General features: G+C 46.5%; 1 long non-coding RNA gene across 1 annotated transcript; it reads left to right on the top strand.

Moving 5' to 3' along the window:
• Positions 1-13,826: 13,826 nt before the first annotated feature.
• LOC117202498 (uncharacterized) lies at positions 13,827-56,579 on the top strand. The gene is made up of 3 exons (XR_004484925.2): positions 13,827-13,972; positions 44,953-45,066; positions 55,074-56,579. It is a non-coding gene; the product is annotated as an uncharacterized LOC117202498 (long non-coding RNA).
• The last annotated feature ends 15,510 nt before the right edge of the window (positions 56,580-72,089 follow it).

The raw sequence follows: 72,089 nt of genomic DNA, 5'->3' as shown, positions 1-72,089 counted from the left end.
TTGGTTTGGTAACACCTTCACATCATACCAATTGTGGCCGAGAAGGTAGGGTCTTCTAAATGAAAGTCAAACTGTTGCCATAAACTCCGCCCCCTCCACAAGCATTCTCCAGTCCTTCCGAGACGGAGATTTCTGTGCATTTTATCCAATGCTGTATTTTGAGCATGATGAACAATACCTGCTCATGACAGAAGCTCCTTAAATATCTGTTGAATGAAAAAATACTGAGAAGACAAATAGCAATTTTTCTTGACACAGTCTCTTGTGTGAAATATGATACACTTCATTGCTGCAAATGCTTCATGAAGCAGCCTCAAAATAAAGGTAAGCACAGTGACCTCCCCCAAGATAATCATCCTTTGGTGTTGGAAAAACACATTTGAAGTCACTGACCCATGGCTTATGTCTTTCCTACACTGATGACACTAACCCTTCCGATACCTCAAGAGCTGGACTCAGTCCTGCCATGTTTATAGGAATTCTGATGCCTGCCTTACAAGAAGGGACGTTCCTTTTCCCAGTGAAGTAAGGGTCCTGGGCATGAGAAAACCTAGAGGAAGCCGGGTCTCCCACAAACCTCCACAGGATAGAGTTACTTTCCAAATGGATCCTCCCTTCCTGTGAGAAATGCACACGATTGGAGGATTTTCTCATTTGAGCTAATGTTGATGGACTCTGGTCCCCCCTGGGAGTTTAGCGGAATCATTTACTAGAAGCTCTTCTGGGGCGGGGATTACATCATTCTCTTCCTAGCATAGTTCCCGGTCCCCAGAAGGGGCTGAAAAATGTGGCTTTGTGTCTGATAAGGTGAATTCTCCTGGCTGGGATTTGTCCATCTCTCGAAAGAGCCATGCCATGGTTCCATCCCCAGGGTAAGGACTGTGAACACACTGGGAAGGAGAGTGCTGAGGGGGCTGCCAGGCTTGTATCTGCTGCAGACCCACCTACATGTCATCCTTGGCACATTCCATGGGTGGCAATAACCATCAGCCAGGATCTTTGGTTGCAAGCAACAGAAACTGGCTTTGGAACAGGAATCTATGGGAAGGTGTAGGGTGACTTTGAGAATAAAAGGAAAGGCTGGGGGACTAGGCTCTGGAAGGATAAGACTAGTGTCAGCTATGGGGTCCAGGGACCAGGAACTCCTGGGAAATCTCTTTAGGGCTTATGTTTTGGGGTGATAAGCCATCATTCTTGTTTCTTGTGTTACTCATCTCAAGATAAAATTTCCCAGAAGTCTGAGCCTGAGCCTCATGTCTACCCTCTGGCCAGAGCACCTTGATCGTTTGTTCCATCAAGATGGTAACAAAGTGGGCATGGAATCCTCAAGGGAAAACTGAGGTTCCAGGGACAGAAGAGTAGGAAACAGGGGTGCTGGCCAGCCTGTAGCACCAGAAACCCATGCCTGGCAATTTCCACTTGACCCATCTTGGGATTTTTGCAGCCTGGGATGTGCCTGGCACTTAGTAGGTCTTCAAGAAATGTTGAACTCGCCCAACTTACCTCTGCCCCCCAAACTTGAGACACAATTGCTCCCTCCCCGTCCACCCCACAGCACTTGTTACTTCTAGCAACCCAATTAATATACTTTGTTAGAGTCATGTTCTTGCTTCTTTTAATTCAATTTGTGTCTAATTTGTTTCCTCAATGGTCAACTGAGTTCTTGACACAGAATGGAAGCCCAGTACATGTTCGTGGAATAGATGAATGGTTGGATCCATGTGTTCAAAGGGAGAAACCCTAGTCAAACCAATATCTTTGAGATATAGGATAAAACTTCATAAGCGCTAAGAAAAAATATCCAAAACTTGGAAGTAAAGTATAAAGATGATTGTGAGACCTTTCAGTGTCAGGGTAGACGACAGTGTATCAAGGCCATGGAAGGGACGTCTGACTCTCTAAGGAAATGAGAGTCTGACTTCCTATTAATCTCGGTTGGGGCCCAGACAGCCCTGGAAAGTTAGAGGTTAACCCATAGAAAAATTGTAAAGTAAAATCGTTTTCTTTTCTGATAGTACTAAAGATAACCCCAAAGTTATAGGTTTATTGTTAGTGAAACAGTGACATAGTCACCTCTGACTTAGCAAATGTACTGTGGCATTCCTGCTTTTCCCTTGGTTATGTAGGATCCTGTGCTCATATCCTATTTTGAATCAGCTTGGCCGTCCTGTTATTTCCATCATTAATTAGTTAAATAGATTTGACCAATGCTCGTCATCTAGTTCCTGAGAATTATGTTTTTATCGTCTTGAGAATTATGTTTTGATATACATAGACACACACACACACCCGCCCCTGGGAAACTAGAATCTTTCTCTTCTAAAATGGAATGGTTTTCATTACATTAAAATAGCAAGTCCATGCCAAAAACACCTTTTCCTGGAAAAACATCTGGAATTTATATTGTGACTTTTCTCAAGTGTTGGCTTCCCCCTCTCAATTTCTGCATCAGGGAGTTGGGAATTTAACACTGCATTTTTCGTCCCTCCTTTGCCGGTCTTTAAAAGTGATGTAACTGTGGTCAAGAGGAAGGATAGGATACCTAGGCTGAGATAATAACTGGGGAGTGGAGATTTGTCATAATTTGTGGTCTTCCAGAACCTTCTGAAAACTCTCTATGTTCAGGGGCATGTCTCCACTTATGTGTCTGCCCATCTTCAAAGGAAAAGCCAGAAACCCACCTTCCCAGTCTCCCGGGAAGAGAGCAGACACTTGGCGTGGATTCCACTGACCGGATGGAGACAAAGAAGATTCAATGCAGAAGAGAGAAAGACATGAATCTGGCAGCCTGTGGTTCATTCTGAGCAGGGGACTGGAGATCCGTGGGGCTTTCAGAAGCTGCCGGGGAGGCAGAGGGCTGTCCCCTTGTGCCCTGCACTCAGTGTCAGCGGTGGGAGTCGCAGGGTCTGTGTCCAAGACCAGTGATGAACCTGCCTTGTTCCTGGTTATAACCTCCAAGTCTGATTCTCTGGCCTACTGGTTCTGGGAGCCACTAAATAAATCCCTATTTGGCCTAAACAAGTAAAGGGGGTTCAGAACATGCCACCCTCAAAATATGCCGCTTTGGCTTCTGATTCTTTTGAGATGAAGACACGTAAGAAACTGCAGATGCAGGAAAGGCTGTCTGATGTCCCATTTCTACCTAAAAAGGGGTCATAAAATTTCTCATGAGAAAGGTGCCCTCCCTGTACCAGGAAGGGAAGAGCAATCTTATCACCAGAGACTGGGAGTTGACACCAAAATGGATCTGTACAAACAAACCTACTAAAATAACCAGTATCCTCCACTACTTTCTTCCATATATTTTCTTTCTTTCTTTCTTGAAGTATAGCTGATTTACAATGTTGTGTTAGTTTCTGGTGTACAGCAAAGTGATTCAGTTTTATATATTTCTGTTTCATATTCTTCTTTTCCATTATGGTTTATTATAGGATATTGAGTAGAGTTCGCCGTGCTATACAACAGGACCTTGTTGTTTATCCATTCTCTGTATAATAGTTTGCATCTGCTAATCCCAAACTCCCACTCCATCCCACCCACACTCCCCTCCCTCTTGGCAACCACAAGTCTGTTCTCTATGTCTGTGAGTCTGTTTCTGTTTTGCAGATAAGTTCATTTGTGTCATATTTTAGATTCCACATGTAAGTGATATCATATGATATTTATTTTTTTCTGTCTGACTCACTTAGTATGATAATCTCTACGTCCATCCATGTAGCTGCAAATGGCATTATTTCATTCTTTTTTATGGCTGAGTAATATTCCATTGTATATATGTACCACATCGTCTTTATCCATTCATCTGTCAATGGACATTTAGGTTGCTTCCATGTCTTGGCTATTGTAAATAGTGCTGCTATGAACATTGGGGTACATGTATCTTTTTGCATTATAGTTTTGTCTGGATATATGTCCAGGAATGGGATTGCAGGAACATCCCATATATTTTCTAGTCACTGTCCCACAACATATTGCCCCAGCCCAAGCCACTTTGTCTTCTCACATCCCCACAATACATCATTCTTTGTTTCAAAAGGTCTATGAGCTATTTGGCCTAACAGCTTCTTCAGATCTTCATTTTCCTTTTGAAGACTCCCATGTGCACATAAAAATATTAAATAAAATTTGTATGCTTTTCTCTTGTTAATCTGTCTTAATGTCAGTTTAATTCGCAGGCTCAGCCATCGGATGTAAGAGGGTAGAAGGAAGTGTGGCCTCCCCTACACTAGATAGATTCTGTTGTTTGCAATTCAGACCCATGCCTGACCCAAACTGTGAATAATTGGGATATGGGGACCTCAGAGATGTTTGGATCAGAGACAGACGTGTAGAGGGACAGGAAACTCACTCTTCTGGATGTGTTCTAGAATACCTGTCATTTTTCACAGGACTGAGCAAAGCTTTGCAGTGCCCACAGATTCCTTTGCTGACAACGTCTGTTTTGTCCTATTACATAAGCAATATCTCAACTCTAATTATTCTTGAACTTCCATCCAGCTCTTTGATTTCCTGATTCTGTGATGCTTCTTAACAAAGGCATACCACTGAAGGTTATCTGGAGTCTGACTTGTATCCATCTTAGAAAAATGACAGCAAAATCCCCAAGGATTAGCATACTTACCAGCTGGCATGCCAGCAGGGGTAGCAAATTAAAAATATATATATTCAAAAATTTGATGATCAGGAAATTACTCCTGAGATGAGCTTTCTTGTTATTGACTTCAAAGGAGGTTTTGTTAGGATGGGGAAATGAAAATGATACATTATAATTTGACATTTTCTATGCAAATGGAAAAGTAGCAGAAATATCTGTTTTCAGTTCAAGGAAGGGCCTACCTGCAAAGAGAAATATATACACTGTCACATCAGGGAGTGTTTTATTATGGGTAGTTGAAAAATAGGGATAACGTTTCTTTTTTTTTCTTTTCTTTTTTTTTTTTTTTGCGGTACGCGGGCCTCTCACTGTTGTGGCCTCTCCCGCCGCGGAGCACAGGCTCCGGACGCGCAGGCTCAGCGGCCATGGCTCACGGGCCCAGCCGCTCCGCGGCATGTGGGATCTTCCCAAACCGGCACGAACCCGTGTCCCCTGCATTGGCAGGCGGACTCTCAACCACTGTGCCACCAGGGAAGCCCAGGATAACGTTTCTTGAGGCTTCCTTTAGCTACAAGTTACAGAGACCACCCCCCCCCCGCCCGAAACCCCTCCTCGGATAACTTAGAGGCTTATTTCCCCTCATGTTAAATAAGTCTAGCAGCAGTCTGGGACTAGAATATTGGCTCCATGGCAACACCAGGGACCCAAGCATTTTCTGGCTTCCCACTCCTTTATCTGTATATTGGCTCCATCCTTCTGCTCTCAAGATGGCTGCCAGGGCTCCAGCTAACAGGACAGGCAATGGGAAAGGGCACCACCTGCCTGCTGAATCAGCTCTTTTAAAGGAGTTTCCTGGAAGCCTATGTTGAGTAACCATTGGCTAGATCAATGGCACATGAACATTGGATGCGAAAGAGCCTGGGAAATTTTTTTTTATCTGGGAATACAACTTCTTCAAATAACATCAGAGTTCAGTTAATAAGGAAGAACGGTATCTCTTTACATAGAGCTTTCTTGAAGAACCGGCAGAGCTTTTGATTTTTCCCTTTCCTCCTTGCCGGTGCCCCCTTTATCATCTTCATTTAAAAAAACTTATCTTTCAAACTCCATTTAAAAAAAAGGCAGCAGAACCTACTCGTGTTCTACTGCATTCCTTCCTTCCTCCCTTGAATGTTTATATTGAATAGGATCTGGGTTACAAAGACACCATGGTCTCTTATCTAAGAGACACAGCAGAACAATCATAAATACTGCAGAAGGTTTGGAAATTTTAGAGTGATATGACGAAAGACCACCCATAGAAATCAGGCACCTCCGTTTTAAAAAAATTGCATTTCCATATTTTCTGAAATGATATATACATTTAGTTATATAAGTAAATATTTTTAGCCACCCAAATTGAACTAAACACTCAAGTGAACCGTGCTAATTGGCTGGAATGCCATCAAAATCAACACTATATTTGTTACATTTTATTCCCTGATTCCCTCCAAAAAATAATCAATTTGCTCAAGAATTGAATATGTATATTTGCTTTAATGATCCAACTTTTAAAAAACGATACCATCGAATTATCTTCCAAAGAGCTTCTGATCCAGCAGATCCATTTCAGAGTCCCAAAACCCAATTTAAACAAAGTGAGTTTTTAAAAAAAATTTTTTAATTTTAAAAATGATCCTGCTGTACAGTAATCCTTTCACGGGTGCACAGGTCTATGCACTGTAAGACCTGTATAGATCTGTGCGTCCACCATGACAATCAGGATACAAAACAGCTTCATAATCCTCAAAATATCTTTGTGTGGCCGCTTTGCAGCCAACCTCTCTTCTGTCCCCAACTGTCAGCCGCCACTGATCTGACCCCCAATCCCTCTAGTTTCTGTTTCAAGAATGTCATATGAATGGCATCATTCACTATGTGACTTTTTAAGCCTGGATTCTTTTGCTTAGCGTAATATTTGTGAGATTCATCTAGGGGACGGTTTGTACCAATAGTTTGGAATACTATTTAGCAACAAAAAGGGACGTGGTATGGATACAGTACAGTTTTTTGTTTCTTAAATCCATCCACCAGTTGGGTGGGTATTTGGATTGTTTCCACTTCTTGGCTGTCATGAATAATGCCGCTGTAAACATTCATATGCACATCTTTGTGTGGACATATGTTTCCATTTTTCTTGGCTTGCAACTGCAGGGTAGGCAGGGGTCTCCTGGAAAATATATGGGGAATGTTTTGTTACTAAAAATAGTGTAAGTGTGTGTGCTGGGGCCAAAATCGACACTTGTCTACTACACTGAGCCAAGCTTTTTGGTTTGGCTTTTTTCATAAAATAAAGTCATTTTTGGTGTTTTACACTTGCAGTTCACCAACCTTCTTACATCTCTTTATATCTCACTCTTCGGAACAAAAACAATTGAGTCTCTTTTGATTTATGCAGTTGTGGCTAAGACGTGTTGACCAGCCTCTTGAGAAGAATATATTTCCTCTGTTTTCTCCTCCTACTTCTTAATAGATTTAAGATGTAATATACTCATATTACCCACCAGGGTTCTTGGCCTTCCCCAATCAATAGAAATTGACCAGAGGCCAGACAAGAAATTCAGGCAAGGCTTTATTGGGGCCGCTGCTGCAGCAGCAGCGTGGGGAGCAAAAACTAGTAACGGGTTCCTTTGCTCGCTCCCCGAGGGGGCGAGCTAGTTCCTTATATGGGGTGAGGGCAGAGGTGTGTCCAGAGGTCGGGTAGGGTGGCTAGGTGGTGGTGTGTGCAGGGGGCATGCGCAGTACCCTGCTTTTGCTCCCAACACTCTGTTTTTGCTCCTGGCTCTTCAGAAGTGGCAGTTGGGTATTGTTTTGGTCTTTTTGTATCTTGTTGTGCATAATTTGCCCCAACTGCACATGCACACAGTTATTTTTAGTCCCTTATAGTTTCTTTGTATTTTGTCGCTTAAGAAGACGTCTGTCTAGGTGCAAGCATTGCAGCAAAGGGTCCTAGGTCCCAGGCTGTCTCACTCATAACGTGGATGACAGTTATGTAGCTCAAATAATCCCCAAATGGTACCAAGCACCCAAGTCCCAATGGTTCATTCCTACCTGTCACTAGACTCTATTTCTAAATTTAGGTCTCCTTTGACATAGCCATTAAAGTGTCCATCCCTGATGTCAGCACTTTTAAATGCTTCTTTCCCTTTCATCAGATTCAATATTGGGGCAATAGTTCTGACTTGCTGAAGACAGCCACTATTTCATCTGTAACACTTATGATTTTTTTTTTTTCGCCTGGAGGAACTTGAACACCAATAATCTTTTGCATGTATGTTTAGAGGAAGTCATGGGCTTTTCATGTGTCCATCTGTAGGATATCGTGGTGGAAGATGCTGGGGATATTAATCAGGATTGCAGTAACAAACAAGACAGAAATCCCCATGGCTTATCACAACAGAAGTTTTCTCACACTTTACGTCCATATGTGGGTTGTTTGGGGGGGCTCTGTTCATTGCAGTCATTCAGTGATCCAGTGTGATGGAGGCTGCACCATCTCAGTACAGGCCCACCCTGACCACCATGGCATGGGAAGGGAGCACAGCAAATCATATTCCAGCCCCTATAAGCATCTGCCTGGACTTGGCACCTGTCACTTTCTCTTGGATTTCATTGGCTGGGAGTGGTCACATGTCCTTCTCAGACTATAACGGGGTGGGGAAGTCTGATCCTCCTGTGGGCCTGGAAGTGGGGAGCTAGGGATATTGGTGAGCTCCGGCAGAGTCTATCCAGAGGAGCAGGGGTGTGGGGAGGACAAAATTGACTTAATACATAACTTCACTCATGTGAAGATTTTCTCTTTGACTCTTTGGATCTCAGCAAATTATTGGTTCTCCCTGTTAATGGACTGAAGATAAGTGTCATTTGAGGTTGGGCATTTTTTGCACTCAATCTCTCTCTAATCTTATTTTTGTCTGCATGAAGGCATTAGCATACATTTTCTGGGCTCTGAGCCAGGATGAGTCATGTTGTCTGTTTCCTTGTCTCCGCGGGTGCCCTGGTCTTTGACAGAACCAAACAGCGGCCCCATCAGGAACTGCTGCAGGGATCTTGAATCCCCCAAGCCTGGTGCCCGGTCAGCCCTCCTGCTCATTTGGTGAAGCCCACCCTTAACAAGCACCTCGTCCCCCCTCCCCCGAAAGGGTGAGGCGCCAGGGACAATGCCACTTGGAATCTGAGAAGTAACACTTGGGGCCATGCCCAGATCAACTTTTCATCACCTTAGAAAAGGGATGGGCTTGGGACATTTCAATCTCCACCGGAACCCGCAGGCATGTCTTTGTTATTACTGGGTGGGATTATTGTAACTCTGCTGGAGGGGCGAACCGCTCCCCCACCTTGGGCTGTGTGAGGATTAGAGAGGGGGAAAAAGCGAAATGAAAATGTCAGATTTCTATTGGGGATTAAGAGGCACTCAACGCTAGCCAAGTTTTATTTTTTCCATTCTAAAGGAGGGGAAAAAAAGTGCACGCTGAATTCTCCCATTCTTGCAACATGCTGTAAATGCATGAGTTAGAAGGGGGAAAAAAAACCCTGAAAACAAAAAGAAACAATTTGACAGGATTTCTTTACCTGAAATGTTTTAGTTTTCTATGACTTTGAGGTCAGCACACTCAAGAGTTTCTAAGACCCATCTCTGATGTGAATGAGGCGTGAATCCTGGAGATAGAGGCCCCCTAAGAGTGAGGAATAGAAGAAAACACCATTTATTCTATCAACTGTAAAAATTTGGTCAGAATATTTGCTGAGTAAAATTACCATGTTGACCGCTTCTTCTCACATTGAAAAAGGTAGTTTTGAATCCCCATAACTCCAGTGTAGAATCGAATAGTCATTCTCAACTATTTCTAGGGATAAACATTATTATCAAAGAAAACACCTGATAAAAATTCAACTTGTAAAATAGACCAGAAACTGAGCTTGTCTGGGGGTGGGCCCTGCCCTCAACCCACGCCAATCATTATCTCTGAATCTTGTAGACATTTCACACGTTTTAAGAATCCTTGGTACAGACCGGGGACAGTCCCAGTCATTGGAGAGCATCTGGAAACATCTAGGGGAGGCTTGGGGTGTCCTAATAACTGAATGGCTGATGTCCTTTCTAGCATTTAGTGGGGTCAGGGATGCTACTGTATGACCTGCAATGATGAGACAGCCATCACAACAAATAATTATCCTGCTTAAATGTCCATACAGCCCCCATGAGGACACATTCTTGCAGGGGCAGGAGCTAAGGTTCACCAGCCCAACCTTAGTCCCCATTTCCCGGAGTGGCTGTGGAATCCAAGTCTGACCAATGCAATGGGAGAGTACATTTATTCTGGGGTCTGGAGAATCTTCTAGGAGAAGCGTTCATCTTTCTTACAATGGATGCACAAGAAGAAACTCTATTTCCTGGCTTTGAAAACAGTTGGTCAAGGACAAGATGCTGGAAGCAAAGCAGCCGTTATGTGAGCAAGAGGAGACACGCTTACAAGCCAAGCCGACGCAGTGAGCAAAGGCAGAGCAGAAAGATGGGTGTGGTTAAGCTGAATTAATCATCGTTTCTGTTAGAGGGGACAATGAATATGACTCTCTAAGTCTGTGTTAACGGGGTCTTTGGTTGTTGACATCCAAACACATTTTAGTAGATACACTTTCCTATGTCAGATTCACTTAGAAGTAGGGAGCAGAGCTCCGAGGAAATACTCTGCACATACACTGGCACTGATTTCCACTGGGGTTTTTCTTGTTGACTCAGAGTCCGTGTAAACCTCTCCTTCCCTTGTAATTGATCTTCCGCTTCTGCCTGAGGGTGACTGTGTGTGTTCTGTACAGCAGGAGCTTCTGGTTACTAACGGCTATTCTATACTTTAATTCTTTAGAATCATTTATCTGTTAGGTCCATCCCAACACAAGCAAGAATACTCAGCCATAGGAGGTGACATTAACTACTGACTCTGAGGTGAAGTAATTCTCCTTCTGCCTCATACCCACCCCTCTCCTCCCCAGCATAGACTTGTGTTAGCCCCCAGGAAAACTGGGAGGATGGAAGCTTGTACAGCATCTAGTACAGGGCTTTCTCCTTCCTCCCAACTCCCCCTACTCTGCCCTCTGTTTCACCCCCAGAGATAGACCCACATTGCCTTCCAGAAGCCCCTGCTACAGTGTAGGCAGACATCGCTCCACCCTCCATCCCACCAAGAAGGGACTGGTAGAAAGCCAAACAGGAAGAAATCTCTGATGATGGAATTCCAGGCTCACAGCAGGCTGGGGGGAAGGAGGGCGGAGATGGTCACCCCCACCTGCCCCCATCAGTCTCAGTGAGGAGGAATTAGGATTCTACCAGTCCAGGCCGGGAGACAGAGAGAGGGTGGGGCACCAAGTCCCCCGCTGCATCTCTCCCTGTGAGTGTCAGACCTCTCCGCTCTCCGCTCTCCGCCTGCCTACTCCTGCCCAGACCTGCAGGCTCACGCGGATCCCAGCACCGATCAGACCTGACCGTCAATCTCCTGATTCTGTGCAGCTGGACGGTGTCCAGGTTCCCTTGGGGAGGTGGCTGTGCCTGCAGCTCCTTTCTGAATCCTGACTGATGATCAATAGAGAAATTACAATGAGACAAGCGCTGCGGGCAGGAGGGCATCTTCACTCCCCAGCAACACCACAGAAACTGCAAAGGGATCCTGAAAATGGAGCAGGGATGAGCTGCCGCTAAGTGGGATCAGCGAGACTGCCCGTGCCTCTGAGGTCGTCTAAGAAGATGTGCAGACTCATGGGGACAGAGATCATTTCAGGGCAGAGCAGACGAGAACTCGGGCAATGGTTGTACGCTTGCCGCTTGATTTTTTTTTTAAGGCAGCATTTTATACATACAGAAAAGTGTTAGGTCACAAGCATCTGGGTACTCACCACTCTATCATAAGAGATCTGACTTCAGACGTGCATTTGAAGCTCCTGCACTCTCCTCTCCCATGTATTTCCCTCCTTCTCCCCAAGAAATAACTATCCCCATAACTGTTTTCTTACCATGCTCATGCATATTACACTTTTAATGAACTTATTTATACTCCCAAATAAATATATTACTCGGTATATTTTAAATGTTTATATTAATGGCATTTTACTGTATGCATCCTTCTCTAACTTGCTTGGTTTTATTTAACATCGTCTTTGAATTTGATTCTTACTGATATCTACTTTTCTACTTTATTTTAACATCTGTAACCACGCCATTGTCTCAGCCAACAGATATTCTAGAGGCCGCCATGTTTTTCCCTATCACAGACAAAGCTGCTTTGTTTTGTTTTTGGTTTTGTTTGCGATACACGGGCCTCTCACTGCTGTGGCTTCTCCCGTTGCGGAGCACAGGCTCCGGACGCACAGGCTCAGCGGCCATGGCTCACGGGCCCAGCCGCTCTGCGGCATGTGGGATCTTCCCGGACCGGGGCACGAACCCGCGTCCCCTGCATCGGCAGGCGGACTCTCAACCACCGCGCCACCAGGGAAGCCCTGGTTCTTCCTTTTTTGAACGTAACCATGTCCTTCCAGGAACTTCTTTTTTCCCCTTAAGTTGGCTGGACTCAGCGTCTATGGGATGCAAACGAAGAACCCTGACAGACGCAGCCACCGAGGGTGGCAGGCGGGCGGGTTTTCAGGGCACCCGAGACAAGAAAAGCCCTTCCTGTTCTTTCTCCCAATGTATTCACACCACGGCCTTGGACCATCCAACCCTGAAGAGGGTCGGGGGCTTGGCTGTTTCGAGCGGTAGCCAACCCCTACGTTTAAATATGCATTTTCAGCCATCAGTTCACATTTATCTAGCACCAGTGTGGAGCTAGGCACTGTATTAACAAGGAAGACACATCCTTCATCCTTGAAGAGGCCCGGGTAGAATCTTGTGTTCTCAGTAAGGGACCACAGTTCATCAAAATGGATGTGGTGAGAAAGCTCCCTTACCTGTGCATTTGCAGGAAAGAAATATCCATCTAGGTCGTTGTCTCAATTCCTTCCTCTGCTGAGGTCTTGTAGAAGATGTGGTTTCCATTGAAGGATCGTTCTGCACTCTGGCCTGCCCCCAAGGATGGGGGAGAAGGAATGGTCCCTTTTTTTTTTTTTTTAACAGCTTTATTGGAGTATAATTGCTTTACAATGGTGTGTTAGCTTCTGCTTTATAACAAAGTGAATCAGCTATACATATACATATATCGCCATATCTTTTCCCTCTTGCGTCTCCCTCCCTCCCACCCTCCCTATCCCACCCCTCTAGGTGGTCACAAAGCACCGAGCTGATCTCCCTGTGCTATGCGGCTGCTTCCCACTAGCTAACTACTTTACATTTGGTAGTGTATATATGTCCATGCCACTCTCTCACTTCGTCCCAGCTTACCCTTCCCCCTCCCCATGTCCTCACGTCCATTCTCTAGTAGGTCTGCGTCTCTATTCCCGTCTTGCCCCTAGGTTCTTCATAACCCTTTCTTTTTTGTTTTGTAGATTCCATATATATGTGTTAGCATACGGTATTTGTTTTTCTCTTTCTGACTTACTTCACTCTGTATGACAGACTCTAGGTCCATCCACCTCACTACAAATGAATGGTCCCTTCTTTTAAGGCAGACAAGACATTTCATAAACGTGCGGCTTGACCTCACCAACACATGAACTCACCAGCGGTGACTGGTGAGCTCATACATCCAGTGAATCAAGAGACCCCATAAACAATAGGTCAGTGATTTCAAATCCATTTTCCAAAGACAAACAGATGAATCTGAAGGACACAGATGACACTCTGGCAGAGGTCACTGTGGGTTACATGCATTTTGATTGCTTCCAAGTTATATAAGAAAAAAAATGAACTTTTCTCACGTAGTTGCCTGGGTATTGTGAATAGTTGTCTTTAATACCCCCCACCTCTATCACTTTATTTTGGAAACAGAGCACTCTCAACCCCCTCCCCCATTTTCCTTCCTTCCCCACCTTCAATCCATAGCATCTGGGCGTCAGAAGGCAAGCCCAAGACCCAGAGCTGACCCAATCAGCATGTAGCATTTCTAGAGCTGACCCAATCAGCATGTAGCATTTCTAGAGCTGACCCAATCAGCATGTAGCATTTCTAGAGCTGACCCAATCAGCATGTGGTGCTCCCAGCAACAGTGATTCATCGGGGTGAGCACATGACAGCATGAGTCTCAGGACTTGCCTGGAAGCTCCCGGCTCTTTCCTGCTGGGTTGAACATGGAGGATGAAGCTGGAGGTGCCGCAGCCACCTTGCCATCTGGAACCTGGGAATGGAGTGAACACAGTTAGAGATAGCTCCAAGGCACCAGCGAAAAGTGAATCTCTTTGAATTGACTTCAGAATCTAGTAAGTTTCAGCATTCCCTTCCAGCAGCACCATCTTGGTTCTCTGGTTCTGGGTGATTTCCTCACTCTCTTTTCTGGGCGAGTGAACTTGGGACAGACTGCCTGGGTTCAAATCTCATTATCTCCACCACTAGCTGTGACTTGGGGCAATTTACTCTGTGCCCCCATTGTCTTAACTGTAAAATGGAAATAAAGATAATATGACCCTCGTAAAATTGTTGTGAGACGTGAATGTGTTAATGCATGCAGAGTGATTGGGGTAGCGGCATGCAGTAAGCCCTGTATCAGTGGTAGCTTTCATCACTGTTATGTTGTTATTTATATTGATGATCCCGTCTAGATATCTCCCTCCATCCTGCTGGTTGCCACCATTCCCTAGCACCTTGCTGTCTTGGTTCCTACTCCACCTAGGACTTTTTCATTCCTTTCTATGGGCCAAATTTCCTTCTCTGTGTCCCAATACTAAGGAGATTTCTCTTTCCAAGGTCACAGGTACCTATTATGAGACGTCAACCCAGGTAAATAGGCTCATGGGTTTCCCTTCAGATAGAAGGGTAGGGAAACTTTGTTTCTGTGCGTCCCACTTCAGTTTATAAATCTCTTTAATGAATACGATTTTTGTAATGTACAGTATTTTTTTGGCTGCCCAGAATCCACTGTATCACCTTTTGCTATCCAAATCCCAATTTCCCTGGGAAACCATTCCCTGACTCTCATCCAAATGGTTTGACCAGCCCTTCATGTCAGGTGGGCTAAGGCCATCAGGGCTTTCCTTTCCTGATGACTCTGATTGGTCCAGGGATGGGCATGTGACAACAGGACTGTTGGGGAAGGAGAAATGTACCCCCACCCTCATGAGTTCTTGTTGCTGGTCTAATTAAATTGTCACAAGACAAATAAACAGGAGAAGAAAACCAATGTAATTCCTACACACGGAGGTCTCAGACAAGTGGGACCCCTGCAGTGACCAAAGCAGGCTGTTTGTAAATCATTTTTAGACAAGGAAACAATTATTTGTGAAGATTTAGCGAAGGGGCTGGTGCTTGGGGCAGCAGACTAATGAAGGAGTAATAGAGTTAGTTTATACGGCTTCCTTAGCCTGGAGTTCCCTGACTCTGGTGATAAGGATGCTGTCTCTCCTCCTGGTACAGGGAGGAAACCTTCACATGGGAGATTTATTTACCACTTTTAGAGAGAAAGGTGGGGAGGTCTGTGTTTTTTTATATTATTTTTTTCCACCAGCTGTTTCTCAAGTAACTTCAAGTCAAAACAATCAATATGCCATTGAAGCATATTTGGGGGCAGCCTGCCCTGGGCCCCAACAGGACCAATGAGACGCAATGTGTCTGTTGTTGTGGCTTGTGGGAGTGAGGCAGGGATTCATTTCCACTGGACTTAGTCTTTCCTGAGCCTTGACAGAAGATTCTCTAAGAATGAACCTGAGAGGGAAAGGAGGAAGTGAGAGACCAGGAGACATTAGTCAGGACCTGAGGACATCATTTGAGCATCCGGATCCAGCTGTACCTGAAACTACTCTTTGCGCTTCTTAGTTATTTGATGTTGTAAATTCCTTTAATTTGAAGTTATTTAACTTGGCTTTTCTGTTGCCTGCAACCAAGTGTCCTGACTGATACAATCATCCAGTTATATGATGTTTGCATCTAAAAAGGGTTGTCCAGTGTCTCAGCCCAGAAGGAGTAGTGACTGTAGGATTGCAGACACATGGCAATAGGTTCTAGAGGGTCTCTGATGTCATCCTGGAGAGCTGGTTACTACTCAGCCTCAGATTCAGCTGGTTCTGCAAGAAGAGTCCTCAAGTTATCAGTTCTCTCCCTTCGTTCCTCCAGAAGGTATCCTTCTGTCCCTTTAAGGCAGCATACAAGTAACTTAGGATGGCTTTAATTAGTCCAACAGTGGAGAGACTGAGGAAAAAACTCAAGCCAGAGCCACTGGAATGTGGTGAAGTGCCGGTTACCCAGGTGGGGCTGACGTCATTCAGGACTTCGATGCTGGATTGGGTGCTCTGGCTTCCATCAACTTTTTTTTTTTTTTTTTGCGGTACGCGGGCCTCTCACTGCTGTGGCCTCTCCAGTTCCGGAGCACAGGGTCCAGAAGCGCAGGCTCAGCAGCCATGGCTCACGGGCCCAGCCGCTCCGCGGCATGTGGGATCTTCCCGGACCGGGCTTGAACCCGTGTCCCCTGCATCGGCAGGCGGACTCTCAACCACTGGGCCACCAGGGAAGCCCCCTTCCCTCAGCGTTTAAGAATGCTGGATCCCTGATCTGCCAAGACCTCAGATAGGTGGGGAAACATTTATGTGCATGGAGGGAAAAATCTCTTTCAGTTGCAAAGTGAGAATTTCAGTTGCTTTACCAGCATTAATCCAGAAAATCACTGTTTAAGATGGAAAAATTTTTAAAAATTTTACACAATTTTAAAAAATTGTGTAAATGAGCTGCTTGGTTGACTTAAAGGAGCAAAGCTTCCCACCAGCGTTCAGGGCTGGCCATTCATCAAGTGACCTGGCACACGTAGGACGGTGTCTTCGTCTGCACGTGCTTTGGTGGAGCAGCAAAAGTGTGCCCTTTTGACTCACTAATCAGTTTCCCTGAGTTTTCTGGGCTAATAAATCACTTTCTCTGGTCTCCATTAGCTACACATGGTGTTTCTGTCAGAAAGACCTTCATGTTTACATTCTTATTTGATAGCAAATGTTGAGGGACACCAGGCCTCCTTATTGACGAGAGCCTCTGACCCTGGGTCAGAGCAGGAAATGGCTTTTCCAGAAATGTCACAAAGGTCATAGAAGGCAGGAGTAAAGAAGTAATCACAGTGCTCAAGAATCTATGGGAAGTAGCAAAATCCGACAGGGTGGTTTTATTAGTCGGGGCTCTGCAGAGAAACAACCAACAGGAGATGTGTATGCGTGTTTGTGTGTTTATAAAATTTATTGTAAGGAATTGGCTCACATGATTATGGAGGCTGAGAAGTCCCATGATCTTCCATCTGTAAGCTGGAGACCCAGGAGAGCCAGTGACGTAGTTCCAGTCTGAGTCCAAAAGCCTGAGAACCAGGGGAGCCAATGGTTAAGTCCTAGTCCAAGGGCAGGAGAAGATCCATGTCCCCATTCAAGCAATCAGGCGTGAAGAGCATATTCTCCCTTCCTCTATTGTTCTCTTCAGGCCCTCTGCAGATTGGAAGATGCCCACGCACGTTAGGGAAGCAATCTGCCTTACTCAGTCCACCCATTTCAGTGAGAATCTCATCTGGAAACTTCCTCAAAGACACACCCAGAAACAATATTTAACCAAATATCTGGGCACCCCATGACCCAGTGGGGTTGACACATAAGATTAACCATCACAGTGGTGAATCCCTGGGTCCTTTATGAAGGCAAATCAGAGGAGAGAATGCAAATTTGTCCATTTATGGAATTTATTCCAAAACAGCGGATGCGAAAATTCCACTTGATGAAGGGCTGCAAGTTTTGTAGATGGAAAAGAAGTGGTTACAACAATGAGCTGAATATAAATAATTCTGCATTTTTACAGATTCAATATTTGAAGTTTTGGCTATTTGCAAATGACTCGTTCTACAGGCTGGGTGAGCTTGTGCTTCGGTAACAAACGAGATCAAAATCTCAGTGGCTGAAAATACGAACCAGTTTCTTCTCACGAAGGCTGCATTGTCGCTTCAGGGTCAGCTGGGACCTCTTCGTATTGGGACCCAGGCTCACAGAGGCTCTATCTTGGCGCTTCCTCCTACAGTCACTGTGGCAAGAGGAAGATGACATGGCTTAAAATATTTGCCCAAGAGGGACACCACAACGTCCTTCCCCATCTCATGTGCAATGTCAATTATATGGCCTCCACCGGGATGGGGAAGAGCCTGGGAGGACACAGGAAATGTTCCGTGAGTGGGACACCCACACAGCCCATGACAGGCGGCAACGGCTAGCTTTACAAGGCATGAGTTCCACTCTCTTACAGTAGAGCTGGTGGATGGGCCCAGGCCCTGTGGCTGTTGAGCGAGTTCGGTCCACTCACTGCTCAGGCTCTGGATGCCAGAAAGATCTGGGCTGCACTCTCATCCACTTTGTATCTTTCTCATGAATTGATACAAATGCAGATTTGGGGGGTGAAAAATTAGCCCCAAAGAGGAAGTCAGGTCTAGTCATGGAAGCAAAGAACAACAGAAGAGGCTCAAAGGAGTTGGGTTCTTAGTTAGCAAACAGCTCTTCTGGAAAAACCTAGAGTCAAATGCAAAGAACAAAATGACAAAGTTGTGTAAATGACAGAGTAGCGTAAATGTTGATATTTTGCATAAAACTGCTGTATCATCCTTTAAAATGTATCTAATTAAAGCTAAATAGCATAGTCGTTGAATAGCCACTATCCTTCCAAAAAATATATTACATTTTTCTTAAACATTAGGAATATGGATCATTTCCCTTTCTCCTCGAAAGATCCCCTCCTCTTCTCCCTGGTGATTTTGTCTTATTTCAATACATTTTTACCCTGTAAATTATTTTACTTATGAACTATGTTTAGAATTGGATTTATCTTTGGAATTTGTAACACCCAAGTGATCAAAATGACGTATTTGGATAAATAATTATTAAACATCAAAGCAACATTTTATCGGAAATGCACATCTTTATGAAGCGGATGGAGGGGATCGGGAAGTCTCAGTGAAAGGACACCGCCTCAGCCCCCAATGTAACAACCTGCCCCCTTGTTGAACCTGTGGGAGGCCCACCAGCCCTGAAGCAAAGCACCGTGCGGAGACTCTGGGTGGGTGAAGATCTCACCTCTCCTTCTAAGATGGGAAAGGCCGGTTGTGAAGGGGAGATGGGAAAGGTGGGCAGTGAGAGCGCTTTCAGGTGGGTCAGTAGGGAATGTTATCGCATGGAGTTTGAGGATCGGTGCCCACGTGCTCTTGGGAAGTGCTTGTGTGCCCCCACGGGAAAGTTGGCCTCGCTTTGAAAATCCTTCCTCCACTCCCTGACTTGCTGGAATGGCTTCTCTCCCCTGGCTTGTGCCAGAGCAACTAATATTGTGTAAGGAACACTGGACCCTTTCCACAGCATTTGTCACACCGTGTCTCATTTGTTCCCATCACAACAATGCTGAGAGTTGCTCCGAGCAGGAACTGGTCTTCGCCGCCATCCCGCCGTGTTGTGTAGGACTGGGTGTCTATATATATATATATATATATATATATATATATATATATATATATATATATATATATTTTTTTTTTTTGCTGTACGCGGGCCTCTCACTGCTGCAGCCTCTCCCGTTGCGGAGCACAGGCTCCGGACGCGCAGGCTCAGCGGCCATGGCTCACAGGCCCAGCCGCTCCGCGGCATGTGGGATCTTCCCGGACCGGGTCACGAACCCGTGTCCCCTGCATCGGCAGGCGGACTCTCAACTACTGTGCCACCAGGGAAGCCCTGACTGGGTATATTTTTGTTTGGACATCCACACACTGGTCCTTCCCCACACCTCCCTTCTATCCTCTCTCCTTTCTCTCCAAGATCCCATCTCCTCATCACTTCCCTCTTCCTTCCTCTCTCGCTTCCCTTTCTCTCTCTCTGCCTCTTTGTCTCTCTCCCTCCCTCTCTCTCTCCTCTCATTCTCTCTCTTTCTCTTCCTTCTGTTTCCTTCTCTCCTCCAGTCATCTTTCTCCTTGAAATTGTTATCACAAAACTAAGCCTTGGATGTTATTTGCATAAAACCATTACAAAGGGGGCAAGAGTGACATTTCTTTAGGGCCTGGGTCCAAGCCTTTGACAGATGCAGCTGGTATCAGAGAAAACAAATTGTTAATGTTCTACTGAAATTTCACTGAGGGCACTAGATAGTTGCATGGGGGAACCAAAATATACTAGGGTCGAGGCAGATAAACTCCATTCCCAAACCACTAAGATGAAAAGGCAGCAGCAAATTAGGTTTGAAATGGACATCCCTGTCCTTAGAGATTTCACAGTGACAAATGGATTAGTCCCCAGGTGGAACACAAACCTACTTTGCTTTCATAGAAGCAGAGAAGACTAATAAGGCTATGTCTCTATGCAGCCCTGAATCAACTGGGGCTCCATCAACCTGTTTAATCGCTTCTCAGCTGAGCTTCCTAATTAAGTTGCAGTAAGAGTTGGCCCTTAAGAAACCTGTAAACACTTGAGTTTATTAATTAATGTTTAATTTTCTTTCATTTAAAATGAAATGTGTTTCATTATTATATTATTTATTATTTTTAAATTAATAGTGCTTCCAAGGAATAGCATGGAGAAGGATCCTTTGATGCCCTTATAACATCTATCAGTGTTCTCAACGCCATCAATATAATGCTAAGAAATATTTGCAAGGTCAAGTAAAATTATCTTTAGGAAACTGTTTACTGTGATTTATCTGGGACACAAACTCCAGGTAGCAAGGGTGAGGCTTTGCAAACTCAGCTTCAAGCCAGTATCCTAACCTTGCTTCTCACCCCCAGCCTCCTATCAGTCAGGAAAGGCTGGGCTGGGCTACAATAACGAATAACCCTCAAATCACAGTCACTTCACACATCAAGATCTATTTTTCTTTCTCACGCAAAGTGGACTGCTGGTCCAGAGGACCCTGGAGGGCAGTGTCCCTGCATGGACTCAGCCGTCAGGGGCTTCCATCTGGCAGTGTCAACCTCGCCACACCTGTTTCCACCACGTAGGTCAGGGCTGTGAGCCCCGGAGCTCCTGTACCTGTCTGAACCCTTCAGTCTTCAGTGACATGTGACGCCTTTTCCATCCACACCAATTGTCTAGGGTGTGTCCCACAGCTCACCTAGCTTCCAGGGAACCGGAAGTGGCATCCCTTTTTGTTTCCAGCAGGAGGAAGAACCAGATATGCAGGAACACTCAAAGTTTCTACTATTCCCCTTTCCACGAAATCGCTGCTTCTAAGACTCTCCTGTAAACAAATTCTGGAGCCACTGATGCTTTTCACAACATGGAACAAAGATATTTTCCAAAGAAATAATCAATTCTCCTTTCTTCCTTTTTCCTTTACACAAGGTGGGGCCCATGCCTTCTTACCTGGAAGAGTGCCTGGCATATAACAGGCATCATAAATATTTGTTGAATGAATTCATAAGTTCATGAGTGGCTGAATGACTGAATGAATGAATGAGGGTCATGCAATGCCTCTCCCGTTGTATCAGTACTCCTCTTGGGATGCTGACAGTGTTTTGCAGAGGGCGGCCCTGGGAAGATGGGAGATCCAGGTTCTAGCCCTGTCTCTGCTGACAGCTCTGTGAGCTGGAGCAAGACGCTAAGCCCCACGGACATTGTGCGTGAAGGAACAGGTGTGTTGTGCGGACATGTGCCTGGAGCTGCTCTAGCCACTCGTTTCTTGCATGGGGGAACTGGACAGGCGTAGTGGCCATCTGGAGGTGGAGACTGGGGCAGAGCAGAGAGAAGCACCAGGAAATTATCTGGAGTCAGGAAGCCAGGAAAAGACTAAACTTTTTATTAGGCAAGTAGAACGAAGAAAGGATCTGGCTTGATATCTACTGGGGATGTCTGGTTTACACAAATAAAATTATGTCCAAATGGGAGAGACCAGGAAACTAGCTGGGAAAGCATGACTTGGCTTTGCTAATAATAATCATCCCATCTGCCTAAGCTCACATGGATGGAAAAAGAATAATACCAACAACACACCCGTGCACAGGACTCTACAGTTTGGAAAGCATTTTAAGATATGGAATCAACTCTGACTATTAACATTACATTGGACAGACATTCCAGGTCTAAATACCTTACAGATATTTGCTTAATCTTCACAGCAAGATTATCCTCATTAGACAACGAGGAAACTGAGGCATGGAGATTAAGTGTTTCGCCCAAGGTTATATAGTTGCTGGCACAACCAGTATCTACATTTCAAACCCAGGCAGAGGGTTCTAGAAGCCACACACTGAACTCTACATGCTGCAGCCTCTGGAAAAAAATAGAATAAGACTCTTCTGATGATGCCAGTGGCTAGAATTCCATCCCTTACATGAAATGATGGAGATGGAGTTTCTCAGAGGAAATGCTCTCTATTCAGAGACTGTTGAGGGGAAAATACCTGAATTTTATCCCATAGTATAAAGACATTTTGTACTATATTTTTATTCTTTTATTTATTTATTCTCCCCTGAACAAAATTTACTGAGCACTTACTATGTGCCAGGTCCTGTTTAAAGTTCTCTGTGTGTTACCTCAGGTAATTTGTCTTATTCTGCTCAGGCTGCTGTAACAAAATACCATAAACTGGTGCCTTATTAAAGAAGCAGAAATTTCTTTTTCGCAGCTCGGGAGGCTGAGAAGTCCAAGGTTACGGCACCAGCAGATTCGGTGTCTGATGAGACTTGCTTCCTAGATAGCTGTCTTTTCTCTGTGTCCTCATGTGATGGAAGGATGAGGGAGCTCTCTGAGGTCTCTTTTACACGGGCACTCATCTCATTTGTGAGGGCATTTATTATTATTTTATTCATTAGCCCAAATCTTCATGGCTTAAAGCAACAAAGTTTATTTCTTGCTCAAATCCACGTCTATCTCAGGGAAGTGGACATCTCTACTCCACAGTACCTTCCCTTATATACCTGTGATGACAGTTCCTCTACCATCTGGAATTTGGAAAAGGAAAGAAAGCCTGGGAAAGAAACACTGGATCTTAAAAGATCAACCCCAAAGTAACACACACACTTAATTTCACATGTCACTGGCCAGAGCCAGCCACATGGCCACCCCTGACTTCACCAGAAGGAGGAAGTTCAATGCTATCACATGCCTGACCTCCTTACTTCCTATATGTGTGACTGTGGCCAAGTCACTTAACTTCACTCATTTCCCTGTGTCTCAGTTTCTTTGTTAGATGAAAACAGAAACATTGTTTGTGGCATTGTCATGAGAATTAAATGTGATGATAAACCAAAAATGTTCGCTATCAACATAGTGATAATGATGTCATCTACCCATAGAACAAAAAAGTATTATTTGTGTGTGTTGTGTCTGTTTAACATAAGTAGTATTATGCTATGATACTTCAGTGCTAGTAGAAATGCATGATCTGGCTGAAACAATAACCTTCCATTTTATTCCATAATTATACACACACACACACATGCACACACAATACGTCAGTATATGCAGCTCACTGCTTTGCACGATTCCCATAAAAACTCGGTGTCAGAGTTTTACTGCTTTGGGCCTGAGGCCACTTAATGATTGAAAGAGAAAATGGTGGGCGCATGTTTGGCATTTCCTCATGCTAGCAAGAGAGGATGGCTGTTCTCAATGACAGTTCTGGCCAGTGTGCCCACTGGCCCGTGGCGATCTGATGTCAGAGAGGACACATGAGTCAGGGAGCTAGGATGCTTGAACGCTGAGGTAGCTGGAAATTCGGAGTCAGGATATGCGTGGAGAAAGGAGAGCGAGGTTGGGGTCAAAAGAGGGCACATGAGACATCCCTGGGGGAGTGGGAGCTGAGGAAGAGCAGAAAAGGGAGGCATCTGGGCAGAAGCCATGTTCTGGAAGCAGCAGCTCAAGGAGGAGGCAGGTGGCCATGGTGGAGGGCAGGGGTCCTGGGAAATGAGGTCCAGATGCCAAAGGTCAAGAGAGGCCAAGGAGTGCAAGGAGTCTAGGTTGACCCTGGAGGACAACATGTCTGGGTGGATGCAAGGAAGATGGTTGTCTTTGTGCCCGCCCAGCAGTCACCCCCCATACTTCCAGGGACGGGACTCATTACTCTGGGAACCAGGCTTTGCTACTCCCAGGCCAGCTCCAGTGGTGACCATGTGACCCAGGCTTGGCCAATCAGATATCACATGCCTCTGGCCACAGTGATTGGCTCAGGAATGGCATGTGACTGCAGTCAGAGCCAATGAGAACGAACCCTGAGCCTTCCTGGATTTAGATACACCCAAAACCAGCTCACCCCTGGCTTTACGTTGGCATGAGCCAATAAATTCCCTTTGTGTAAACCAGATAGACGTGGGTTTTCTGTCACTTACAACCAAATGTCTTCTAAAACATGGAATGTGCCTCTTTGAAGATTGGTGTTTCTTTTCTCAGTGAACACTTTCACTCTGCAGACACTTGATAGACGTTTTTGACCTAATGAGAATAAATTCTGTTGAATTCTCAAAAATCACATTCCGCTTCAGTGCCCCCCACACCCAAGAAATCCAATGTTAATTTGCTCTCGAAAAACACACATTTCCAAAGAGCCTTCACAGCCTCCGATACAAATTTTAGTCTTGGCGATTGGTCTTTGAATCCTTAACGTCACGTACAACTTCATGTCCATCTGGTCTACCTAGAAAACTCCACAGGGCCAGTCACCATGTGGTTGATTTTGATGACAACAAAACGAAACCCTAAAATTTGTTTGCTCTGAAAGCATTAAGATGGTAGTTATCCAATCCGAACTGTACTACTTCTTAAATCACCGTGAAAACAAAATTAGTAGTTTATTTAAACACAGTCAAGAAAAGAAAAGAGTGGGGGAAAATGCCCCAAGGAATGTGTTAGCAATTTTCCTTGGAAGGAAACACATGCGTAAGCTAAGGGTAAATGAGGTTTGTGGTAACTTGGAGGAATAAACCGATCTCCAGTTTATGATTGTCCATTTCTTGGCTCTTCCTTACAAATAGCTCAAGAAGTCCCTGCCATGTCTGAATTTCTTCCTAACCAAGTGATTAGAATAAAAGTGCCTTTGGTTTGGACAGTGTGGACATGGGACTATTTCTTTAACCGAACATTTGAGATCATAAATACATCGAGCTCCTCAGTGACTCCGCTTGGACTCAGGAGCAAGGTTTGAGCTAATTCAGATACCAACAACTAAGCTGCTTGTACTTATTTTTAAAAAATCTTTTCTTTAAATTTGAAATTTCTGAGGTTTTCTGCCCTAATCGTAGCTCCCCTGCCTTTTGTGAAATTGTCAGTTCGCCACGGGAAACACACAGCATTATTACCAGTTGTGTGGACTCTAAGAAGCCTGATCTGCCGTTCCTTCCAGAGAGTCTGGGAGTTCCCCAACACTCTTTATGAAATTCCTTTTCTGCTTAAATAGCTACGGTGGATTCCATTGTTGGCAAACGAGCACGCTGACAGATGTCCTGGGGAAGACCACCCGCTTTACATGCTCGTCCTTCCCAAGCCTCCGCAGCTGCTGGCCATGCTGCAGCCTTCACCCGAGTGTCTGACGGGCAGCGGCCATGCCTGCTCACTTCCCCATGACAGATGACAGACTAGCTGAGCAGAAACATTTCCTTATTTATTTTTAAACCGCTTTGTTGAGGTGTAATGGATACATGACAAAGTGCACAAATTTCACGTATACAATGTGATGAGCTTGAACGTATGCAAACACCCATGAAACATCACCACCATCAAGGTAATAGACGTATCGATCAACCCCAAGTTTCCTTGCACCCTACCTTTTGTGGTAAGAACACTTAACGTGAGATCTACCCTCCTAACAAATTTTTAAGTATTGTTGACTCTAGGCAGAAAACATTTAGTTTTTGGTTCAAAGTGTGAGGGTTGGATTGTACATCAATGGAAAGCCCATCTGCAAACATGTATTCATGAATCCTAGATGTTGTAAGTCAGAGGACAAGTCCTTGGGGAACTGTATCATATTAGTAACTACTAAGGATTTTCCTGGGGGGTTGGGGAGGAGGGCTGGTCACAGCCAAAGAGACTCTGTGCTTGGTCCTTAAGATCCATGGAAAAGTGGGACCAGAGGGTGGTGGTTGGGCTGGAGAAATGGGCCCAGTCCGGGGGAAAGGGAGTGTGAGATGCTCTGGCAGACTTTGGGGGCTCTTCCGTAATGTCTGTGCTTCCCTTCTTTTGTATTAGAAGCCCAGGTATTTTGCTTGGCACACGACTGTGTGAAAGAAAAACTCCATTTCCCATTCGGGCTTGCCGGTAGACGCGGCCAGATCACTAAGTTCTAGTTAGTGGGATATACGCCCAAGTACTGTATTCAAATTCTGAAAAGCGTCTTAAGGAGAGAGGGCAAGTCCCCCCTCCACAGCTTTTTTCCTGCTTCCTGTGGCTGGAATGCAGACTCGGGTGTCTGATGTAGAGCAGGCGCCCAGAGCTATGGGTGAGAAGCCTTATGCTGAGCATGGCAGAGCAACACGATAGAAGGGGCCTGGGCCCTTGATGTCTTGGGAGCCACTGTCGTAGCCCTGGACTGTCCACATTTATATGAGACAGAAATACACCTTTATCTTGTTCAAGGGTCCTGTCCACTGTGGCGGCGGGGGGGAACTCACAGCTGAATGAAATCTCAAATCTCATCTCAGTGGGTGTCACTGAGCTAGAAATCTTGGGGCGATTCCGAATGTAATAGGCAGTACCAGTGGTCACCCTATTGGAAGCATAGTGCAAAACTCTATGGACTGAGGACTGGATGGTTGACAGACTGTAAGAGATGTCTGGGTTCTGAGAAAGGTGGACACTCAGTGGACTGGCCAAGAAAAGCTGAGCACGGGAGCTCGGTCCTGAGACTGAAAAGTGAGGGAGAGGAGTGTAGAGAGAGGATGGTTGTCTTCCACAGCTTGGAGGGGGAAGTCAGCATCCTTTCCAGGGAGAAGGGGAGAATCAAACCACACCAGAGTAAGGTTCTACGAGGAAACCAGTGCAGATGAGGACTTGCTGATAGTTAAGATACCTTGAACGCTATATCTACAGGACCCAGCGCATAGTCAGCGGGCAACAGTTATTTGCTGAATGAAATAAAGAAGGAATGATGGCATGAATAGCACCCAGAGAAATAAGAGAAGCAGTGTGGAATAGTGGCTAAGAATGGGGGCTAGACTCCTAGAATCCATATCAATGTATCTCAGACCAATGCCTAAAAATAGTGTTCAACAAATATAGACTAGTACTATTATTACTGCTACTACTACCGTTGTTGTTGTTATGGTTGAGAGTAACTGAGTGTCCACAGGTGGATCTGATTGCAAATGGAAATATGCCAGGGTCCATAAGCCACTGCCTCTTTCGAAACTTCCCTGGCAATTTTTCCTCCACATTCTCAGATGCAGCTCAATGCTCCTTCAGGTCCTGGGTTAATTTCTGTTCCTCTAGGACATCAGTTGTGATCACCTTGCTCCACAGCCATCTTCCCCTGCTCTGACAGCACGTTATTACCTTGTCATTGGGCACTGGATGCAGCTGTCCTGTGCCATCCTGGATAGATTTTACCTTATTTCATTCCTTGCTTTCCCAGCATTCGGTGGGCCAACGAGACCCCTCGAAATATCCGAGTCCTGCTTGATTCTGCAGACTTATCTTGTAGCATCTCCTCCAACTTTGAAAATCACATCCATACGCTCACATTTTACCTTTAGTTATTGCATTTTTTTAAATGGATGTGTAATAATCATTCTTCTATTGCTGGACATTCACTTTGCCCCCTAGTTTTTCACTGTTAATATCTTTGAAACTATATTTTTAAAATATTCATAATTATTAATATGTGATAATCAGAGAAAAGGTGTGAACAATTTCATGCTTCTGATAATACTTCCCACATACTCTCACATTTTTAAGTTATCATCTAAATTTTGTATAATAGGCTTAAATATATATTTGGATATAATTAAATTATATAGAATGTTAATATAAGTAAATATTATCAAAATAGAATACATATCTATTTTATATATAAATATAGTAAATAAAATTTATATAAATGGATATAATTTTTGACATGTAAATATTGGTATTTTAAAAGAGAACTGTAATGTAATTTTCAAAGTATGTCCATTGAAGCTCAATTGCGGTTTGATACTCACCATCATGGATAAAATTAATACATATACAAGCTTTGTTTTAATTGTTAGGAATTCTGCACCGTTCTTTTTTATCAACTTGTACTACCCTGGCAGAAATTTGGTCTTAATATAGATTTTTATTCTTGGAAGTCTTTTATTAATCACTTTATCATCCATCACTGACTGCACAAAAAAATGTGCCTAAAATTGAAATTAAAAATTTTTCATTGACTACAAGTCTTTAAATTTTAAAATAAGTTATTTTAAATTCAATGATCGTTATGGTGGTTAGTAGAATACACTTGATCAAAACAGCTTAAGCATGTCACAGCCGGTGATAAAGAATGATCAATCCATAAAGTACAATACTTTGGGATATATTTCTCTTAATATGAGAGGTGGGACTGTTTTTTCAATGAATGTATTCATGAATGAATATTGTTAATTTAGAAAGATAGGCTTCAGTGTCAATTCTATTCATACCATTTGTTTTTCTTGGTGTCAGCACGGAAAGCCTGTTCATGAGAACAAACAGATGGGCTCGGAAGGGCTTCTGTTGTCTGCTGTGCAATTGTTTGGGCTCCTTTCAAGTTATATGCCAAAAATTACTTAGTGATTTTTGATAATCTATAAGCTGACGTAGGTACTAGTTTCTCCAATTTCAGTGACAGTGAAGAATTGAAAACAGTCTAACTCCTAAAAGGAGGTGGTTCCCAGTTAGACACCAAACGTGGTACCCAGTTATCGGACATTTGTGTTCTCCACGCAAGGTGAATATATCAAAATGTGCCTTTGTTTGGTGCCCTGAAGGACTTTTTTTTTTTTTTTTTTCGCAGCAGGGGACGGCACCTTTGTTAGATTCAGGATGGGTGATGCCTTTTCAAGGGGGAGTCTCCCATCCCCCACCCCTCTCCACCTTCCTTACTCCCCAGGAGGCTGACTGCACAGACCAATGGGCTCTGTTCTCCTAAGGCCAATGAGGGATGCGGCATTGGTGGAAGCCAGGAGAGAGTAAAGTCGACTGGGCATTTATTCCCTGGCCTTATCTGCGAGGTGACCCAGGGTGGCTGCCTCTTCTCCAGAAGGCCACACCTCCTTCACATTTTATGCAGCCTCCCTGTCTCCAGGTTCTAGAAACTTCTCTCTCCCCTCGCCCTACTCAGGGCCACACCAGCCCAAAGGCGGCACTATCCTTTGTAGTTTTCTTTACCCCACCTACCCCTTTGTAAATTATTTCCTCTGTTAAATTCTCCTCGAATTACCCAATTTGAGTGCACTTTCTGTTTCGTGTTGGCACCCTGACTGATAAACCTACTTTTTATATAGTGGAAGAAGGACATGTGTGAAAGAGGAAGTGGCAGATAGGACACATGTCAGTGGAAGGTCTCTTGGAAATTGTCGTGGAAATTGACTCTCTTAGAACCCCCTGTGCCTATAAACCCTTGGAAAATCTTCATGCCCCGGCCCCACCAGGGGTCTGGGTGCTCCAATTTGATGATGGGCCATCTGGTACCCGACCATCCATCTCTGTCCCCTCCACTGTATAACGGTAAGGACACAGTTGGGAACCAAAGAGGCACTAGACAAAGCTGGCAAGTGCTTTCTCACTAACGCCAGTGGATACAGGTGAATCCCATCCAGCTGTGATGTGTGTCCAGCATCTTCCAAACTCTCCTGCTGCCCAGCCACGGCCACCACTGGCCTCACCCGCAAGGGCTGCCGAAGTCCTCCTTTGAGCTCTGGTATGTGGCCGGGGCTGGTTTCACAAAAGCCAGGACCCCATAACTGCCTTCCAGAGTCTGGCGTCAGTCACCCGTGACGGGAGCCTGCCTGGTTTCTCTGCTAGCCTCTCTGCAGCGCTGATTTAGGAGTTCCAGACAACCCAGCAGCAGCGGGCAACTGATCTACAATAACATGCAAAAATATAGGGGTCCCCAGGCAACGACAGCAGCTGCGGTTTGAGTTAAATTGGAGGTAAAATGTGAGCTGGGTCCACCTGCTGAGGTTGGAGTGATGATCTTGCACCTCCCATCCTGGAATGGTCTAGAAGCCCCTGGGGGCTATTGCCTGGTGCCACTGAGACTTGAGGCTGCTGGTAGATGGCTGTAGGTGTGGCATTAACTGCCACTGTGATTATTTTCCTTTATGAGGGTGTTTCAGGTTCTACCATCTACCTGTCTACCTACCTGTCTACCTGTCTACCTACCTATCTACCTGTCTACCTATCTATCTACCTGTCTACCTACCTGTCTACCTATCTACCTACCTATCTACCTATCTACCTATCTACCTACCTACCTACCTATCTACCTGTCTACCTATCTATCTACCTGTCTACCTATCTATCATCTATCATCTATCTATCTACCTACCTATCTATCTATCATCTATCTATCATCTATCTATCTATCTATCTATCTATCATCTATCTATCTAGGGTTATGGTTCACATGATAGTTTGAATTATTTTTCAGCAACTATTCACACTCTTCTCTTCATCTTGTGAGTGAGTAGTGCTTCACACCCTCTTCCATGTGGGTTTGGCCCCGTGACTTGCTTTGACCAGTTGAATATCGGTGAAAGTGACACAGAGCAAAGGCATTCAATGTGCTCCTGCAGTTTGTTTTGCTCTTGCTTTTGGGGATCTGCCACGAGAAGAGCGTGCCCTGGTAGCTGCTCCCCCTGAGCTTGTGGAGCAAACCCCGCAGAGGCCCGCCAAGATCATCCAAGCTGTGGTGACCCCATGGACCTGTGAGTGTGGGGATAGGTGCTCCTTGTCAACCACTGAGCTGGGCTGGCAACGCCCGAGAAAAGACTGCGTTTGCAAATTCTGCTCTGCTGAACCCAAGGGAAGCAGTGTTTATGACTCCACTCAAAACCAGGTTTCATTCATCCTGGCATTTATTTGTGAATGTGCTTGTTTATTCTGCAAATGCTTTTTGATCACCCTAGGTATCAAGCACTGCTCTAGAGAGACTCATATATCTCTGTGTGTCTGTGTTGTCCCTTGATCTTCAGGAGAGAAATGAGGTTATGCAGGTGCACATCCTTAAAGTGCTTTGAAAGGCAGGGTATAAATCCAGCCTGTTTCCCAGCCCGTTTTTCCTGCTCTGCTCGGCTGCGTGACCCTCTGAGGCCAGGCTGGGGTGGGGTGAGTGGAAAGGAATCCTGCTCCTGCTTGGACAGGCTCAGATGATCCCCCTGCATTAAATCAGGGGCTGTGGGGGAGGGAGAGGGAAGGGAGGTGATGCTCACCGTCTCCTCTGTGGGGAACAGGTGTTCGCACCTCTTGCCTGGGTTGACTCAGCCACTTTGTGGTTAACCTTGTTTCTGTTTTCAGATAAAGAAACTGAGGCTCAGAGAGAGAGAATAACTCACCCAATTATTGGCACAGGGCAGGAGCAGTAACTGTTAATTATTATTATGCCAGGTCCCCGTGATTAGAGAAGTGAAAAGATTGAACTCTTGAACATCTGTGCAGAAGAGAGCTGCTCTAGCAGGTCTGACTGCTGTCCTTTGAAGGGCCTGCTTGCAGGGTTGGCCCTTGGCTGGTATATGGGAACTTGGATTTCGGGAGGGTTCTCAACACCCTGACTGATAAGAGTGGCTCCCTATGCCTAAACTGTTTATACAAAACAATGTGTTTTATGTTGAGCACCTGTTCTCCTTCCGGGAGTCTGGGGTTTGGGTACGTACGAGGCAGAGGCTGCCACGTGCCCAGCCTCCGGGCAGAGTCTCTAATGAGCTTGCCTGGTGGGCAACGTCGCACGCATGTTGTCACATCTTGTTGCTGGAGGAATAAAGGCAGGCTTGTGTGACTGTACTGGGAGAGACCCTTGGAAGCTGGCTCCTGACTTCCTCTGGACTTCACTCCATATGCCTTTTCCCTTTGCTGATTTACTTTGTACCGATTCCCTGTAATAAATCACAGCCCTGAGTATGGTTGTAAGCTGAGTCCTACTGAGTCCTCCCAGTGAATCAGCTCGCCTGACAGTGGTCTTGGGGACCCTCAACACAGCATCCCTTCCCTTTTCTTGACTCTAAGGCTTGGCTTTGGACCCTTCACCCCACCTCTGACACCATCCTTGACTTTTAGGATCATCTTACTCATCCACAGGACTCTGTTGAAATCGTACCTTGATCAAGAGTTGTGAAGGGTTTTCACCCTTCTTGAGATTCTGCAGCATTAACTTCCACAACCATCCATCAGGTGCTGTGTCTTAAATGATCATCTGTTTTCTTCCTAAGAACTGTGTGAGTTTTGTGACATGTGTCAGTTTATCACAGCCCTTAGCCTAGAAGCTGAGATAAAATGATATAAAGTGAATGTTTTGACATTGGTTTGCCTTGTCCTCCATGCTGTGTGCACTGAAAAATGACTTTTGAAGATAGAATCTTAATAGATACCAAATTATTACCTAACTTCAAGATATTTTGACAGTTCTTCATAGACACAGCTATAGCAACTATGTCTCTCAGTTATAGTGTCACAACTGGAATTAGCCCTAGGACTGTGAATCTTATTTTTAAATGTGATTAGAATTTTATTCCCTATAGCCTGATTGTTTTAACTTGTTAATCCGGTCATCAAAAATTGATTGAGTGCCAAGTGCCATTAACTGCGAATATTGTGGAAATTTGAAATGAAGAAGACCCATTCTCTGCTTTGGAAAGACCTGGGTTCTATGTTCGGTGGTTTTTGTAGATAGTTTTCATGCCCACCCAGTATCTGGCCGCCCCTATCCCTGCCATGCAATAACCTCAGTGTTGGTCATGCTCACCCTTCTCCCAAGTCACCCATGTCTCTCAGGGAAACTGACCCCATGCCCAACTACAGTGGGACCTGAACGTTCCAAGCTAACTAGCGTAATGCCACCCTCTTTGCCACATGATTGGTTCAGCAAAGCTAGGCGTGAGCCAATCAGCATGTAATATTTTCCTAGGCTCAGGGTGGTCCAATCAGGGCAGAGTTAATATCTTCCTTGGAAACCACCCTCTGGATATGGGAGAATTGGTGATTTGAGTCCTGGCATTGCTAGGCCATTTTGAGAAGCCAGGCTGAGGAGGAAAAGGGTACAACATGGAAAATGAAAGATAAAATGGAGAGAGAGCTTATTCAAGTCACTCCTGATGTCTGAACCTCTGAATATATTGCTTACATGAACAACAAATCTTTTTTTTTTTTTTTTTGTGGTACGCGGGCTTCTCACTACTGTGGCCTCTCCCGTTGCGGAGCACAGGCTCCGGACGCGCAGGCTCAGCGGCCATGGCTCACGGGCCCAGCCGCCCGCGGCACGTGGGATCTTCCCTGACCGGGGCATCGGCAGGCGGACTCTCAACCACTGCGCCACCAGCGAAGCCCAACAAATCATTTTGAATAATTAAGTTAGGATAAGTTAGTACTTTCGATGTTGCATTCATAATCAATCTAAATGATTTGGCTCCAGAGCATCTGTCTGTCTGTCCTTTCTCCCATCGTTTATACTCTGATTTTCCTTTGGGGAAATTATCCCTCCTATATTCCCAGACACATGTTTTGGGTGGAACTGATACCAGGCTCAGATACACAAGGGAGCTCATGTGAGCTTATGCCAAACGGCATACTCTGGCATTTTGGTTTGGATGATTGGTTTAGGAATAGACACATAACCCAATTTGGGCTAGCAAAAGGATAAAAACTTTATGACTTACACACTAGATACTATGAGACCTCCTTTCTTCCTCTTGTTTGTGTGGTGGAAAGATCTGTGTTCTAGACACCCAGGAGCGATTCTGCTGCCACCCGTTGAGAACCCAGAACCACCAGAAGATAGAGTCCAAAGATGAAGCCAACATTACAGAAAGCAGAGGTGAACAAGAGAAATCAAATCATTTAAGATCCTGGATCCCACCTGCCATGAGGCATGCTACCTCTGGACTTCGTTATGGGCACCAAACCCAACCCAGCCAACAACACCAAAACCGTTTATTAAGGAAAATAGTTTGAGCTGGATTTTCTGACATTTGCTACGCATGATAAACATTTCTATATCATTAGCTATTAGGGAAATGCAAATTAAAGCCACAATGAAATACCACTACACATCTGTTAGAATGGCTATTATAAAAACCTGACAATACAAGCACAAGCGCCATATATCAATATACATAAGAGCTTGTGGAGCAACTGGAATTCATGGATTGCATTTAGGCATACAAAATGGTACAGTCACTCTAGAAAGCAGTTTTCCAGTTTCTTATCAAATTAAGCATACACTTACCAGATGACCCAGCAATGCCATTCCTGGGTATTTACCCAAGGGGAAAGGAGACTTATGTTCACACAAAAACCTGTGCCCAAAAGTTTATAGCGGCTCTCTTCATAATTGCAAAAACATGGAAACCACCCAAATGCCCGTCAGCAGGTGAATGGTTAAACAGTCTTTTCATCCACATGATGGAATACTACTCAGGAATGAAAGGAACGAACTATGGATATACACGGCAACTTCTTTGAATCTGGAAGGCATTGAGTGAGAGAAAACAGTCTCAAAGATTACTGTACATTTCCATTTATATGACTTCTTGAAAAGGGAAAAAAACAGTGTTAGAGAACAGTACAGGGGCTGCCAGGGGTTATATGTGGGGAAGAAGTTGTGACTATAAGGAAATAGCAGGAGGTTGGATTTTTTGGGGGGGAGTGATAGCACTCTTCTATATCCTGATTATGATGGGGATTACACAACACATACATACATTAAAATTCATAGACTGTACACTACAAAAGGTCAATTACACTATATAATATTTTTTAATGACATTTTAACTCACACAGGCAAAACTGATGTCTCTGAAGGCATTAGTTGGATTAAAAAAAAAAAAAAAGATTCTCCCACAGGCCCCGCCCTCATCTAGGTATGGCCTGACTTTTCAAAATGAAATCCCAAATCCCTGCAGGAGGACAGTGCTGGAATCCCTTCCCTCGAAGGTGGCATCAAATACTGCCTGCCCATAAAAATACAGGACGGGCAAAGTCTTGGTCTGAAGGCTCAGTTTTTTTCTCTTCCTTCTCCCAGCTCTGACGGGCACATGGAAATAATGTTAGAAATGTAAACTTTGAGTGTGAATGGAAATTTTATTTCCAGAGATGTTTAACATTTTTTCCTCTTGGGCTGAAACCCTCATTCATATCCAGATAAATTATCTGGGGGTGTTGATAAGAGGATACGTCTTAGAGGGTTTTCACAAAGGTCTATATTCAGAAAACCAGCCAGTCTCAGGGCTGAACTTTTTATAGGGAGTCTGGGGGGCTGCTGATGGGTGGGAGGGCATATGGCAATCCAAATGTACTGTGTTTTCTTTGCCATTTTATTTGTTCACAAAGCACTCTGGATATCACGCAACCACAAGTTCAAGGTGGGAAGGAAGGTAGGCTTCTCCAGAGACAATCGCCTTTCAAATCACCCACACGGAGTCACCTTATTCCTGGAGCTCTGCCAGAGATGACAGCAGCAATCCAGAGCCTTAGTTTGCATTTCCTAAGCCAGCATTTGGGAAATATCAGTAGAAAAATAGGGGACACCTGTTGTCTATCTTTGGCTTCGGATTTAGGTATCCAGGAACTCTGTTTAAATGGCTGATGAGTGAAAATGGACATATTACATGGTGGGGAGGGGAGTGTTTTAAGACTTTGTACAAAATCTATGGTTTTAAATTTTCTACATTTCCCTCCAAATTTTGATAGCAGGTGTGTGTATTAGTGATAGTCATTGGCTATAAATGGTAGGGATCCAAATTAAACTGAACTAGAAGACAAGGGGAGATGGGTCAGGATGACTGGCTTGTTTAACTGAAAAAGTCTGGGGGAGGATTGCAGGCATGGTTGGATCTAGGGGGTTTTATCAGTTACATATTAGCTACAAACAGGAGACCTCAATCTAGTTTGTTTAAGTGTAAAAAGGCTTATTGAAGGCTATCACGTGGCTTACAGGGTCTCTGGGAAGAGCAAAGAAACAGGTCTGGTGGCTCTGAAACCAGGAGCGACATCCAGATTGTAGTGCACAGCTGCCCCAGAGCAAACATCACTGTCCCCTCTCCTGAGGACACTGCAGCTGAGCCCAGGAACCAGCACTGGAGCCCCCGCATTGATGCCACAGGGGTGTGTGTCCCAGGGGCCCCTTACCAACAAGAATCTGCGTGGTGCCTTCTCCAGGTGACCGGCTTCTGGATTGCAAGGTGCGTCTAACTCATGGAACTGGGTCACCTTCCTGCACCCTAGGGGGTGCAGGAAAATATGTTTCTGACTTCTCATTTGGGGAAACATGAACCCATAAGATGGGAACTTCTCTAAATATGGGAGGAAACTTAAGGATGCTCCAGGACAAACAATGATGAAAACAACAATGTCATCAACAACAACAGTAGCTAACACACGTCAGTAGTTTATGATGTGCCTGGCAGTCTTTGAAGTACTTTACATCAATTAATTTACTCATCGTAATATCCCTTTGGAGACAGGTATTCCTCAGATGAAGAATCTGAGATAAAGAGACCTAAATAACTTGCCCAGGTCCATCTAGGGTGACCATCCATCCTGGCTTGCCTGGGACAGGCCCCATATAATGCTATGAGCACCCCGTTTTTGCTCAGAAGTGGTCTGATTTGGCCAATGAATTCCATGGTTAGTCTACCCACTCACACAGCTGGGCAGAGAAGCTTGGATGACAAATGGCCACTAAAAGGGGCAGCTGCCACTACCAGACTCAGGTTCCCTCCTCCTCCATCTCTCAGCTCTGCCCTCCTCTGTTGGGGCTCCCCACTGCCAGGGGTCCAGGCTGAGATCCTCCCATTTCCCGGGCCAATGGAAAGAGACCCCTACTCCAGCCCCTACCAAGTTTTTTTTTTTGCCAGAAATCACAGAATTTCAATTCATTGTCTCAGTAGGGGTTTAGAACTCCTTTCTGGAACCTGGGGTGATGCCCTAGGAAACTCAAGTGCTAAGAATGGAGACAAGACTGCACAGTGGGTGCTATGCAGGGACAAACAGCTGACGTCCTGTTCACCCGTCAGAATCCACCGTTTACTATGACTATTGTAGGAAAACCTGGCTCGCAAAACTGGATCCTCCACGTGCTCTGTGCATTCAGTGATCAAAGAGGACTGATTCTAGCCTGATGCAATCAGATGTTGCCATTGGAACACATCCCATTAGAGATGCAGAGATGGAACAAAAAACCTCCCTAAATGGCTTAAGTTCAGCAAACTTATTCTGTAAAAGGGCCAGATCGTGAATATTTTAGGCTTTGCGGGCCAAGTGTGGTCTTTGTCACATATTTGTGTGTGTGTGTGTGTAAAAACCGTTTTAGTTCAGGGGCTGGACAAAAACAGCCTGTGTGGGCTGGATGTGGCCCAGGGCACTTGTTTGCAAACCCCCGATCCATCAGAGAAGGCAAGACACAGATGGGTGAGCAGAGGGCAGGGACAGCCTCCTGTTGCCTGCGCTGGCCACACGTGTGTGTCTGCAGAGACCACGTGGAGGGAGGGGTGGGCATGGGGCGGGTTCCTGGAGGTGACACTTGAGAGCAGGCTCAGGAGCTGCCAGAGCGGACCCCGTTATTTCAGCCGCCTGGAATCTGTTCATCTTCCTGCTGGCAGTACCGCGTGTTTCTCTGGAGAACCACTGCTGCCCCCGCCTCAGCTCAGACCTCAGCCCACCAGGGTCGCACATCCCCCGTCTCAGTAAAGATCTAGGAATGAGCATGTGGCCCCAAAGTCCCCGTGAGACTTGCTGCTGACAGGGGGTCCTTTGTGTGCTGATCAGAGCTCCTCACGCCTGCCCTCCACCCACCACTGTCTGCTCTTTCACGTGTAGAATAAAACTCAGGCCCCTCCCACGACCTGATGGGGCTCCCGCTCACCTCTCCAGCCTCTCTCCCCCTTTACCCTTTATCCCCAGCCACTCTCATCTCCTGTTCTTGCACTGACATACCCCCCTTGGTCCCTCTGCTGTGCCTTGGCCCTTGCTGGTCCCTCTGCCTGAAACATTCCTCTCTCCAGTATTCACAGAGCTCGCCTCATGTAGATTTTTTCTAAAAATTGACCTCCTTTCCCAACTGCTCTAAAATAGTCCCTTTTTATTATCTCCTTGCCTTGCACTGTGTTTCTTCATCATGTTTGTCACAGCTGACATCTTTCACGTTTAGTTAATGCCTGTGTTGTCAGTTACCCACCTGGACTGGAAGCTCCAGGAAGGCAGGAGCCTGTTTTGTCTCAGGAATCCTCAGCACCTAGAAAAAATTCTGGAACAAAGTGATACTCCCTGAATATTGGCTGAATGCATAAGTTAATGTTGGCACAAAGATGTTCCCTCTTTCCCAGAAGCCTTGAGTCTGAGAAGAGGTGAAATATATTGCAGCCACAAAGGGAAAATTTATGTGAGAACAGAGCCAAGAGATACAGAAACCAGATCCTGATGGTATCCTTTGGACAACTTGATCAACCCGTACCTGAAACTTCATCAACCTGTACCTGAAGCTAGCACACTCCTGCTGTTTTCAGTTACAAAAGTCAATGCATTCTCTTAGTGCATAAGCCATTTTTTTTCTTTCTAAAAAATTTTTATATGCATAAACCATTTTGAATTGGAGGTTTTGTTGCTTGTAATAAAGGAGTCTTCTGAGTATGATTTGGCTAGTCAGAGAGGAGGGAATAGGGAGAAAAGGAGAGGAGAGACGAGAGCACATGCTGTGTGGTTAAATGATACATCAGGAGATGGAGCAATTCCAGCCTCTAATCCAGTGACGTTCTCTGTGAGCCTTAGAGAAGTCCAGCAAAGTAGGAATATAGAAATGTGGTGAAATTAGGATAATTGAGTTGGGTCTGTTTGGAACACATTCTCACTACAAAGCAGGGAGAGCGTGGGTCCTACAGAGAACATGGATGCTGGGGTCAAGTGAGCTGTGAGGCGCACCCACCTGCTCAAGCCTCTTTCCCACAGTGAGGCCTCGGGCAAGCACTTGGACTTCAGCTTTCTTGTCTGAGAAAATGGGATGACAAGACCCAATCTCAACAGAGCTGTAAGGAGGATTAAATAAGGACATACACGTTAAAATGCCCAGAAGAGGTGACCCATGGCAGGCATTCAATAAATAGCAGCTGTGATTATCATGATGGGGTCTGGATTGCTCGACTTCAAATTGGCACTTGAATTTGGAGAGCTGCTAAAGCTCTGCTGCCCCCAGAATGGAGGGTCAGACACAGGACTGCTCCACAGAGAAAGCAAAGCTTGTGGCTTCCCCGAAGTCTGTGCCCTGGTCAGATCTAACAGGCAACAAGCATCATGAAAAACACTCTGTTTTGTTTTTTTTTTTTTTTTTTAAGCCAAAAGACCAGCTGAATTTATTCATCAGGCATGGCAACTTTCCACTTCCTAAAGGACAGCGAGCTAGTGTACAGACATGAAAATAAAAACTACCATGGTGCCCAGAGATTAACAGTAGCCTTGACAGCGGTTTAAAAAGTAGAATACTTCTTCTCGCTTGTCAGTGGCCTTTCACTCATTTCCTGAAACTTTACCCTGAGGAGAATCCTTTTCCCTCAACTCAAAAAGATCAGTTGGAGAACGGGTAATGACAAGGGGTGGAAGGTCAGTGAACGCTCAGAGTTTTACATGACGTCATCTTGTGCAACTTGTTGCAAAAGCCTGATGATGCTCACACCACCGTCCTCCCCGCCCCCTGCAGGTGATGTAATGCTTTCCCGTCTGTGTCCACTCTGTCACAGAGCATCCGAGGAAAGAACTTAAATGCCGGTGGATTACACAGTGACAAAGCTACTGTCTTTCCTCTTTCTCTTCCACCCTTCTGGTTAAGCCCAGGAGCGAGTCTCAGCTGGGTACTCAGAACGCCTTATCATCTCTCCAGGGCTTTCTAATCCCCCAAGCTCATTAGGGGTGACTTTGGGACAGGAAACCAAATCACTGACTACGTGGCCAAAGAATCTTTGAACCCCTTTGTGCACATTCATTCATCAGATTAGTTAAGCTCTAAGAACAGTGTCTTCATTGATAAAATAAAATGCAGAAGTTTTGATGGGGAGGAGTGCAGGAAACTTCCATACCTGGGACGGGAAGCCCAGATGAAAAGCCAAAGCCTGGGCCCCCAGGAACTTGGGGGACAGGGAGGGCACAGCTGTTAGACGGTCAAAGGAATCCTGGGAAGTCGCCATCGTAGAAGAGTGATGGGGACATACTGAACCCAGAGTCACTGCCCCCCCTCATTTTTGCAGAGGGAATTGCAGAGGGATGTCTAGGCTCTTCTAGATGCTCTGTTCCAATAGAAAGGTACACTACGGGCCCTCATGCCTGCCCCATCTGCCATCTGAACACCTCCAAGTCTTCTGCGGCTGGCGAAGTCTTTGCTCTGATTACCATTCATCACAAGTTGATGATGGATCCAATACCTGGGGCCTGTGTGCCCGGAGCTAACAGAGCCCATCTGTACGGACTGCTTGGCGCCAGGACACAGGCCTGAGCAGCGGGGCGATGGGGCTGGCAGCCTCGTATGTTTTCCCTCCTGTCTCACATTTCTCCATCCAGGAGCAGCAGACAGAGCGGTATGCGCACCTCCAGAGAACTCGGAAGTCTGGCAGCCTCTGAGGCCTGACCCCTCACTGGGCACATGGAAACGAGCCCTGAGAAGAAGCCTGGAGAAGAAGGTGGGCATTTATCAGGGTCCCATTCACCTCTTCCTAAGGACATGAGATGACTTGTTTAGCCACTGCTGAGAGACCTGCTCATTCCACTGGGAGAAGCTTCCAGGGGCTTTGCCTTAGCCAGCTGTCCACGACTCCGGATCAATGCCCGGTTGCTCACATTCCCTCTTCCTGCCACCTTCCAAGGCATCAGCAAAGCCATGGCTCTATCTCTCCCTCATAGACCCTGCATTGTCCACTTCTCTCCACCTCCATCAAGTCCACTCTGATCCAAACCACCACCATCTTTAACCTGGACCACCTCAAACTTGTCTCTTCCATCTTGCACTCTGCAATCCATCCTCCACAGAATGGTCAGAAGGATCATTTGAAACGATATATCAGACCAAGTCACTTGCCTGTTAATATTTTCCAGGGGCGGGTAGTTGCATCCAGAACAAAATCCCACCTCCTTCCCTGGCTTCAACTCTCTGTGTTCCTGGCCCCTCTGCAACACGCTTGCAACACTCCAGCTGGACCGGGGTGCTTTCTGTTCCTTGAACACCAAGCTCACTCCTACCTCAGGACCTTTGCATATGCAACCCTCATTGCCCAGATAGATCCCTTCCTAGATCGTTAAAGGAACCACCTCATTGTCATTTTCCTTTGTAAGCACCCTCTCTACGTTAATTTCTTCCCTGGACGCTAGAATTTCATAAACATCTGTTCCAACATCAAAGCTCCTCTCCGGCTGCCACCTTATCATGTTCTTGCCCCAGGGCCCTTCCTGCTCTGGGCTTGATGGTTCCTAATGGTCTGGCCTGGTGGAGACAACACAGGAGCAGAGGTCAGAGAATACTGGCTTGAGCCCCGACTCTACTACTTGGTTGCTTTGTGCTCATGCCTCATTTTCCTAATCTATAAATCTATAGAATATTGATTTTCCTTCTCAGGGTTCCTGGGAGGACACGGGAGCTAAGAGAGGTGAAGTGTTTTATAAACTGGGATGTTCTTCTCAGATATTCATTAACACTCAACACATACTTATTGAACACCTACTGCAAGTCAGACAGGCCTAGACTTAGATTCCAAGGAACAGTTTCTGCCCTTGAGCACAGGGGGAAGGGGACAGTGGTCCGGCCCACAGAGGCAGCCAGAGACAGCCTGCATTCCAATCCTGTATCTGTCACTCAACAGTATTATGACTTTGGAAAAATGCCTTTGTTTCTCCCATGTCGGTTTCATAGTCTAGAAATCGGTTTAATTGCACTTTCCAGAGTGGTTGTGAGGATTATGCAAGTTAATCTAAATAAAGCTCTTTAAAAATGCCTGACATAGTAGGGATTAAATAGTCATTAGTTATCAGAAGGGGAGGCCAATTGGTAAGCCCAATTCTCCACTTTATTTCCTGTCTACTCACTGCAGTTCAAATGCTACCCGTCGCTCTAGGCTCTGATCAACCCCCCAACTCATTAGTCAGACACCTCCTGCCTACAAGCCACCTCTTCCCGGCTCTACAGGCCGGCTCTTCGTAAATATTTGAGTTGTCTCTCCCAGCTTCACCGTGTCTTCCGAGTCACAGAAGATTCTCAAGAAATGTTATCAGAAAAAAGGACTTTATAGTGAAATGGTAGCTTTCTTCACAGAGGTTCCATGTAGCCTGAGTACAACTGCTCCGTGGCAGAGTTAAAAAGTAAGGTTGGGTGAGTGTTCTCAAAATGTTTTCTCATGTTTCGGAACAAAGCTGAAGGAGGGATGGAAATCTCCCAGCCGCAGCCCTGGTGGCTCCAGCTCTGGGAAAATGCACACAAAGCTCCTGAAATCTACCAGCTACTGAAATGCACACAGAGATCTTGAAATTCACCAGCTCTTGAAATGCACACAAAGAAGGGAAAAGGCAGGATAATGTGATGAGGAGAAGAGGGAAGAGGGGATGGAGGAAGCACAGGAAGGGGAAAGGTGGAAGTACAGGGAGTCGGGGGAGGGGATAAGGGACGGGCTGACTGATGCCTTGCCTCTGCTGGGGTCTTAGATATTACTTTATTTCATTCTCACAACAAGCCCTCGGAAGCAAGAATTATGTTATAAATAAAGATCGGCAACTCCACGGAGAAAAGAGCTTATGTTTTATGTTGTTCAGTTTGTTTGCTTTGTCTTGGTCATTGTTGTACCTATAGTGCATAGAACAATACCTGGCATATAGTACATGCTCAAGAAATATTTACTGAATGGATGACTAAAGAGCGAATGAAATGAACAAAGAAGGCTCTAAAACTTGAATAGACATGTCTCCAAAGGAGATGTACAGATGGCCAACAAGCACATGAAAAGATGCTCCGTATCACTAATTGTTAGGGAAATGCAAATCGAAACCACAGTGAGATACCACTTCACACTCATTAGGATGGTGGCTATAAAAACAAACAAACAAACAAACAGAAAAAAGTGTTGGTAAGGATGTGGAGAAATCTGTCCCCTTGTGCTATTGCTGGTGGGAAAGTAAAATTGTCAAGCTGCTGTGGAAAACAGTATGTCAGGTTCTCAACAAATTACAGATAGAATTACCATAAGATACAACAATTCCGTTTCTGAGTATACATCCCCAAAGATTTGGAAGCAGGAACAAGAACAGACATTCATACGCCCATGCCCATAGCAGCATTATTCACAATTGCCAAAAGGTGGAAGCTACCCAGGTGAGCATCAACAGATGAAAGAATAAACAAAATGTAGTTTATGCATGCAGTGGAAAATTATTCAGCCTTAAAAAGGTAGGAAATTCTGACACACGCTACAACACGATGAACCTTGAAGATATTATGCTAAGTGAAATAAGCCAGACACAAAAAGACAGATATGATTCCACTTACATGAGGTGCCTAGAGGAGTCAAGCTCATAGAGACAGAAATTAGAAAGGTGCTTGCTAGGGGCTCTGAAGAGGGAGAATGGGGAGTTAGTGTTAATGGGAACAGAGCTTCCATCTTGTAAGACGAAAAAATTTCTGTAGATGGTTGGTGGTGACAGTGGCACAACAATGTGAATGTACTTAATGCCACTGAACTGTACCCTTAATGTTTAAAATAGTAACTGTTGTTATATGTATAATTAAACAATTACAATTTAAAATGTATTAGCTTTAAAAAGAGAGAGAGAAAGAGATAGGGCTTTAAGAAAGGCAACGCCCTACTGCACATCACAATACTAGTCTTTGGCAGCTGTGGAATCGTTTCGGGGGTTGGCTGAAGGGGTCTCAGCCTCAGACTGACAACGGGGAGGAAAGGGAGAGAGAAGCCAGAGGAAGCCAGAAGAAGCCGACCGGGGGCTGAGGCTGGGCCACCGTTGGGGTGATGGACTGTTGAAACGGCAGACCCAGCAAGGTGGAACCCAGGGTCAGTAGGGGACGCCCACAGAGATGGGAACTGTGGCCGCTCCCTATGCCCTAGTCCCCTGTGGGCTTCTCTATGGATCCAGAAGCAGAGCCATAAGCAGAAAGCTTTCAGTTTCAAGTGACAGGAACCTAACTGGTGCAAGCCAGGAAAGAATCCATTGGCTCATGGGAGGAGTACACCAAGGGACAACATGGGCTTCAGGCACGGCTGAAATCAGGAGCCTGCCTTTCACATTCCACCTCTCTGCTTCTCTTCCATCTCTGGCTCATTTGTAGGCCGACTTTTCCCTCCTGATGGCAGAGGTGACCACCAGAAGCTGCAGGCTACATCTTACAAGTCAGCATCTACAGGCTGATCCCTCTGCAACCTGGCATCGCCCTGAGAAGCTGACCTCGGGCGCCCTGTGGTAAGTCCTCCGAAGAAATTAAACAGGCAGTCGGAAGGGAGGGGCTTTTAAGTTGAGTCCTCAGAGGAGGTGACGTTGGAGCTGAAACTACGTGCTGGGAAGGAGCTGCATGGAAAGGTCAGAAGGAAAGTCTTTCCGGATGACAGAATAGCAGAGGCAAGATCCCAGAGGCAGGGGAGAGCTTGGCTGACTTAATACGGAAACGCTCACAATCATCAGGGTGAACGTAGTGTGTTTACTGTGTGTGAGGCTCCCTTCTAAGTGCGCATGAGTATCCCTCACCCCGGAGTTAGGTATGGTGACAGCAGAACCTGCTTTAAGGCATCAGACAGAGACACGGGATGCTAAATACACCTGCCCAGGGTCTCTACCGCTGGTAAACAATGGAGTCGGACTTTGAACTCTTTTCTCTTTCCCTCCCCTCCTCCACTCCCGAAGTGGAGGTATAGCACTTTGGCAGGTTTACTGCCAAACCTTAAATCTTGCCCTGGGTTGAGAGTGTGGTCAGAGCTAATGAGGGCAGGACCTTCCTATGGCTCGGCCTCACCCCTAATCCCTAGGCTGCCTCCCCGGTGTAATAAAACATCATTCAGTGAAGACTGAATGCTTCTCATCCTATCCAGAACACCCTTGCTTCAACGAGGGCAAGGGACACAGAATGACTTTCCCCTTTTTTCTTATTTCTCTTATGGAAGCAACCTTCTTGAAGATCTAGCCTAGCAGAACTTCAAGATCGGTCATTCCATGATCGGCAGTCACCGTGTGCCCAAGGTGGGTCAGCCTCTACGCCAAGACCCTGGGATTGAACGGTGAGCAAACCACAGGCCTCAGCTCCCTTAGAGATCTCGTTGCCTATCCGTGCCAAGCCTCTGTGGTAACTATTTCCTTGAAAAAACAATATCTGAGCAGAGAATAGAGGAAGGCTGGCTCAGGAGAACATCCCCATGGTAAAGGGTTCAAAGAAAACCAATATACCACGAGTACAGCCCTTAGAGCCCATCCCACGCATCCCTTCACCCTCGCTTCCCTCCCTGAAATCAGCCACCCGCATCATTTACCAACTTCCGGCAGTGTCGCTTTTGCCTGGGTGGGATTATGATACTCTCAGATGTTGACCATGTCTTTGGTCCCCTGTGTGTGCCCCTGTTGTAAAACCATTCTCGTTTTCAAGTCCTGCTGATCCTACCTCCTGAATCTTTCCCAGGTCCAGCCCCTTTTCTGCATCTTGGCCACCACTGCCCGCATTCAGGTCCCTATCATTTCTTGCCGTTGTTTCTGTTACCGAAGCAGGTTGAGTTCGCCCGAGGCACAGCGAGCCACAATGCTGAGCTGCTGAGGTCTGCAGCAGAGAGCGTTTCTTTGCAAGGCAGCCCAGCGAATAGATGGGGAAACGCATCCTAAACTCACCTCCCTGAAGGCGAGGGGCTGGGGTATTTATGGGATAACGAATAAAGCAGCAGGGCGGTCCGAGGCGTGGGGAGTGTGGGTTTCTTGGGGAAACGTGATTGGAAAAAAGTGTGGTCATTGTCATTCTGTGCAGGTGTAACCAAGCTACAGGCCTCTGCACATTCAAAAGGTCACCAAGCGGACACTGGCGCATGCCCAGTTGGGGGGTCAGTGGTTCCACCCAGTCTTAACCAGCTCAGCTCAAAAACTAGACACAGCTGACTCCAAGTTCCTAGAAAACAGCTGAGTCAGGCCTCTAAGGCCACTTGCCGCTTGAAGGACATACAAGTCTTTTGCAGATGACCTTGATTAGCGAAGGTGGGTAAAGTGGATTTGACTAATTTCCCACGGTTTCACCTCCTGGTCTCCCTGTCTTCAGTCTTAACCTCCTAAAATCCCAACTCCAGGCTCCCAGTGGAGAAATCAGACTACAGTGCAAATTGGACTATGGAAGGGGCTTTGGGGAAGGTTTGAGGCTGCCCAACACCCTCTGAATGCTCACCCTGTGTTGGGGAGTTTCCCATAGTGCAGTTGCCACGTCCCCAGAGGGCAGTCATGGCATTCTCCCAGCCTCCTCTGCTGCGAGGGGCAGCCAGGTGACTCTGGCTTCTCCAATCAGATGCTCTCATTTGAGACTATGCTTTCGAAGGGAATATGCAGGGACAAACAGAATTGAGTTTTGTTAAGCAAAGCCGTGGAGGCATCTGGTCCTTCTGGAGGGCGTGGGGTACGCCTGCTGGTGCCCAGTGCCCTGTGGTCGGGTGCTGCTTCTGGCTGTGTCTCCTGATTTGGGCTTTCTGGACCTTCGGAGGATTCTCCATGTTGCCTGCCCTCCTTTAACGAATTTGAGTTTTGCTTAAACCAGTCAGAGTGGTGTTTGCTGTTTGCAGTTAAGAAGCCTGATAGATACAAACCACATCAGTTTCCTACCTAAATAGTTTTCACTGGTTTCCCTGCCCACCGGGCCCTGCTCGCTCCTCCAGCCTCATGCTTGGTGACCCCATCTCGCTTAGTGAGCGCACAGTGACTGTTAGCTGCTATCATTCTTATCATCATTGTCATTGTCATCTAGCAATGTCCGTGTCCGCCCACCTCTCTTTTTTTTTTTTTGGCGGTACGCGGGCCTCTCACTGCCGTGGCCTCCCCCGTTGCGGAGCACAGGCTCCGGACGCACAGGCTCAGCGGCCATGGCTCACGGGCCCAGCCGCTCCGCGGCATGTGGGATCTTCCCGGACCGGGGCACGAACCCGCGTCCCCTGCATCGGCAGGCGGACTCTCAACCACTGCGCCACCAGGGAAGCCCCGAGCACCTCTCTTGACTTCTCTTCCCTTTGGGTGGCCCCTCCCCAGTGAGGAGGATTCATTGCTTCCTGCTCAGGGCATAGGCAGCAGCGGGGGTGGTGAAGAGGCTGCAGCATGGAACCAGAAGCCTTGGGTTCATACCTTGGCTCTAGCCACCTATTATTTGCTGTGTGATCTTGGGCAAGTGACTTAACCTCTCTGTGTGTGCCTCAGTTTCCTGGGAGAAATGGTGATGATAACGGGAGCCAATTCATGGAGTAGTGGTGGAGACCAAATGTGTCAATACTTAAAGCGGCGTCTGGCACACGGGGAGCAACTCCATAATGTTGGCGCTTATTAGTTGTTTATGTCTGTCTTGCTCTCTAAACCTGAAGGGCACGAACCAGGCTTTATTTATCTCTGTGTTCTTGGCACCTCGTACAATGCCTGGACCTGGTCGGTGCCACGTGAGTGCCCCATGCTTGCAGTCTGATCTCATATCAGCTAGTTTTTTCATTCTCCCTGCCCGGAGGACACTGTTCCAGCCTGAAAAGATAATAGAGTACCTCCATCCAAGCTTGGTGCCTTTGGGAGCTGCTGGCCCCGGAAGCCCAAGAAGACCCGGGGCCTGGGGAGCCCGTCAGCTGTGGGGACTGGCGCTCCTCGGCAGGGGACTTGCGGACCAGCCGCCCTCAGCAGGGGAGCATTTAGGGTCTCATTTGGAGGCATCTCGGGGAAGGCATCACGCAGGGGGCCACAACATATGCTGTCTCTCGGGCGATGCCAGATGGTGGGGATTTGGCCGGGCTCCCTCTAGATCTGTGCGCCCGCTGACCCATTCAGAGGCTCCAAGATGCAAAGGAGAAATGATAATGTGCTTTGAAATGACTGGAGCTGGAAGCCGCGTGGAGCCTGGCAACGAAGGGGCACACCCTTGCTGCTGGTACTTGACTGCACTCACGCACCAGCGAAGCAGGATGGATTCCAGCCGGCTAATGACCACCCTGGTTAGCTGTCTGGTTCATTCCATCTGACCACTGTGTAGAGGATCTGGAATAGAGTGGTGATTAAGAGATCACTGCCTGAGCGCAAACCTCAGCTCCTCCACTTACCAGTTGTACGGACCTTGGGCAAAGAACTTAATTCTCTGTGCCTCAGTATCCCTGTCTGCAAAATGGGAATACTATTGCTGTCACAGCAGTAAAACATTCTGTTCACCTGTGTTGTCACTGTGACAACGGCTAACTCACACAGCGCTCTCCACATGCTGGGAGCTGTTCTTTACGTGGATTCTCTTGTTTAATCCTACGACCACCCCAAGAGGGAGGTGCAGTTATTATCTCTATTTTTTAAATCAGCAAAGTAAGGAGAGTTCAAACAACTCACTCAAAGTCATAAAGCTAGAAGTTGGCAGAATCAGGATTCAAACTTAACCAATCTGGTCCACAGTCCGTGTTCTTACCATCGAGCCGTGCTGCCTGACAATAAGACAGAGACCTCATCAATGACAGTCTTGCCCTGCAGCAAGCACTTATGATCCACTCTGGAAGGTTAAAGAAAGCCATGTATGCAACGACTCAAAGCAACCGCACACCCTCAGCTTAGCTAACTGATGATGACCCATCTTTTTTCCCCTCAGATACAAGGCATTAGTTTGTATGATTTGGGCTGCAAGTAACAGTTAACCCTACTCCCAAGTGTTTTCAACATTGGTGACGTCAGTGGTTATTATTATTCACATAGGAGTTTAGGTTGCTGCAGCTTGGTTAATCCAGTGACTCAGGGATGTCATTAAGCAACCTGGGTCTTTCCCGTTTTGTGTTCTGTGATCTTTGGGACGCCAGCTTTGTCCATAGACCAGCTCCCCTCTTGACAACCAGGTGGCTGCCAACACTTCCAGGTAGTTCTGCATGTGAAAAATGTCTGAAAGAGAGGGGAGTGATTGTCCGTTCTTGGGTATTTTCTTAGGAGTCTGAAAACATTCTGTAGAGTCTTCCAGAAGACTTCCCATCACGTCTGATTGGCCAGTAGTGGGTCACGTGCTCCTTCCTAGACCAGTCCCTGCAGGGGGCTGTGACCTCCCTGACTGGTCATCTGGAGTTGACTGGCTGGGGGTGAAGCAGCAGCCCTGGTCCCCGCACAGACCTGGTGCTTCTCTACTTCCCTTGACTCACTTCTGCCATTTGTCCTGCAGGAATGCCTGTCCTGTTCCTTGGTGTCATCATGACATTGTATTATTTAGGAACCATTTCAGTTGCAAGTAACAGGCAACCCAACTAAGAGTGACTTAAATGAAGATGGGTTTGTTTTTCTTACATCACAGGAAGAAGCCCAGAGGCAGGCAGTACAGAGCCAGAGCTGTATCTCTCACTCATGTTCCAAGGACCAGACTCTTTCTGCCTCCCCACTTTGCATCCTCCGCATAGTGGTTTTTATCCACAGGCTCATCAAACACCTTCTGGTTCTAAAGTGGCAGCTCCACTTCCAGGCGGGAATGAGAGAGAAGGAAGGAGGGGAGGTTGCTGTGTCGCAGAAGCAGCAGTGCATTCTCGGGAACACCATGTGGATATCCATGTATGTTCCATTGGCTGGAATGGGGTCATGTGGCTACCATTAGCTGCAAGGGAGTCTGGGAAAGTGAGCATCTTAGCTGGGCACAATGACATCTTGATCAAAGCTGGGGTCCTGATGGTGAGGAGGGAGAAGCAGATACTTAGGGGGCAACTAGCTGTGTCTGCCACACCCTTCTTTACAGCTCGGATCACACCACACTCCCATGTAAATCCTTCCACACTCACCCCAAGGGAATGGGCTCCCCTTCCCTTCTAAGAAACTAACATGAAAAAGGAAGCGGGAAGAAGAATCTGATGAAATACCCACCCGAGTCATCCCTCCAAACCCTTTCAGGTGGTGGTGATGGTACATCCTTGCTGGGCGGGGAAACTGAGGCTCAGAGGGTAGTAATGATTTGCCCAAGGTCACAGCTAGGTACAGGGCTTAGCAGGAATATGGACCTGGGCCTTTCTCATTGGCAAGTGCACGCTCTCTCCCATCCACCAGTTCCCATGGAACTCCACTTAGCCTGGGTAAATGGTCACTGTCGGCTCACGGCCAGTTCTCCTGTCTGTTGCTTCATCTCTCCCAATAATACTGCACATTCCTTAAGGTCTGTGGGGTTCCTGTGTTCCCATACAAGGAGGAGAGTACCCCCCTCAACCCTGGCCTCCTGGCTGAGGATGGAGGGACTATCGCGGGCTGGAGGTGGCGTGTGAGCACGACTGTGAGCCTCTGACTCTAGAAACCCCAGCACGTCGCTTCTAACTGTGGGGAGAACGTTAAGTTTTCAAGTGGGCGCCTCGCTTGGACAGATGCGAACACAAACACGGAACATTTTTCTCCCTTCTCTCCCTCCCCTGAGTTCTGCTGGGGGCCGGTTCATGGGAAGTTGGTTAATTGGAACTGTCCCTGCTGCCCCAGTGAGAAATGGGACGTTGTACACCACGTCTCCTGGAGAAAGACTCCCATCTGTTCACTCCAGGAGGATAATTATGTGTATAAATTACCCGCCTTCTCATCCCTCCCCCACCCAGCTGCACGAGGGGGCTGTGCTCTTGAAGATTCCCGAGTGACCTTTGAGATGCAGGAATATGACTGAATCAGCTCTTGGACCAGTCACGTGCCCTGAGCACGACTGCCGTATCCATTTTCTATTCTATGGACATTTATTTTGAACCATTTTTTTGTAATGAACCTGTGACTGGGAAGGGTGCTTCCACAATGATTATCGTTGAACTTGGTGTGACTTCCAGCAACAGAGAAAGTCCCCGACTGTCACTTACCTCTTACTAGAGGAAAGACCCCAGGCTGAGCAGCTTAGGAAAATGAGCAAGTGCTTCCCACGGCCGTAATGCAGTAAATCTCTCTCTGAATACCCCAGCTGTGAAATCGATTGCGTGGAACTTTCTCTACCTGGGAGAGCCCTGGTCTGGGAGCGAGGGTTTGTGGGTGGAGTCTGGTCACTGCACTGACCATTGATGGTACCTTGGGCAGCTCACTTCCTTTTCAGGGGCCTCAGTGCTCCCACCTGGGGAATGGGAAGAGGTTAGCTTTCAATTACCCCTGTGGTGAGCAGAATAATGGTCCCCTAAGATGTCCATGTCCTAGTTCTTGGAAACTAAACATGCTCGTTAAATGGCAAAGGGGAATTAGGTTGCAGATGGAATTAAGTTGCTTAGTCAGCTGACCTTAAAATAGGGAATGATCCTGGGTTATCTGGGTGGGACCAGTGTTAGCAGCAGCGTCCCTGCAGGTGGACAAGGGAGGCAGAAGAGAGAGAGAAGCAGCGTGAGAAGGACTTAGCCTTACATCGCCGACTTTGAAGATGGCGGGATGAGGCCATGAGCTAAGGAATGTGGGTGGCACAGGAGGTGGAAAAGGCCAGAAAACAGATTCTCCCTTAGAGCAGCCCTGCTGATACTTTCATTTCAGACCTTTGAGACCCATGTCAGACCTGTGACAATGAAAGCCAGTCCTTGTAGAGCGCACACCACGAGCCGGGCATGGTTTGACGAGCTTCACACGTGTCACCTCATTGCATCTTTAGAGAAACCATGAAAGGGGGGGTTATTATTGCCTCAGCCATTTGACAATTGAGGAAACTGAGGCCTAGGGAGAGCACAGAGCTTGCCCAGGGCCACAGAGCTGGGAAGGGTGGAGCCTGGGTTTCCACCCTTTTGGACCATCAGCCTGTCCCCATTCTCTGTGCAGACAATGGGCATTTCCTCAATTTTATGGAAAGTGCTGTGCAAACATGGTGCTGGTGAGGTGACCACAAGTCATGCTCAGTTCGCCTGGGACAGGCGCCATGTCCTGGAATAATTGTTAATGGTGCCTCCAGCCGTGCTCAACAAGGATCTAGTTTGGGGGATGAATCACATAGTCAGCCCATGGACCCTCCCTCCCAGTGGGGACTGAAGCCTCAAGGAGGTGGATGAGCAGAGTGGGCCCAGCCGGGCTCAAGGAACACGTAAGAAAGGCCTGGAATTGGGTAACTTCCATCTGAGTCTTGGTTCTGAGACCATTTTATTCTGTGACCCTGGGAAATAAGAGCCCATGTGGTCAGCCCTCAGCCCAGGGCTGACTTTTCCTGTCTTCATCTTTGCTACTCTTTTCCCTCACGTACCATCTTCCCTGGGGATCCCCACACATGGTCAGGCACACGTCTGGCCCAGCGCCTTTGCTCTTATTTACAGAAATAACCCCCTTTCCTCCTCTGATTTTTTGCTCAAATGTCAGCTTCTCCGAGATGCCTTCCTGACCACTGTTTAAAATTGCAAACGACTCCCTCCCTGCCAGAAACGTATCTCCTTCCCTTCCTGTATCGTTTTTCAAAAATCCAAACACAGTCTGACTTATTATATATGTTACTTATTTATCCTGTTTATACTCTGTCTGCTCCAACAGTATTAGAGCTCCAGAGGGTCAGGATTTTTGCCCCTTTGTTTTTACACTACGCTATCCCTGGTACCACCAACAGCATCTGTCATAGAGTGGGCACTCGATGAGTGAATGAATGAATGAATGAATTCAGGGAAGAAATGATATCTTGGCATAAGTTTGTGGAATTGAGAAATGAATGAATTTGAGAGATATGAAAGAAAATTTCTCATCTGCTTTTCACATGCAGCCAACTTTTCCTTTGTGCTGTCCGCATTTACTGTCATATTCACACATTCCCTGATGTTATATAAACATTCATTTATTTTCTACCAGGACTGCATTGTTTTCTATTTACATTAACAGTGCGTCTAGAATTTATTTCAACGGACGTAATGACATATGGATCGAATTTAATATTTTTGTCTAGATCACTAGGTCCTTTCCAAATTGTCTGAATGTCATTTACTGAATAATCTACTTTCCGCCAAATAATGGAAATGCAAGCTTTATCACATTGTGAAATCTTATATCTTTTCCTGAACTTTCTATTGAGTTCTGTTCTCAATCAGCCCCACACTTCAGTTATTATGATTCTATGTGTGAGAATATCTGATAGAACTAACTCCATAATTTCTTTTTTATTCAAAAAATTTTTTTTATGACTTTCTTTTCCAAATTCACTTTAGACCATTTTCTCATGATAACTGCATGGAACTTCACATTCTATAGCTTGAAAGGAAGGAAATAGCTATCTAGTCAATATTAACTTTTGTCCAGTAATATGCTATGGAACTGAGCATTTGATCCTTCCCTTGCATAGCTCTATTCACATGGCTCCCACGGACTTGTTATAACAATAATACCTAAGTCCTGTATATCATTGCTGTTGAAAATTGGATTCGTTTCTGTTTGGGATTTAACTTGCTTATTCTTCATACCTAGGATACATTAATTAGCACCTGGATTCTGTTCCATCGATCTTTTCCTTTATTCCTGTATCAACACCAAATTTGGTAAAGCAAGTTCCTCTTAAATTTCCTTCCTTTTCAACAAACTTTTAGGTTCTCCTTACTTGTTTCTCTCTTTATGGAAATGTCATAATTGACTTGCTTGGCTCCCTAACTATAGGCTGACTTTGCAGCTCATGGCATTTCTGGCACAATTATAAGCTCTGAAAGTTCTGGTTGGTTCTCTTGGGTTTTCCGAGTGGATGACCCACTGATTCTCTTTGTTCAAATTCCTCTACTTCTCCCAGTCTGTCCCAGTGTCTGGCCATTGATCACTTGCTGCCCTTTGACACTTTCCCCGTCACCATCTGCGCGTCACTTGCACCTCTCTTTCTGTTCAGCAAGTCACACTCTTGTGTCTCGGCTCCATGTCTTGATCAGAAGGTTCTGTGTTTCCGGCCAGAGTCCCTCACACTGCAGACACCAAGTCAAAAACTATTGGCTTGGGATTCCCTGGTGGCGCAGTGGTTGAGAGTCCGCCTGCCGATGCAGGGGACACGGGTTCGTGCCCCGGTCCGGGAAGGTCCCACATGCCGCGGAGCGGCTGGGTCCGTGAGCCATGGCTGCTGAGCCTGCGCGTCCGGAGCCTGTGCTCCGCAACGGGAGAGGCCACGACAGTGAGAGGCCCGCGTACCGCAAAAAAAACAAAAAACAAAAAACATTGGCTTAAATCTGATTCAAGAGCGAGAAGAGAAGTAAGACGTGTGTGAGCTGAGTTCTTCTTCTCATCTACTAGGAGTTCTGAGTCCCGATGTGTCCCTGGTGATTTTTCAAATAGTGGGATGGAGTTTGGTTAAGGAATCCATCCTTACGAACAGCGAGCTTCTTACAGGACTCCCAGTGCCCCGGGCATCGTTCTAAGGACTGGACACGTGTGAACTCGTGTCATCCCAAGAACAATCCTATGAAGTGGGGACCATTATGCATCCACTTTTCATGTGGAACTTCTAAACACACAGAGGTTTATGTCACTGGTCCAAGGTGACACAGTTAGAAAAACGACAGAGCCAGCATTTGAAGCCAGGGAGTGTCTGCCAGAGGTCGTGCTCTGAGACCATGGCACCCACCACCTATGGGAGGGCCACCCACGTGGATTTTCCTGTTGGTCTCATCAGCTCATCATTGCTGACTTTGACCTTTTGGGTGCCAGGAAGTTTTCAGTTCAACCCAATAAGCCCTTCCAGTCTATTCTGGTCTCCATTTCATTCTGCTCTCTATGAAGATAGCCTGCATGACCTAGAAACAAAGGATTCCCCCCTTGTCCGGGGCCCCATCTCTGAGCACCCGCTGAAGACACTGCGTCATTAGGACAGGTGTTGACTCCGCCCCCTCAGGGCCCGGTCACCCTAGAGTGTAATGTAAATGGTTACATATACAGGGCTCTGGAGGTAAGAATGGCAGTGCTCTGCTGATGGGAAAGAGGATGCCCAGCAGAAGGGCCCGGGCTGCAACCACAGCCCTCCATCTCCCAGCTGCTGGATAAGCAGGTTGCAAACGATCTCCTGGTGACATGATCGCAGGGCTGGCTGGCCCTGCTGGCCACTCCAGTCCTCCCGAGATCCCCAGGCGGACGGATTTCTCTAATGGTTCTGACCTCTTGTTGTAGAAAGCTGCAGATATTGAAGGGCTTGCTTGCTCCACAGCTTGAAGAACGGAGGACCTCTCAGGTCTCGCTCCAGCGGCACGAGGTTTCGCTGAGCGTGGTGGTAGCCCATCCACATCTGAATCTTTGTCCTCGTTGGGATCAACACTGATGGAGGACAGCAGCCGTTCCATTGCCTGCGCATCCCAGGCGGTGACGCACCTCGAAGAGCCTCCATCATAGCATCGCAGAGCAGGGCAGGGTCTTGGAGACCAAGTGCTCCAGTCCGTACTTCTGCAGACAAGCCAAAGGCCCAGGAGGTGAAGGGACTTGGTCAAGGTCACTCAGGAAACCCATGTCTGAGAAGGACAGGGAGGGACTCTTCTCAAAACTACCCATACAGCACTCTCTCCTTGGGAGAGCTTCTCCAGCCTGAAGGCTTTAAACATCTCCTACCTACTGACAGCTCCCGCATGTATGTTTCTGGCCTGAAACTCCCCTGAATTCTCAACTCCCAACTCATGCACTCAGCTGCCCAGGCGTATCAGCCTCAGCCTGTCCAAAATGAAACTTCTTACGCCTCCCTCTAAACCCGCTTCTTCTCTGGTCTTCCGCATCTCAGAGAAAGGCAAGGCTGTCGAGTTGCTCAGGACCCGAACCCGGAAGTCATCTTTTATTCATTTTTTGTTTTCTAATTGAAGTAGAGTTGCTGTACAATATTATAGAAGTTACAGGTGTACAATACAGTGACTCACCATTTTTAAAAGTTATACTCCATTTATAGTTGTTGTATCAATAGATTATTTGCTATATTCCCTCTGTTGTATAATATATCCTTGTAGCTTATTTTATACATGATAATTTGTATGGAAGTCATCTTTATCTCCTTCCTTTCTCTCAGAGGCCACATCCAGTCCATCAGAATCCAAGCCACCATCCTCTCTCACATGGGTTTTGCGATGGCTTCTCACTGGTCTCCCACCTCCTGCCCTGCCCGTCTATGCTCATCTCTTCTCCTTACTGGAGTGCTTTGGCTGGTACATTTACATGCAGATCAGACCTTAACGATTCCTCTGCTCAAAGCCCTCCGTGGATGTCTCGTCTCATTCGGAATGAGAAGGCGGGGAGAAAACAATGGACCAAGAGTTAGGAGAACTGGGTCTGGAGCCAGCGTTGTCCCCGACTCTGGAAAAATGGGCAGCTCTCTCCTGTTTCAAATGGTTAGATGTGGATATTTTAAGAGGTAAAGGGGTCAGCCATCCAGGGGTCCCCAAACTCTTCTGCACTCCCTCCCTGACTCCCTGTCTCGATCCCCCTTCCTGGGGCCCGGGCCAGAGGGTCCTCTGCCCTTTACCCTCATGCCTCCTCCTCCTGGCTCAACAGGCCCCACCGTTCCCTGTAGGCCGTTCCACTGATGTACAGGTTCCCAGAAACTGTGGCCACAGCTGCATTTGAAGGTTGAAAAATGAAAAAAAAAATTTTTTTTCGAAAAGAAAACAAATGCAGTGGGAAAATTCTCCATTGGGAATTGGTTGGTGACGGTATTGACAAGGGATGCAAATTTATTTTCCAGCCAGGCTTCGGAAATGCAGAAACCGAGCCAAGCTATGAGCTCACAACATCCTAAAAGTCATATCTGACTATCTGGAAAAGAATTAAAGTATATATTTACCAAGGAGCCCCCCCAAACAGACATGAGGCAGATCTTCAAACGCTTGCCGGATTCCTCACCCGTGGCATCATTTTTCAACCTCCAGCCAATCAGTGGCTCCCAGCGCCTCCTTCTCAAGTTCTAGCCTCTGTCCCAAGCCCCAGACTTTGGTATTTGCTCTCAACTTAAGCCCAGAAGATTCAACAAAATCACCATCTTCCTCACCCACCCCCAATACACTTCTCCTCCAGAGGTCCATGCTTCTACTCAGACCCCCGCATCAGTCAGTCACCCAGGTTCAGAGACATTCCAGTCATCTTTGGCTCCCCCGGGCGTTGGTTAGGATGCTCTAGGCCACAAGTCACAGCAACTCCAACAAACAGCAGTTCACAAAAACAAGTGTTTTTAGCAAAACACTTGGGAGGGCAGCTGAAGGCATCACATATTCCTCTTTTGCCAAAAACGAGGGAAAGGGGGCAATTCAAGGGAGCACTCTCCTTACACCTGTCCTTTTTTTTCTTTCTTTCCTTTTTTTTTTTTTGGCTGCACTGTGCGGCTTCCGGGATCTTAGTTCCCTGACCAAGGATTGAACCCGGGCCCCAGCAGTGAAAGTGTCAAGCGCCGACTCCTAACCACTCGACTGCCAGGGAATTCCCACATCTGTCCTTTTTATAAGGAATGAAAACCTTTCCCAGGAGCCCCACCACACATCCCCTTTGGTCCCCTTGTCCTGAGTGAGGTCACAGGGCAGCCTTCACTGCAGGGGGTGCAGGGCAAGCATCTGGTATGGTGCCTGGGAGCGTCAAGATGGGTTTTGACCAATCATGAGTCATTGCCATTGGCTTAGGAAAAACCATCGGGGTTTTGTTGGCAAGAAGGGTGGGGGATGGGTGTTGGGTCAGCAAACATCAGTGCCTGCCACGCTGTCTTCACCCCACAGCCCGTCCAGGGTGCAGCCTTGTTATTTCCTCCCCTCTAATGGCTCCATCATCTTTGTTTTATTCCCATTGCCAGCACCTTTATTCATACGGCACTGCCTCTCACTTTGCTCTTGATAATTGCCTCTAACTTTTCTCTCCCAATAGACTGACACCCAATTCCTTAAGTACGATGCTAACTTCCTCACTCCAGAGCCCAAGGATCCTTAGCTCCCCTCTTATGTACCAAATGAAATACAAACTTCCTCAAACGGATAGGTAAGGCCTTCCATAATAGGACCACTGATAAAGTAAAATCAGTCTTGTTTGCAGCTAAACCAGGAGGGGAACGGAGAAAGGGAAAAATAACCCACCTGGCACCTGGCGGCTAGGCCGTGATGCTCCCAATGAACAGGAACAAAGCTTGTGGTACACAAACATGTTCAGACAAGGCCATGACACGACCCTGTGTGAAACTAGGCAGAGACAAGACCACGCACGTACAGAAATAACTGAACATGCTCTTCTGCTAGTGCGAGTGGTGGCTGCCTCTTTACCAATGACACCCTAGCCCTGCATTCATCTTCCTCCCTGCAAGGTAAAAATATTTAAGATACCCCATCACATCATAATGTTATACGTCAATTATATTTATTAAAAAAAGCTACCCGGGCTTCCCTGGTGGCACAGTGGTTGAGAGTCCGCCTGCCGATGCAGGGGACACGGGTTCGTGCCCCGGTCCGGGAAGATCCCACATGCCGCGGAGCGGCTGGGCCCGTGAGCCATGGCCACTGAGCCTGCGCGTCCGGAGCCTGTGCTCCGCAACGCGAGAGGCCACAGCAGTGAGAGGCCTGCGTACCGCCAAAAAAAAAAAAAAGATACCCAATCACCAAACTGCCCCCACTTTTTGACCCTGCCTCCTTAATTCCTTAGAATCATTCAGTGGAGGCCCAAATCCTATAGGAAGCTCTTCCCTGTGCCTCTTACGGAGATTGTCCTGCGTTGCTATGGGTGTGATCTCCTTTGTTGCAGCAGGTTAGCTAAATGTAACTGTGGCTGCAGGGAGGTTCCCGGTGGTCTCTGACTGGTGGACTTTAATATCATCATCCAACTTTCTAATTTCATCCCCTTCAGTTCCCCAATAGCTCCTTTCTAATTTAGAACCTTTTCAGTATCACACATAATTCTGACTACACCTCTGGGTCCGGCTGCCATTTTCCAAGAAAGATGGAGGACAGACAGAAGGAGGTGTTGACTGCACCATGAATATGAAATTACCAAGGTCCAGGCTGTGAGAAACTCTATAGGTCACGCAGCCCAGGCACTGCAACAGAGAGATTCTAAGGAAAAGAGGCATGGACAGGAAACCCGTAGACTAAAAAGACATGCCACGATTTACCAACTGGGTTATGTTAACTGTAGGATCTAAGGAGGCATATTGGGGTGATGACGCCATAAAGATTGTAGGGAGCTATTAACTGAAAGAGTCAGAGGGTGGTTACTTTTGGAGGGAGGGTCAGGCTGTGATTGGGATGCAGCCATGGCGCCATGGAGGGGCTTCCAGCAAAGTGCTATTTCTTGACTTGGTCCTGATTAAACGAATGTCTGTTGATATATTTCACTAAGCTATACATTTTTTGTTGGATTTTGGGTACCTGTGTCTAATTTTTAAATGAAAAGGTTAAAAAGTATAGTCTTGAACAGGACAGTTTCTCTAGACAAGGATGGAAACGAAGAGCCCATTTAGGGGGCTAATACTACAAACCAGGAGAGAGGGGACAGATGGGACTTGAATGAAGGTGGGGAGCTGTGGTCGGATGATGTATATTTTTCAGTGAAGGACCAATAGGACTCACAGCCATGTTGGACAGTGTGAGAGAAAGAGGAGAAGCAAAGTGATACCGTTGCTTCTCTTTCCACCATGGTTGCACATCCTGGGGAACATGGTGGCCAGACAAAGGCATTTGTACGCATGGGATGGAGGCTTCACAAAAGTATTAGGGAAGCAGTTATGGCCTGTCAGAGGGTGACACCCATCAAGGAAGGAACAAATGAACGTGGGGGGATGTCCTTTACTCTGGAAGGCTCTCATGCCTGTCACTGAAGTTCTTGGTGGGAAGTGATCACCAGATGTGGACAGTTGCTGGAAGCAGCATAGCCCAGGGGCATTTCATGACCCTGGGGAATTTGAAGACAGCAGAGATTGTCATCCTAACATATCAGATCTGTATTGCCCTGGAAACTATGACGTGAAGAACCCACCCCACTACCCCCATCCCCACCTACGACATAAACATCTTTCTCTCTCATTTCTGAGATTCAGGTTAAATAAGATGTTCCTTTTGTGGAAGCCTATCCATTTGTTGACTTGAGTAATCTATCTTGTCTCCTTAAAAATGTCAAGGTCATAAAATAAGGGAGCCAGACACAAAGAATTTAAGAGAAAAGATTGTCAACAGCCAACTCTTTTACATTGATTTTAGTATACGTCACACCTAGATCTGCAAAATAGTAACGTGTAGGTATGTGTCTTATGAAAATCTGCTTTTTGGCAATTCGAATCCCATTTTCCCTTTAACTCCTGTTATGATTTTTGACCTGTGGAACTTACCTTCTTCCCCCCTGTTAGCTCTAGGGTTTCCCAGTCTTGCCCCCTGATGTGTGAATCCATCTTTAAGCCAACATTTAGATGGACCATGGAACCTGTTAAGAGTCTAGGCCCTAAGAAGGCATCCAGGGTCCTGCTTACAACCAGGCATCCGTTTTGAGCTGGGTCTCTTTGCAGGAAGGCTGCCTGCGGTTTTAAATGGGTTCCCCCACCTCGGGTTCTAGGAACTTTCAAGCTGGCAGCCCTAGGGGTGAGTTTACGTCAGCATTCCAGAATTCCTAATGAATTCTCCTGAGCAAAAAAACGCTGTTACGTCCCCCTCCCCCAGTCACATTTCTAGTTGATTCACGAGCAAAGGCACAGAAAACATCTATGGCTTTGAGGGAATCAGGAAGAGCGAAATTTCTGCTTTAAGAAATCACTGTGCCCCAATTATTTTATTTGTCAGGAAAAAAGGATTTTGTTTTCCATTTATTCCCTCCTCCAAATCTCGATTCCGAGTCCCCCACCCCAAACCCAGACCCTTTGGGACCTGTTTGAAATCCCATCTAGCTTACATAAAATCAATCTGCAAACCCCCTGATCAAAGTCATTGCCTCCTGCCTGCAAAGAGGCCGCCCCAAGTGAAACTGTGCTTTGCTGAGCCCAGCCTGACCCCTCGGTGGCCCTTCCCAGCGTGGGCGCTAGGGCCTCCCCCAGCTGCGGCATTGTGTTGATCCTTGGGGGAGAGACCCTGGGCACAATTATCCTGCTCCAATATTGATGCCTTTCTTGGGGTTGCTCAGGCTAATTAAAAGTCACGCTGTGCATGATTTTAATTAGAATTTGCATCAGGCTGGGGAAGGCTTTCAAAGGGAGAGGAAACCACAAGCTGAGCTGTCAGAGGGTGGAGGGCAGCAGGGAGGGAGGGAGGACAGTTTATTTATAACCCTTCCTGCCACGTGCACGTTGTGGAGGCCAACAGATGTGTGTTCCCATCCCGAAGGGCATGCAGCTGGAACTCAAGAGTCCAGTGCGGCATGGTGGGTTCCAGTCGTCCTAAGCTGGAGTTTCTGGAATGTTCTGGCATTTCCCCTCATTGCCGCTGAGGCTTGCACACTCCATTTCAGTAAAGATGAAAGAGTCAGGGATTCAGGCTCCTGCCCACCGTTAACCCTCAGAATCGTCACACCCTTGAAGTTCAGCTTCTAGACTCATGTTGGACCCGGGTTGGTTACAAACAGGAAGCAGAACCACTATTGTCCAGCAAGGCTGGTGCTGTTTCAACCAGCTTTGCCTGCCACCCCCTCCACCCACGGTCAAATGCGTTATCACATGTCCAGTGTTCAGGGCAGTGTTGATGCATAAGGGTAGCAGCTATTGTAAATACAACCATTTTGCATGTTTCCTCTCTTATGTTTTTAGTTTTTGTGAAATCAGAGACAGAGTTCAATTTATCTTTGTATTCTGAGGGCCTAGGAAATCCCTGGCCCATCATTGTGGCTGGCTACAGTATTTGTTGATTTCCTCCCAAGGAAATGAGACACTCAATCAGAGCCCACTCTAAATGGGAAGATACTTATAGCAATGGGAATGCACTTGGCTGCAGTTACAGAGCCCCTGACTAACTCTGTCTTAGGCTTTAAAAACACCTTCTTGTCTCATATTGAACAAGGTATCTGGAGCCCCGAGAGCTCAGGGCTGGCGTAGCAGCAGTGTGACGTCACCACGGATGCAGGATCTTTCCACACTTCTGCTCTGCCTTTCTCAGTGTATTGGCTTTTCATCCTCACACCTGCATCCTCATGGTCACAAGGTGGCTGCCAACATTCTGCTCTCCCATCCCTAGAAGGGAGAAAGAGTCAGCGGTAAAAGGTTTTGTCATAAGGCTTTGTCTCTTTCAGTCCCCAACATACTTCTCCTTACATCTCATTAACCAGAACAGATTCACATGCCAACTCCTGAGCCAATCACTGACAAAGGGGAAAAGGATGTACCATGGTGGTTATAGACTAAATTAATCCTCTGGGATTGAATATGGGCTAGCTTCCCAGAGATCTCGAGGTCACTAACTCCTATCTCAACACAAAATCAGGGATCTGTTTGTAGGAAGCGAGAGGTGATGGCTGTTGGGTAGACAAGCAAGGGCATCTGCTATTACTATTACTACTGTAATGATTACTAGACACTTTTGCTAACCCTATGGAAACTTGACCCTCATCATCAGCTCTACTGCAATGAAGATGATCGCCACACTGGGAGTTACAGAAGACCTGGGTTATAGTCCTGGCCCTTCCGGTGAGTAGGTTCCACATGGCCAGTGAGGACACAGGTGGCTCCTTTCTCTACGTTCAGCATCATTAGCTGCACGCTTCACGAGCATAAGGTTGCTGCTGCTATACGTGCAGCTGAACGTGTCCTTCACTTAGTAACAACCGATTATATCTCCTTGGTCACTGCTTAGCCTTCCAAGACAGGGAGACTTTTTGTAAGCATGCTATTTAGATTTAAGTACCAACATATTCAGCTAAAAGAGTTGAAAGCAGTCTCCTAAGAGTGCCAGAAAATTGGGGCAAAGGGAGTGAGAAAATGCCTTTTCTGTAACAAATCTTATAGAACCATTTGGTCATTTAATCTGTGTGTACATACCTTTGATTAAATAGAAAAATAAGATAGGGGTCATCTGTGAAGTGGGTCTGCGTCCCAAACTTACCTCCTGGGGGGATGGGCAGTAACTCTGACCCACGTTCCTCCCCCACCTGACTCCTGCCGCCGCCTCCCCCTCCCAATCTGGTTGCAGCTTCTCGGCAGGAGCGTAAGGCAAGAGAAGGGATTTCACCTAATCACCTGGGTCATTTTCTCAAAATCTGGTTTCTTTTTAACCGTATTTCATGAGGAACAAAAATGAACATGAGAGGCAAATTGCTGTCCCTGCTGGCTCTCGCTCTCAGGAGGGGGCTGGCCTGAAAGGGCAAATGCCTTTGGATCAGACTTCAATTTTCAACCCACCTGGAGAGACAGCGGCTTCACTGCTGCTTCATGAAATGAAATGGCAACATAGGGAGAGGCAAATAAATCGGACTGAAATGCTTTTGACACACACCCGAGAGCACTGCTAACTGGGGTGAAAGGCCCAGAATCAGCTTCTATTAACTCCCATGGTTCAAATTCTTTGAAAGTGTCTTCAAGCTCCACTCTTGAAACCAGAAGTTGACTCAGAGGACCAGAGTTTGAGCCCAGCTTGGGTCCTAACTTGCTGTGCAGCCAACGAAAAGTCATTCAACCTCTCTGGGCTTCATGTCTGCCTCTGTCAAACGAGGCAGAATGATTTCTACTCTGAATGCTCAAAGGGGCAATAGGAAAAGCAAATAAAGTCATAGTAATCATTCCAAATTATAACTTATGCTATGGAATATTTAAGACACTTTCTTGGGCTTTCCGTTGCAAATGCCTTGTAACAGCCCTGTTAATGAGACCAATCTGCTATTATCATTCCCTTGTTATGGGGAGTGTGTACACATAAGACATGCATGAGCATGATAATCACACAGTTTAGGACAGCGGCTACCTCTGCCGGGAAGGAGGGGCATGCATGGAGAGCAGGAGCTTCAACTCTCTCCTGATGTCTGCCGGGTAGAGATGTGTATATTGATATTGTATTTTTCATACCATTTGTATGTCTACAACAGAGTTTCTCAACGTCAGCGCCGTTGGTATTTGGGGCTGGATAACTCTGTGTTGTAGGGACCTGTCCTGTGCATTGTAGGGTGTTTAGCAGTATCCATCGCCTCCACCCACTAGACGCCAGTAGCACCCTCCCCTCCAAGTAGTGACAGCCCCAAGTATGTCTCCAGACATTGCCAAATGGCCCCTGTGGGCAAAATTGACCCCAGTTGAGACTCTAGGAAAAAAAGAGGACCTGTGTCTCAGAAATAGATGACTTCTCCAAGGTCACACAGTCGGTAAATGAAAGAGGTACAGCATCCGGGTCTCCTCAATCCCATCTGATGCTCTTTAAAATCCATCAGTGCCCCCCCAAGAGCAGATCTATTGTTAGGATTACCACAGAGTTGCATCAGCAATAAATACACTTGACAGCAAACAAAACATGGGAAGATTATCTTTAGTTTTACAACACGTATAGTAGTAAATGTCATGCTAATACACATTGACTATTTAAATGCATGCAAATAATCCTGCCTGCCACGCCCCCCGCCTGGGCCCCTGCCCGGTGGAGGGGGAGATGGCAGATGGATGCATTCTTCCTCCATCGGGTCTCAGCTGCCAAAGGCCGGTGCAGATGGGCTCATTTACCCACACTGAGTACCATTCTGGGGTCTGAACATGCAAGTGGTTCCTACACTTGATGTTCCCTTTGTTTAGTAATTTTAGAACCTGAGCCCAAACCCGGCATCAGGTGCTACCCCACTGGACTGTTTGGTTGTAACTCACAGACCCATCAAACTTAAGAGGAGATGAAAATCCTGGGGGAGGTGAATAAATGGTAAGCGAGCACCCCACCGCTCACAAAATAGAATTCAAATTTCCAGAAGCTGATGGATGAGGCCTGGGCGCAAAGGGGCACCGTGAAACTGGAAGGCTTTGTGATGGGGCGGGTCATCCAGTGTTGAGGATGTTCTGATGCCGAGACTCGTGCTGGGCAGTCAGACCATCAGAGCTCTGATGCCTCCCCCAGCTCTAAGCTTTCTGTAAATGCATTAGGTCTGAGAAAGGTACTTCTTGTCCAGGATGTGGCTTGACTTTTCAGTGAGCCTGTGACGACTGTTTTTTTTCTTTTTTTTTATTGGAGTATAATTGCTTTACAATGGTGTGTTAGTTTCTGCTTTATAACAAAGTGAATCAGTTATACATATACATATGTTCCCATATGTCTTCCCTCTTGCGTCTCCCTCCCTTCCACCCTCCCTATCCCACCCCTCCAGGCGGTCACAAAGCACCGAGCTGATCTCCCTGTGCTATGCGGCTGCTTCCCACTAGCTATCTACCTTACGTTTGGTAGTGTATATATGTCCATGCCTCTCTCTCGCTTTGTCACAGCTCACCCTTCCCCCTCCCCATATCCTCAAGTCCGTTCTCTAGTAGGTCTGTGTCTTTATTCCTGTCTTACCTCTAGGTTCTTCATGACATTTTTTTTTCTTAAATTCCATATATATGTGTTAGCATACGGTATTTGTCTTTCTCTTTCTGACTTACTTCACTCTGTATGACAGACTCTAGGTCTATCCACCTCATTACAAATAGCTCAATTTCGTTTCTTTTTATGGCTGAGTAATATTCCATTGTATACATGTGCCACATCTTCTTTATCCATTCATCCGATGATGGACAGCCAAGCATAATCCCAAGGAGAGCACAGCAGGTAATCGTACCGTACTGCACTTAACTCACTGACAAATTCAGCTGCTCTCGTGGAGGGGAAAGGAAGTGCAGAGAAGGACTAGATTAGGAGGGGATCCAGCCAGGCCTTGAGTTTGTAGGGGGGTGCCCCAGGCACTGGAGGCCATGAAAGTTTTCCCAGAAATAAAGCAAAGGAGGGAAATCACTGCTCATTCACGTGGCTGCTGCAAGCTGCCTCAGTGTCCTTGAGGAGTCAGTGACCAAAAAGCACTGGCCAAACAACGGTCAGGAGGACATGGGCTAGAGCCAGGCTACTTGGGAGTGAGTCGCAGCAACATCACGTACCAGCTGTGCAAACTTGGCAGGTTACCTAACCTCTCTGTTCCTTAGTTTCATTGTGTATAAAATGGAATTGTCATGATTTCAACCACATGAAATTGCTGTTTTCCATAGGAAAATGTTAAATATTGTCAATGTCATGTGGTTGAACCTAATATTCCATGGCGTTGTGCTAGGAATTGAGTTAATAATTAAAAAGTCCCAAGAAGAGTGTCTGGCACATAATAAGCCCTAAATACGTGTCAGTATCACTATTTCCAAAGATTTTTTAAAAAAACGTATAACATCTTTTTTACATGTTTGTGTGACATGCTTCCCACTAGTGATTTTTCAAACTATATCATAACGGATCAGAAGGTTGTGAGCTGTTAGGAGGTTAAGAAATAACATCAGTGGGTCAGAATTTTTCTTAATAGGATGGAATAGAGTGGAAGACAATAGGTTAGAGAGGGAAATAACTGATCGCTTCACACATCATCAGGTAAATATTACTTTATGAGGCTTGTCAGTTCTGTCCCATGTGTGTCTGCCCACACATGTATCTCTCTGCACGTGTGCATACCGGGTCACAACGAAAGATACATTTCATGCTATGTGCTGAGATAAAGTTTAAAAGTCTCTGCATTAAACCACATAGACTGGGCTTTCTGAGTACTTTTAGAGATTTTTTTTTAAGAGTAATTTTGACCATGCCACTCACTGACTTGTGGTCTTGGGTAAGTTCCTGGGCCTCTTTGTGCCTCAGTTTCCTCATCTGGAAAATGGTGAGGATCCTCGTACCTGCCTGTACGTACGGCTGTGGTGAGAAGCAGGTAAGAGACTCAACATATTGTCCGGCATATGATAAAGAGCCCTGTAGATGCCAGCTATTGCTTTAGGAGTTATTTAATTTTCACTGTACAGCTGACTTTGCACAAGATGAAATTCTGCTGCAAAAGGGAGAAACTGATGTGTCCCTGATTTTAGCAAAAGTTCATGAGGCAGCACCTTCTTGGATAAAACAACCTAAAACCATCAGACAACGAATCCTCATGTAAACAATGACACTGCACCAGGGAATTATGCTACAGAGAGACAGCATACTTAGAGTTGCTCTGGGGAGAGATCAATCCAGGAAGGCTTCCCAGAGGAGGGGGTTCTCAGCTCGTCTCAAGGAGAGTTGGGGTGGGGGGTGGGATTGGAGGAGAGCTGGGCCAGGGACACCCAGGAAGAAGAAAGGATTGTGGAAAATCCAGCAAGTGGTAATTGGCAAATCTTGCACTAATGTCGTGATCAAGAGATGGACCTGTCTCCTGGCAAAGGGCCATCAGCACCTGACAATACCCACCAGGGTCCATGGGCAAGAGACAAATTGGAAATCACAAGTGCACGTGGTAGAGGACATATTATGATTATGTCAGGGCCGGGCATCTGCCTGAGCGTTACAAATGTTTATGAATATTAATAACCATTTGTTCCCAAAGGACCACAAATCAGTTAATTAGGGCCCTGTCAACCTGTTTATATTATCTCTAAATGAATACCCACCAGCAGCCAAACATGAAATTAAGCGGGCCGTGTGCGGGGGCCGCCACTGTTTCTGGATGAATTACCCAGCCAGCTCCTGCCTGAGCCCTCCTGCCCCGGCACAGAGGTGAGTATTTCTCTTCCCCGCCCCCGTTTTAATCAAGCCAGTGGTTACAGAAGGCACATGATAGATGGTGCCTCGCCTTGCTTTGCTGCATGGTGGGGGAGGGGGTGAATTAAGACTGTCCGTAAATTAGCTGCAATCCGGAGTCTTAGAGGAAAGGGAGAATTACCCATAAATCAATGTTCCATGGATAGGTAATCAGACCTCAAATCCAGGCACTGATCACCACAGCCTCGGGTCCATCCGTCTTTTTCCTGGAGTGATGGGACTGGGGTTGGGAGCCCCGAGTCACAGCCCCCGTTTGGTTCACATTCCACCTGGACAGATCAGCATCGGGGTCTCCGGCATGTTCCATGGGACGAGCCTCAAGACATCAGAGGCAGAGAGAGACAGAGGCAGAGACAGAGAGAGGGAGAGATTCATTCAACAACCAGCATGTACAGGGCACTGTGCTTGGAGCTGGAAATAAACATATAAGTGAACGAAACTGACAGGAGTGGAAGGAGATGTGGGCCAGAGCCTGTGCTGATCTAATGCAGGTGAGGAACTCAAGCTGCCACCTCATTGCACAGGTGATTCTTCCTAAAAACCTCCTCATTCCCAAGAAACTCCATGTGGGGCAAATTCTTGTAATATTTTTCCCTTTGGGCAAAAAACACTGTGGTTTCCTGATCACATTTATGCTATCAATAAAACAAGACTGAATTCCATGAAGTTCCTCAAAATGGACACAATTAATTGAAGTTAGGACTAGTCAAAATATAACCTAACAAGTTAGGACTAGTTATTGGAATATCCTGTCTCTTCGGTGGGAGTTGTAGAGAACTGGGGTCTTATGTGTGAATCCCAGAGTGGCCTCCCTGGTTCAAATCCTGACTCTGCCACTTACTGGCTGCGTGATGTTAGGCAAGTGACTTAAGTGCTTTGTGCCTCAGTTTCCTCATCTGTAACATGAGGATAATAATAACTTTGACCACGGGCACCTGGGAGGGTTAAATGTGTTCATATTTGAACACATTTGCGTTGCATATGTGAAGTGCAATGTACCAGCTTTCTGGTAATTCTTTGCTCGAGGGGCAGTAGGTAAGCAGCCCACAGTATGGAGCCAGGCTGCAGCTTGATCACAAGCCAGCTGTGCAACCTTCAGGAGGTTACTTAGCCTCTCTGTTTCTCCACTCTCTTTAGGGGCTCCACGTTTCCACTTTGCACTGGGCCCTGCATATTAGGCAGCTGCTCCTGCCCGCACACAGATACTGGGTACAGTCCTGGTGGACGAACTAGGCTGAAGCAAGAAGCCTTTTTCATCCCTTCCAAACACCTGAGCAACATTTTCTCCCCCTAGAGCCTGACTGCTGTGTGTCTTTCTGTCAGGTCATGGAAGCCCCACAGCCCTGTACTCCAGGTCCCAGCACAGTTTTCCTTACAAAAGACCCCTCTCTCCCTCACAAACATCCTGTGGGGCATAATTACATCTTCTCAACCGAGAAGTCTTCCAGAGTCAATCAGGCATGCCTAGCACCAATGCACCAGGCACTGGGCTGGGTCAGGGATGGTGAGAAATGGTACCAGCTGCAGAGTCTGCCATCCCATCTCAGTTTCCTGTAGCTGCCGTAGCAAATGACCACATTTGCTCGTGGCTTAAAACAACAGAAATGTATTCTCTTAACGTTCTAGAGGCCGGAAGCCTGAAACCCAGGTGTGGGCAGGGCGAGGCTCCCTAGGCTCGTTCTCTAGGGGAGAGTTTTTCCTGGCTTCTTCCAGCAGCCCTTGGCTTGTGGCTGCATCATCCCAGGCTCTGCCTCTGTCTTCACATGTCTTCTCTTCCATGTTTCTCTTCTTCTTCTTATAAGGACACTTGTCGTTGGGTCTAGGCCCTAAATGGTTAATCCAAGATGATATCATCTTGAGACCTTTCATTTAATTTTATCTGCAAAGACTCTTTTTCCAAATAAGGTCACATTTGCAGGTACCAGGGGTTCAGACTTGTCTTCTTGGAGACCACAGTTCAACCCACTGCACGACCCAAGAGGGTGAGGATGGTACAAAGGCCAAATGAAAGCAGAAGCAATGTAGCCACAGCTCACATGCTCAGCGCTCCTGTGTGCAGGAGTGGTTCTAGGTGCCTTGCATGTCCTTTAACACGTTTACTCTCCTTGGTAACAGGTGCTGTTATTAGACTCATTTTACAAATGAGGAAACCTGGACACACACGAAAATAAGTCACCCCCTGCTAGCAGGTCAGAGCTAGCAGCGGAGGCTGGCAGTCGGTCTGTCTGCAGTCTGAGCTCTGAGCCGCTCACTGTACCGGGAGTGGGCTCTCTGACGCAGGTGGTGCTGACCCCACAGGTGACACAGTGAAGAGACCCCCAGGGAGTGGTGAACTGGAGGGGGAGAGGGGCATTGCTCCCGGGCCCCAGCCAAAGGCAGAGCTTTCAGCTTTCCCTAATTTTCCAGAAGAGTGTAAGACACTGATCTTGATGTGGAAATTCCTGATTGTTAGATTTGGTGACTTATTTATTTCCTAAAAACCAAATGAAACCCCTTGGGAGTCTGTAAATTGGCAGCCTGCCCGCCACCTTCAGGGTACAAGAAAGGCCTGTTGATTCTGACTTTGGGAAACAGGAACACAGAGACCAGCACTAGCCCTGACTTATGGGATGCCCCCCTCTCTTCAGAACCCACAGGGCCTTGCTTCTCTCCACGACACTGACTCTGAATCTCACTCCCATCTGGTCCTAAAGGAGTCATCAGCAGGAGGTGACAGCGACTGTAATTCTGTTTTTAGTATTACGGAGTGTTGGTCGTTTCTGGCTGAGTGGCGCTGAATGATGGGTGGTGATTTAGGAATCTGACAGAGGGATTAGAGAGGTGAGGCTAAATGCATTTTCCTCCAAGGAAACGAGTTTCTGTGGAGGATGCTGATAAAAAGCAAATTATTTTATTCTGTTTGCAATCAATTCCAACTCCGGACTGCAAAGTCCCCCAAGAAATAAGGTATTAACACTTATCGTGTGGAGCTGAATTCTTGGAGGAAATAGTAATCCTTAAACAGATGAGAGAAGTTGTTTTCAAAGCATTAAAATCCAGCAGTGTGCACCTGCTCATCCTTCTTAAGGACCCACACGCTGTCTTGACGTATCTGGTGTGAGAAAGGAATTTAAATTACATTTCATTGGCAAGGAAAGAGCTGTCTCCAGGGGCACTTGTGCTAGGAATAGGAATTTTTACAATGGGGTCCTCGGTCTATGTCATGGACATTGGGTTTTTCTGACTATCAGCATCTATTCCTTCATCTTCTGGTGACAACACCCAGGTTCTCTTTTGTGGGGTCAACCTTCAGTCCACGTGCTTTGGGTGGGACTATCTCCACCTCTGGATCCAAAGATGGGCATGTAACCCAGGCCTGGCCCATCCATTGTCTGGCCTTAGTTACCAGCAGGGTGTGGTCATATGACCTGGTTGGTCCAATCAGAGCCAACCCTGGGATCTTTGCGGGCTCAACTGGGAAAGAGGCCTCTCTTGCTGTAACAGTTGCTGTGAGGGCAGGACAAAGCCCTGAGGTTGCTGCTTATCATCTCTTCCATGTCAGCCAAGAATCAAGCCAACCTGGAGGAAAGCAGGGCTGAGAGATGGGGAGAGACAGATCTGTGTTTCTAGAATCCAGGCCACTGAAGCCCTGGGCCCTGCCATACCTGATCCCACAAACACCTCAAGCTTTCCTTTGCTTAAGCCAATATCCTCCTCTTTCATTTCTGTTTATTTGATTTGTGTTTCTGTCACTTGCAGCCAAAAGAATCCTGACAAAAGACCTCCTTGTAAGATGCCATCTCCAGCAGAGCTTCCATCAAAGGTGACACAGAAATGCCCCTCCCTCTGCTGGGTCAGACACGCTCTGGGCTGGGCTTCTCAGGCCATTTACTTTTTCCTCTTAGTCTCTGTTCCAAAGATGCAAAGCATGAGTCCTTCCTAGGTTAATCCCTTCTGTGTGCAGATGAACCCCATCTTCCCTGAATGACTGAGGTATGTTCAGGGCCAGGCTGGCCTGACACTGTAAGCAGCCTTCCACCACCTATAGTGATACACAAGCACCAAGAGCATGACTCCTCCTTCCTCCAGAACCTTCCGCATGTCATCATTGCTGCCTGAAAAGCCAGCATTAGATTCTCACGTTGAATTCCCATATGGAGAAAATTACCCTGGAGCAAAGGACACTTTAAACCTTATATTCAAGCCTCTTAGATGAGGGTGTGAGAATATATTTTTTCACGAGCAGTTGTTGATAAGAGAAAAGTAGAATTTGTGGCATTCTCGGTTCCAGGATTTAAAATATTTGGGGAGCATGGCAGTCTCTGGGAATGTGACCCAGTACACTCCAAAGATAACTGGAGGCCTGATTAGTCTCACTGGTGATTCATTCACCCAGCAAATATTTCAGGAACACTTACTACATGCCAAGCCCCATGCTGAACACTAGTTTGTCAGTTCTGTGAGTTCGGACAAAGCACCTTTCTGTGTAGGACGGGATAGGTCAGAAGCAGTTTAAGTATGAGGACTCTGACTTACTTTGCCTTTCTGCTCCATGGCAGACATCACTA

This window comes from Orcinus orca, chromosome 16 (assembly GCF_937001465.1).
Source record: "Orcinus orca chromosome 16, mOrcOrc1.1, whole genome shotgun sequence".
Lineage (NCBI taxonomy): Eukaryota > Metazoa > Chordata > Mammalia > Artiodactyla > Delphinidae > Orcinus > Orcinus orca.
The sequence above is the reverse complement of the archived record's forward strand: the minus strand, read 5'-3'. Positions and strand labels throughout refer to the sequence as shown.